The 72,089-nt window shown below is 35.4% G+C and overlaps 1 long non-coding RNA gene across 1 annotated transcript; it reads right to left on the bottom strand.

Annotated features, from left to right (window-relative positions):
- Nucleotides 1–55,353: 55,353 nt before the first annotated feature.
- LOC134470830 (uncharacterized) lies at nt 55,354–69,597 on the bottom strand. The gene is made up of 4 exons (XR_010039981.1): nt 63,592–69,597; nt 60,986–61,068; nt 60,836–60,867; nt 55,354–56,118 (listed from the first exon to the last, which is right to left on the bottom strand). It is a non-coding gene; the product is annotated as an uncharacterized LOC134470830 (long non-coding RNA).
- Between the last annotated feature and the right edge of the window lie 2,492 nt (nt 69,598–72,089).

Genomic DNA, 72,089 nt, shown 5'->3' with positions numbered 1-72,089 from the left:
CTGCTCAGCTCCCAGCCGTACTAGATTAGCCTTGGGAGGCTTTGTGGACCTACTATTTTATCCCCAGTGACCTTCTTCAATTACAGGAGTCGAGAGCAGGTGAAGTGAGTTCCAGGACACTGGTCTTTGCCCAGGGAGAGCTTTAGCCCATCATACACAGTAGTTAGGTGCCTGCACAGCTACCTGGAATACTGAAGGTGACATGGGAGTGCCTGAGGGCCTGACTGGACCATGCTCCACAATCTTCATTCAGTCCCAGGAGCCTTGGGCATAGGACATGATTTCCAACACATCCAGGGGAGGCCTTGGAACAATACTTGAAACACAGAAATATAGGAAAAGGACAAAATGAAAGACCAAAATGCAATCTCAAGCCGCCAACTCATCCCAAGAAAGCCTAGGAGCCATTTACATAGAAGAAAATATATGCCATATACCTGAAATACCTGTAATAATAGCAAGTGAAATAAAGAAGCAACTCTAGGAAGCTTTAAAAAATTCAAACTAGAAATAATCTCCCAGGTAAAAAAAAGAAATGATAAAAGTAATGAAAGAGATGCTGAACACATCTAATGAAGACACAGTTAACAACATTAGAGGAACAAAACAAAAAGAACTCCTGGATGAACAATTTAAGAAACAAATAGAATATATAAAGCAGAGTCAAAGAGATATACAGGAAATCAAAAATTCAATCAAAAGTTGTCAGAACCACCTCAACAAAAGTGAAGATAGAATTTCAGACCTCGAGGACAGATTGCAGCTAGTGAACAGGAAAGCAAAGACCTTTTAAAAATAACAAGGAATCAGGAAATTAACAGCTGCAAGATGATGCAAAGAAAAACAACATAAGATTGATAGGGATAAATGAAAAAGAAGGGAATAACACAAATGATATCAAGAGGCTATTCACAGAAGTAATAGCTGAAAATTTCCCAAACATGAGAATGGAAACTGACATTAGGATTAGTGAAGCATAAAGAATTCCAAATAGCCATAAACAAAATAAAACTACACCCAGGCATATAATAATAACCATCCCAGAAATCCAACATAGGAATAGAATACTAAAAGCTGTGAGAGAGAAAGGACAGATCATCTATAAAGGAAAGTCTATCAGAATTACATCAGACTTCTCAACACAAACAATGAGGTCAAGAAGAGCATGGAGTGAAGTATTTCAGACCCTAAAGGAAAATGACTTTCAACCTAGACTGATGTACCTTGAAAAACTGTTCTTCAAAATGGATGGAGAAATAAAATACTTCCATGACAAAGAACAGCTGAAGAACTTCATGAACACCAAGCCAACCCTGCAAAGAAGACTGAAAGACAGTCTAGATACACATAGGAAAAAACCACTAAGCAAGGTAGACAACTAAACAGAATGGAAAGATAAAGATGCAACAGCAGAAAGAGAACACATAAACAATAGGGCAATATATAACAGTTATAACCATTAATGTAAATAGTCTCAATTCCACAATTAAAAGAAACAGACTGGCACAATGGTTCAAGAAACAACATCCAACCATATGCTGTCTATAAGAAGCCCATCTAACACAAAAGGAAACTCACAGACTAAAAGTCAAAGGAAGGAAAACAGTACTTCATGCAACAGAAAGTGAAAAAAAAGTAGGGGTAGCTATTCTGTTTGCAGATAATGTGAACCTCAAACCAAGAATGATCCTAAGAGATAAAGAAGGTCACTAAATACTGGTTAGGGGAAAACTTAAAAAGGAAGAGATAACTATCTTAAATATATATGCACCAAATTCCAGCGCACCCAGTTATACAAAACAAGTACTAACAGAAATGAAATATCAAATTAGCAATAACACAATTATAACAGGAAACCTTAACACATCGTTGACACCAAGGAACAGATCAACCAGACAAAAAGTCAACAAAGAAATAACAGAACTGAATCACACCAGTGAAAAATGGACTTGATAGACATATATAGAGTGTTCCATTCAACAACATCAGAATATACATTCTTCTCAGCAGCACATGGGACAGAACATATTTAAATAAATGGAAAAGAATTAAAATTATCCCATGCATGTTATCAGATCATAGTGCCATGAAACTAAAAATTAATGATAAAAGAAACTGCAAAAACACTACAAACACATGGAAATTGAATAATACACTCTTGAGCAATCAGTGGGTCACAGGGGAAATTAAAGAAGAAATTAAACAATACCTACATGCAAACAAAAATACAAATACAACTTATTGGAATCTGTGGGAAGCAATGAAAGCAGTCCTCAGAGGAAAATGTATTGCACTGAGTTCCCACACCAGGAAGACAGGATGAATACAAATAAACAACCTGATGCTACATCTCAAACATCTAGAAAAAGAAGAGCAAGTCAAGCCCAAAGCCAAAAGAAGAGAGGAAATTATAAAAATCAGAGCAGAAATTAATGCAATAGAGACTAAGAAAACAATCCAAAATGAATCAAAGAGTTGGTTCTTTGAAAGAACAAATAAAATTGATAAGCACTATCTAAACTTATTTTAAAAAAGGAAAGAAACAGTTCAAATTCATAAAATAAGGAATGGAAAAGGCAAAATCACTACAGACTTTATGGAAATACAGAAGACCATCAACACCTATTTAAAAAACCTCTACTCTCATAGGTTTGATAACAGAAGAAATGGAAAGATTCCTAGAAACATATGAAGTACAAAAGCTGAGTCAAGAAGATGTAAAACTGCTGAATAACCCAATTTCTATTAATGAAAATGAAAATGTAATTAAGTCTCTACCTACAAAGGAGAGCTGAGGCCTAGACAGATTCACTGCAGAATTCTACAAGAAATATAAAGAAGATTTAATTCCTATACTCCTCAAACTCTTTAATGAAATCAAAAGGGAAGCAATTCTTCCTAAGTCATCACTGGAAGCAAATATTACTCTAGTACCAAAACCTGAGGAAGACCCAACTAAAAAAGAAAACTACAGGCCAATCTCCCTAATGAACACAGATGCAAAAATCCTCAATAAAATATTGGCAAGTAAGATGCAGCAAATCATGAGGAAGATTATACACTATGACAAGTGGAATTCATCCCACGCATGCAGGGATGGTTCAACATACGTAAGTCAATAAATGTAATCCACCATATCAATAAAGCCAAAAGTAAGAATCACATGATCATCTCTATAGATGCAGAAAAAGTTTTTCATAAGGTCCAACACTCATTCATGCTAAGAACCATACATAAAATTGGAATAGATGGTCTTTACCTCAATATGATAAAGGCCATCTGTGACAAACCAGCAGCCAGCATCATATTAAATGGCCAAAAACTGAGGGTCTTTACCTTATAATGAGGTACAAGTCAAGGATGTCCCTTATCACTGTTCCTATTTAATATGGTACTGGAAATACTAGCCAGAGCAATAAGACAAGAGAGAGAAATAAAAGGGGTAAAGATAGGAAAAGAGGAAGTTAAATTATCATTATTTATGGATGATATGATATTCTATGTAGAACACTTCCAAATCTCCATTAAAAGACTCTTAGATATAATAAATAAATTCAGCAATGTAGCTGGATACAAAATCAATACTCAAAAACCAATAGCATTTCTATACACTAACAACAAAATCACTGACAGAGAAATAAGAGAAGCCACATCCTTTGCACAAGCAACCAAAAAATGAAATAATTAGGAATTAATCTCACAAAAGAAGTAAAAGATCTATACAGGGAAAATTAAAATTGAAAAATGAAATTGAAGATGATCTCAGAAAATGGAAAGATATCACTTGCTCATGGATAGGAAGAATAAATATTGTATAAATAGTCATTCTTTCAAAACTGTTATACAGATTCAATGCAATCCCAATGAAAATATCATAAGCATACCTCATAGATCTAGAGAGATAATCCTAAAATTCATCTGGAACCAGGAGATACCTAGAATAGCAAAGGCAATTCTAAGCAGCAAAGGCAAGGCAAGAGGCATCAAAATCCCTGACTTAAAGTTATACTGCGAAGCAACTGTAATAAAATCAACATGATACTGGAATAAAAACAAATCTGAAAATCAATAGAATAGATTAGAAGATACAACCACAACTACCAACACACTCAACCACCTTATCTTTGATAAAGGGGCCGAACATGTTCACTGGAAGAAAAACAGTCTCTTTAATAAATGGTGCTGGAAAAACTGGCTCTCCACGTGCCAAAAACTAAAACTAGACCCATGCCTATCACCATATACTAAACTATAATCTAAATGATCAAAGATCTGAATATTAAACCAGAAGCACTGAATCTGTTGGAAGACAAATTAGGTAAAAATCTTAAAGACGTAGGGGTAGGTAGAGAATTCATGAACAGGAATCAAACCACATGGGAAATACTTCCCAGAATCAATAAGTGGGACCACCTCTTATTAAAAAGTTTCTGCATGTCAAAAGAAATCTCCAGCATAGTGAAAATAAAACCCACAAACTGGGGAAAATCTTAGTTAACTGTCCCTCAGACAAGGGAGTTCTGCCTAAAACATATAAAGAATTAAAAAAATCAGACCCCCGAACTTCAAAGACCCAATCCAAAAATGGGCATGAGATGAATACAGTTTTCAGATGAAGAAATACAAATGGTAAATAAATACATGAAAAAATGTTCATCATCATTGTTCATTAGAGAAATGCAAATTAAAGCCACACTGAGATTCCATCTCACTCCTGAAAAAATGGCCAGTATTAAGAAAACTACCAACAACAAATGCTGGAGAGGCTGTGGGGAAAAATGAACTCTCCTCCACTGTTGGTGGGAGTGCAGATTGGTGCAACCATTGTAGAGGTCAGTCTGGAGATTTCTCAGAATACTGGAATTGGAAGTGCCATTTGTTCCAGCTATTCCACTTCTAGGCCTATTCCCAGAAGAACTGAAAATATCATACCACAGTGATATACATGCACCCATGTTTATAGCAGCACAATTTGTAATAGCCAGATCTTGGAAACAACCTAAGTGTCCATTAACTGAGGAATGGATAAAGTGTGGTATTTTTATACAATTGAGTACTATTCAGTTATAAAGAATGATCACATTGGTATATTTATAAATAAATGAACGCAACTTGAGATCATATTCATAAGCGAAATAAATCAAATTCACATGTATAAATACCACATAGTCTCCCTAGTGTAAGAAATAGTAAGAGTACATAAGAATTTAAAGTAATCATGATTTCCCATTACATTGCGCTGAAGCCTTATAATGTCTGTATTCATTATTTGGAATGGTTTTATCCTAGTTTGTTTGATTTTATTATCTGTGATAGTATAAACAGCTATTTTACAGAAGACAAAACACTAGAATAGCCAGTGCTGCTTTAGTTTCGTCTTACTCTGAAGTCCTACTATGCTTTTGTTTTTCTGTTTCCTTTGGTTCTATCCTGGTATATCTTATTGGATATTATTATGTGTGATAGTATAAAAAATTTTCTATGGAAAATGAGATAATATTGTGGTTATTGTTCATTCTCTGCTATTTGGTTCTGAAAGCCCTGTAATGCTTTCATTCTCTTGAATGATGTTATACTCTTTTGTTATGTTTGATACTATCGTATATGAAGCTATGCTCAACTATTCCAAAGAAAGAGACATTATGGTAGTTAGTGTTAATTAAGGGTTGTCTTGTGGTAAAATGCTGTGTTACTTGCATTGTTCTGATCTGATCTGCTTTGTTATATCCTCTTTTGCCTTAATCTCTTTAATAAAAGAAATATAAATTATAAATAAAATAAAAAAGACAATAGAAGATAGTTAATTAGAACAGGCGGAGCTGGGGCAGAGGGAAAGGGAATGAAAAAAGAGTTAAGATTTATTACATGCAAGTACCAACTCCCCACAATCAATGTAACTGTTAAATATTTCAAGCATGCACTACTAAAAAATAAAATTAGCAAATACTCTAAAAGCATTGAAAAAAGATAAAATATTCTTATGGTCTCAAACAGAAAGAAAAAAATAGAAAAATCAGTATAAAGCATTCAAGAGAAAATTATCCATAAAATCATACCAGAATCAATGTAGGAGATAAAGGGGGAAAGAGAAACCTTTCAAAAAGATTTGTCACAAACACATTTAAGCAATAAAAATAGAAAAAATTACCATGTCAGCTGAAGAGTTGACATTGTTAAATTAATGAGAATCTAAAAATTACCACAGCAACTTAACCTTTTTTTTTTTTTTAAGAAAAGCTTTCTTATTTCCCAAGTTTAAACCATTTACCCCCAAAGTAGTAGTTTGGTTATGTTTGGGAATCCTAACATATACATCATGAACAAGAAAACATTGTAGACTTACTCAAAATGGTAGACTTACTCAGACTACTATCAAAATACATTTGTTAAAAAGTGTATCACTGAATAAATCTTCAGGTTCTTTATTTTAAGGACTGTGCAAGTATATGTTGAAATGCCGTTGATTGTCATATTTATCTTTCAGTCAACAAACTACAATAGAGCTTTTGGAGTAGTAGTCTTCAAACTATGTAAGAATAGTCAGAGAACTTGGAAGAAATATTGCATTGCTTAGTTCAATTTGGCCAGTCTTTGTTGAACTTTCTATTTGATTTCATTTTGTTATTTAACATTTTCACCAATAAACCTATAAAAAGATGATTCCAAAAAATTCTGTAGTCTGATAATATGAATGTTCTAGTATCATGAAATATATTGATGAGTTTTCTCAAAATGATGACTGCCTAACTGAATAATTATTTAACTGTTTGATCATTTATATTCATGTTAAAGATTTTATACTATGCTCATACAGTAAACTCACAGTTTCTCTTAGTATTGGTTCCAATTCATGTATTATTCAATATGCTAGGAATTCATTTTCCACCAGAAGTTTCATAATTTTTCAGATGTTCTGCTTCCTGATGAATTTTGAGAACCACTGCTTTAAAAGCACATTTATATCTGGACCAAGCATTTTTACTTAATTACTCAGTATTTCCTTATTATCTATTGGTATTTTGGCTAAAATTAAGTGCAGTATCTGTTCTTATCAGCTCAGTGTTTTTTGATTGCATCTTTGCTGAGTGAAGAAAATAGAAGGCTGCGTTTGAGGTCAGGTGCATTTCTAATGTATTGGCTTGTTAAAACTTTCCAGAATTCACATCCTAAGTGTTATTTACACTATTGCGAAAAAATGAGAAAATCTTGACCCAAATTTTCCTTAAGGCAACAAATTGAGTATTAACAAATAATGATTCTTAGAGGTTTCTTTGGCATTTCTAGAATGAACTTCACGTTTATGTGACTTAAACCTGGAAATTGTATTTATCATTCATGAAAAAATAATAACTGATGCAAATAAAATATTGTTGAGATATATTGGCAAAAATCTTTTAAAAATACACAATATCTGATATCGAATTTGAAAAATACATGCCAAAAAATATTAAAATGTATCATTGAATTACAACTCCTGTATAGGATTCACTAACAGCAACATAAATTATACAGTCTATGGTGTGTGTGGGGCTTTAGGATAATTTATGCTTCTTATTCTATTGAGTAAATAGTAAAAAGTGTGTTAGCCAATAATAAATAAATCATAATAACCCCAGCATAATTAGAATCCAAATATTTCAAACATGACATGACAATAACTTATGTGATCATTCAATGATTGTCAAAAGTAATTAAATGCATTCTACAAGATATTAAGCATTCTTTCTTTGGAGTTTTTAATGCATTTAAATAATCCCCACAGGTTATTCAAAATATGGTATAATATGCCTGGGTGTTAGAAAACTTTGATATTTCATTTCTAACACTTTTTCTATCACCTATTTATGAATAATTTTAAGTTTCAATTTAAACACGACATGTTATTTCACATATTTCTAACTACTTGTAATATAAAATTTCCATTCTTTAGACTAATTTTACACATAATAGAAGCAGAAGATTTAAAGGATTTCATCAGCATGATGATATGTATTTGCAAAGTTCTATTTTGGATACACTTACTGGCTTATAGGAGATCATGAGAACTATATGGGTCTTGCTTAGAACTATTTTAGGGAATTGCTCTAACCACCATAAAAATGTACAATTAGGATATCCAGATGAAAAATGTTTCTGAGATATCATTTATCTTCACTTTTTATCAAAAGATTTTCCTTGGGACAAGTTTTTCACAACGTTTCTCAGAAAAAAAGGAGCTCCTGTTTGAACAATTTGGAATTCACTGTATATTCTATCTTTTCAGTCAAAACTCAAAAATCAAAAATCACAGTAACACACTAGAGTTCCTAACAAGTACTGCGGTAAATCATATTACTTAGCTCTGTTCAAACCAGAATGTGCTAGTTGTTGGCATCGTTACTTGTCTCAAGATACCTACCCATTTTCTCTTTTCTACTTTACTAAATACTACTCATTTGCCATTTTATCAAATGCTCAATTGGAAGGTCTCAAAGTCTCAAGGTTTTGGAAGCTACCTGACAGTCTTGAAGCTGTCGGCCTGGGCTAGAATGTCGTCCAGGAACCAAGGATCAGATATTCAGAAAAAGGGTAAAAATCTGGAAAATCCATGAGGGTTGTTCCAAATGCAATTATAAGTTCAGTTAGCTTAGTACACCACAGTGAGTTTATTGTCATTTTGTGCTTCTACTGCATGTCCAGAAACATGCTAATGTGACAAGCTCAGTGAAACATTCTGTGCTTGGTAAAATTACCCAGGTACTGGATCCCCAGTAAGGGCTTACATATGAAGCTCATTTTTGTTGCAAAAATGACCAGCAAATAAGATGAAAACTATATACAGTATATTTTCAACTAATCAAAGATTTCAAAGATTATGTGCAATTTCAAATATGTAAGCAATTACATGCTTTAAGTTGTTCATGTAGACCAATAGTTTCATCTGAGGCCTCTGTATGCTATTCGGTTCTTGTAAAGAAGTTATTCCATAATTACAAAACAATCCTTGGTAATCACTGTATAGCAAGGTGAGTATGTTCATATCGGTGAACTGCACAGTTCAAGTTGCTGCAATTTTAAAATTCATTTTACTTATTTTTATCACTATTTACAAAGAACTAGGATCGTGTTCTGATATCTCATTAGTAGCAATATATTTTTCAATATCTGTGAGAATTATTTTCCTTATAGCAGAACCATATTTTTAAAAATATCTAAAAACCCATCTCTGTAGCTGGAGTATGTACTCACCAAAAAAAGAAGGTAGAAATGGAGGCTGAAGAGAATGAAACAGGTGTCAGAAAGGAAAAGAGAACGTGCTCATGTTTTTCTCTATTTCTATTATGCAAACCCCATCAGAACTTTGAAAGTGGACTTCTTTTTACATTGCAGAGTAATTTAGTTTTCTATAAATGTTAAATGCAGCTCTTGAGTTTATAAACCTTCCCTTACAGCATTAGGAATCTTGCTATGCAGACTTAAGGTTAGTTAGATTACATTTGGTTTTATCAGAGTATGTATTGATATAAGAGAATTAAATATGTGACAAATATACTTAGCAAATGATACATAAACTTTGAAACTGGCTGCACAGTTAAGAATATCTAACACTATTGCACATGTGGCCTTACACTGCCTCCTAACTGTAAGTTTCTGAAGGCAGGGAGCATATTCATCAGATTCGCTTCCATTTTTTTCATGCCTAAACTAAGTATCTAGTGTAGTAAACATTCAGTAAAGATTTTTTAAATGTTTTGCTAAATTCCAGAGACAGTACCATGCAGAAAATTACTGTTTTAACAGTTCTTGAAAAGGTGACACCAAATAAAACATTTTTAAATCAATAAACAATTTGAACTGTGATCTATTAACCCTGATGCTCTCTAATCAACCATGTTCCATTATTCTCCAAATTCTTTCTCAAATTTTTCTAACTTTTACATGTGGAATTTTATTTATAAGTGAATGGTCTACATGTCAAGAAAGCAATATTGTCAACACTGAAGCACTTCATATTCAAGTCTTCACATGAATATTTTTGTTTGTGGAACTTTTCTTGAATTTTTCTCATGGAATCTGAGCCAGAATATTATATTTATTAATTTTCTTATATTCTTTCAGTCATTAAAAGGTTATTCTATGTATTTAAAGGCCTCCAATAGAAGAAAAATACTTAGAATACAAACCCTAAGTCATTTAAAGTAATGTTCTTCAAAATTTGAACTATTTGTACGTAAATAATAAAATGAAGTATGATTAAATCATGTAATTCTGACGTAGGATTCAGAAATGAAAATATATCAATATTTGAAAGAATATCAGAAGAGATGTATTCTTTAAAATATATATGTATATGATTTGCATTTGAGTCATTTTTTATTTAGAAACAGTAAAATATAAACAGGAAAAATAAAACTTTCAACACAATTAGTTAAAAGGGACAAAAGTTTGGAATCACTTTTGAAACCTATTTTAGAAGTTCAGTTACTTTGATTTTTCTATTACAGAACCATGAAAACTTGTTTCAACTGAATTGTGTATATAACTCTTCGAGTGTAGACAGTTGCTATTATTTGTTCACTTCATCAAAATGCTATTTTAAATTCTTGCTACATCTGTATTACCGAGTCTTGAAGAAAGCAAGGTGAAAAAAGCTCAGAAGAGGCCAAAGGCTCTTTGCTACTTCTAACAAAGGAAATGCCATTCTTGCCACTAACTCTTGGAATGATTTCCAACTTCTTGGAAAATAATTCAACCTGTGTCAAATAGGTGTCTCATCTGGAAAACTCCATAAATGAATGTAGAAATTAGAAATCAGAGAGGAAAGTTAGGTGTTACACTGAAACAGTATATCCCAGGCATGCTGGATTGAGACTCCAAATTAGCCAACACACTTTCATACATCTGCTCATTTGTCTTTAAACTTGAGCTGTGTAATTGCAGAAAAAACATATTAATCCCTACTCTGATCTTGTGTTTCAAATGAAAGAACCTGAAACATCACATCACAGGAACTTTTGTAAAGAGGTTAAATATTGTAAGAGGATGGATTTCCTTTGAGGATTGGCATTTCCAAGTCCAAAGGACAAATTAAAATAGGGAAGAAAAGTAGGAAGAGTAACATATAAAATATTTTGATCCAGTGACAAGGATTCCAATTCTGCACTGAACTTGAGCTTAAAGACAACTGACCATTAATATATATCTCATTTTAAATAGCAGCTAGGTTCTTTACAGTTTTGTCCAAATTTTTCCTTGGTAGCTAAATCACATATTACTCTACTTGAAAATCTGTTCACATTTAGAAACCTCTCACAAATTCTTATGTAATACTGAGCATGTTTTGCTTATTTTTTTAAAATTGAAGTTTTGTATAATTTTTTATTGGAAGGCTTTTTATTAACATGTCAGCAAAATTTTAACTTCTGCAACATTAGAATTTTGGCTATTAAATTATTTGAGATTAACATTTATCATGTATGTTCGTCCATTTGTGAAATGTTGCTCCAAATGATTGTTAGAATCACCTACTGTCCTCAAGCAGAAAAACTGGAGTAGATTGAGGTGAAATGGGCCTGTGTTGTTCATTAATTCTTATAAGGTATAACTCTGCTATAATTAGGATCGTAAATGTCCCTCAAAGGCCCATTTAAGGCTTGGTCCTAGCAATGGGAGGTACCATTGGGAGGTACTGGAACCTTTGAGAAGTGGGCTTACTGGAGATTTACAGTCCCTGAGGACATGCCTTGAGAGAATGGCAGGACCCTACCTCCTCTTTTTTCACTCTTCCACGTCCTGACCATGGGAGAAACAAGCCACCAACCAGAAGTTTAAAATCAGTGTATGTCATAGCATGGAACAATTAAAACTGTGAACTAAAATGTACCTTTATTCTTCATGAGTTGATTACCCCAGTATTTGCTATAGTGATGAAAAGCTGACTAATACATACTCAAGGAAGATTTTTCAAGGTAAACAAAGTACAATGTTGTCATTCCATATTTTAAACGCTTTTCTATATTCACTTTAATATGACAGAGACAACTTATAAAATTTTGTAAAGAAAAGGAGATATGGTAACTTGCATAATTTCTTGCTGACTAGACAAGGAAGAAAGTGAAACTCAGTTTGTCTACAATTGTCTGATACTACGAATGCAGGTTGATGCAATGACTTTGCTGCTTCCCTTGCTCCTCATTATTATTGTTGTTGGCATTGTAGTCATTATTATTTTGCTCTTTGAGAGAGGAAGGGGATAAAAGCACCTAATCCATAAAAGATCTGGTATTTGCTAAGAACTGTGTTTAAAAATTTGGCTTCTCAATTACAAAGAAACAGGCAATGTGTAAGAAAAAATAAGTCAGACAAAAAGAATCCCCAAATCAGGAGTCATGGACTGTTAACAAGTCTTGAAATGAAAAAGTCCCAGTGGGACCGGCCCAAGAGAGAATATCGCTCTCACTCTCGTCTATAGGTGAGATAGTTAACAGTTGAGAGATGTAAGGAAATGGGCAAACATTCATATGAAGCAAAATTTTTCAGTTGACTTAATTAATAGCACATTAATTACTGATATAGGTGGTTAAAATACATGTAAATATGAAACTTTAATTCCAAATTGGAAAAACATAAAAGAAAATAAATTGATTATATTTCTTTTAGGATTCAACTAGATTTATGAAGAAATGATACCATCAAGCTCTTCATCTTTATATCCTTTAATAGCATTCCATTTGGCATGGCTTCTTTTAATGAGTGTGGTATAACTTTGTTAAAAGCATTACATTAATTTTATCCTAAAATAGTTTTGACTCAAAAGCTAGTCATTTTGTATAAATAAATCTAATAACAAAACTTTATTGTTTGCTAATGTGAATTATCCAGTTGGAAATGCAAATGCTTATAAAAACTTTTGGAGAGTAAAAGTAAAATTTTACTCATGGTTGTGTCTTTCTTGCTCCCACCACAGTGTCAATTTATGTTTACAAATAGTTACAGAGCTGCCCTAAATGATAAGAAATTTGAGTCTTGATTACAAATGTGAATCTGAAGCTTGAGTTCAGTTCTATCTTAATAAGGCAAACTTGTGTCCTCCAAGGTAGGCTAAGAACTGGCCTCAATCACTTTTACTCATTTTTTTTTCCTCTTGTGTGGTCAGTAATAGAAAACATTACTAAACATTTTGGTGATTCACTGAAAATGTGCATGTCACACTTTACCCTATCTTTATGTGGCTAAAGTATTAATAATCTCCTACACAAAAAGTCATGTTTGAAGCATAATACATTAGCAATATGAAAGAGTCAGCTATGAAGCAGAATCCCAAGAATAAATAGATGAAATTCTAGACATTTCTAAAGAGGATCCAGCTACTTAATGGCCACTGAGGTTTTCAGTGAATAAGTGTGAATACGTCAGTGCAGTCCAACCTGAACTGAAAAGCAGTTCTTCTTTCCAACTTTAAATACCTCCTGTGCATATGGTATATATGGCTATTTTATTAGTCCGAGTGTTGCATTGGTTCGGGTCCTGAAAAAACATTCCTTTATTCTTGGGTATGCTCTTCAACAAAAGGAAGTCGGGAGGGTTATGCTAGAGAGTGGACGCATGCGTGGAGGTGATAACGTGGAGATGCTTTGGTTTCCACCTCCTAACCGGAGAGGTCAGGCTGAAGACGCTGAGTAAGTACATTTGTTTTCTTGCCAAAGTTATGCTGACAGACTGTGGGGGGACTTCAACAAAATTCTGTTCACCAATTGAAAAGCTGCCGACCTTTGGTTACTAAACTGAACCATTAGCTCACAGGTTGGACCCATCCTTTTAGGGGTTCGAGTGTTGCCTGCGGACAGGGCTGCAGCTATCTCTGTGGGTGCACGGGACCCTTGGAGAGCAGTTAGTCCAGACTGGCCTGGCGTGCACTCCGTGAGGGGAACATAAAAATAAAAGCAATCAAATGTGCGTTTCAAACAGTATCTTCTTATTATTTCTTGGAATTTAGAAGCATAATGATAAATTTGTAAAAGTCTGCCTTAGTATGTGGTTTCTTCTCCCCATGCTATATAACAAAAGCAACATTTTAATGGAAAAACAGGAGGTAGAAAATAACAAGGAAGTTAGTGACAAAACTGGAAAGAGAAATCAGGAGAGCAATGTATATTTTTAAAAGTTGCCTTCTCTGAATTGCATTATTCAACAGCATTTATGTTAGCAGCACAGTGAGGGACACAGAGAAAATGGATTAGTCACCTTGAGGTCAGAAAAAGGCAACACCCACCTTGAATGAACAATATACTAGACTTATCTTTAGGTTAAAGAAAAACAATTATTTGTGCTTCTATTGTTGGAGGTGAAAGAGCTTTAAATACAACTCCTAGTATCTTAAACTATGTCAAAAGAACTATCCATCCTCTGGATGTCTACTATTATAAAACTTGGGTACCTCTACAGAAGGTACCCAACTGCAGATGATCTTCAGTTGAATTGCAGTGCTTAAGACCAGAAGGAAAATGAGAGAGGAGAACAAAAAGCCTTAGCTCTATAAATAACAGCGTGGAATAAGAGGGACCAGCCTGAATGTTTGCTCTTGGGCTGATACTTCGCAGAGAATTAATAGAGAATAAAGAGTTTATTTTTAAGGTTTTTTAGGATACGAAGAAAGCCCAGATAATGCAGGAGAAGTAGATTCATATTTCCTTGTCAGTCAGGCAGTGCTTGGAAATAACTCCACTTGCGAAAGTTTAAGGGTCACCGAAATTATCTTCTTTAAAATCCTAACATTCATCTACTTTGATACAATTAAAGTAGGTCCCTAATTTGTTATTGTAAAAGGTTCTGAAAAACAACCATCAGGTAGGCAGGACACTGAGGTAAGCTCTCTCATTCTATAAAGAAATAAACTGAGTTTTGATATGGCATAAGGGATGTGCTCAATTGTTATAGCCTAGTATATGGCAGAGCTGCTTTTCTGAACTTTCTTCTGGGATTTTCTCATTCTCCTGAACTATGTTGTAAGATACAACGTATTAAACCTGCATAGAAGAAAGCTTAACAAAGAAAGTAGAAGTTTAGAAAGTGAAATTTTGGGAAATGTCAATAGAAATTGAAGATACGGGTACTAGAGTGAATTGTGAGCTAGTGGGCAAAATTTTGTTAACTATTTTTGCATTGCCTCAAGGTCAGCTGAGTTCAACACGGCTTCTCCCAAAACGTCCAGGAGCTGTTGACTGCTTTTTCTTTTTAAATTTCTTGGATCTTGAAGGTGGGTGAAGCTACGGCCTAGGTCTCTTGTCCTAATTAACTAACTAGATTTTAAGTACGACACAAAAATAAACTAATCTTTCAGTTAATTCTTTCTGCAAAGAAGTGTCATGTAAGACAATTATTAAATCTGTTCCTCAGAAAAGGAGCAACAGTTTACATCAGGAGGAAGCTTTAAAGGAAATGCAAGTAAGTGCTGCTCCAAAATAGTCTTTTCTCTAAATGTTAAGCTAAAAAAAAAAAAGACCGTCACTTCACATTTATCCCAAACCCAGTGTGTTGCAAAATTACTTAGCTTGGTAGGCAGCCCATGTTTCTTGTTTAAAAGGGAGTTATTAGCCAGGATCTCCTCCTGCATGGTACAAAATCTGATTTTAATTTATAAAAAAAAACCATATTTTCATGCTAATAACGATGTTTATTTAAGACATCTGTTTGAATGTCGGCAAATGTTAATTTACCAAAGGGGAGGGAAATAATCCAATAAAAAGTTGTTACATTCTTTTATGAATTAATATTATGGCTGTTTAATAGGTCCTCCACCAGAGTTCAAGTTAAAATGAGGTCTTTTGTCTTTATGGCGCCTGCATCGACGCAGCTGCTCACAGTTAATATCGCCAATGAACTGTGCCTAATTGAAAATAAAAATGCAAATAAAAGACCTTGTAGTGCATCTGTGTAGGCTGAGGGCACTTCAAGGAGCTTGTGACAAGAGAGACCTTGAAGTACCCATGGATAACGAACGCATGACACATATGACCCAGAGGCATATGACAATTTATTTGTGCATTGCGACAGGCTTTGCAATATAGGCAGTTAGGCCACCGAAGGTAGCATGAGTCTTTCATTAGCATCCTGTCCACAAGCTCTCTTGTCTTGGAAGCCAGATAAAACCACTGTTGAGTGTGTCCAACAGAACTTTCTGCCACGATGGAAGTGTTCTGTGCTGTGCTATCCAGTATAGTAGCCAATAGCTGCATATGGCCACTGAGCACTTGAAATGTACATGTGTGACTGAGGAGGTGAATTTTAAGTTACACGCAACTTAAATAACAACATGTGGTTAATGAATACCATATTGAACATGCAGAGAAACAAGCAAAACCCATTCCTAGTCTCTTTGTCCTCCTTTCATGATGATAAGGGATGTAATTCTGGCTCTGAACATAGACTTTCAAATCCCAAATCCACCACTCACTGGCTGTATAACACTGGAAATCACATTGCTTCCTCATATTTCACCTTCTTCACCTACAGTATCAGAATGGTGATGATAATAAGAAGACCTACAATAAACTAAAATGCATAATGTGTTTCAATAAGTATGAGAGATGTTTTCCAGTATTCAGGAGGAACCATAGACAACTATAAGGATTCCATGTTTGGCAATGATTTAAAGCATGGCATGTGTGTTGAAGGTCCCCTCCCCCAAATGTATTGTAGATGTCACAAGGTTATGTTACGACTTCATGAGGAAGGGTTGAGGCAAGGAGTGTTTGCTGAAGACTATCATTTGCTAGACATTGTTCTAAGTCCTTTCTTTCATAAAAGAAAAATTAAAAATATGGACCACATTGAGAGATGCTAACAAAGCAGTGAAATTCAAATGATGCAGCTTGGAAAAAAAATCCACGTCAGTTAACTCCAGAGTTATAAGATCCCAAAGGACCACTCTACAAGCCTGTCAAGACTGCAACATGCCGGGATGGAAGTAAAGCAGTGTGTTTCTTATTCTAGACTACATGCCAACATTCAAACAACGCTGTATTGTCTACTAGTGGCTCTGTATTATCCACGAAAGCCTGGAACCAGAGTATCTAGGTTTAAATATCGATCTATCACCTATTAACTTTCTGTATTCCAGGGTCTTCTTTTATCAAGTAGGAGTAGGGATAGTAGCAGTTTCACAGGTTTGTGGTGGTGATTAAATGAACAAGAGCAAACTGGGATGATGCAAACAAAACAGCTATTACTGCTCTTGCTTAGAAGCAAGCTGGAATGGGGGAGGGTTGAACAGTATTAATCTGTAGTCTGGGTGTTACTGTTACTTTCTCACCATCATTGAAATCCAAAATAACAGATACATGTAGATGACTAGTGCATTAATTGGCTGTAGAGGCACATAGTTACAACCCTTCTCCTTGAAAGACAAGGAAAATAAATCCTGAGATTAAACACTATTCTGGATTGTGTGTGTGGCAGGGTGGGTCCTTTGGGTCTATTGTGAATAATACAGAAGTTTTCAATCTGGGAGGCACTTGTCAAGTCTGACTGCAAGTGGTTAGTTAACAAGTAATCCAGTCTACTCTTTACTCTTCTCAGGATAGTTTCTGAAGGATTATAGCTTTACATTTCAGGTCATCCTGTGAACAGAAAGGAAAAGAAAGTATTAAGTTTCAGTTCCTATGTATGACCTGAGAGTTTGGGTCCCAAGAATCCTTCCTGAACCATACCTTATAACTGCCTTCATTCTGGCGACTGTGAATCGCTGCAGGGATCTCAGGCCCTTTAGTTTTTTCTCTTTGAGGTACTTACCATATACCCTCTGTCAACCCCGGTGGTGGCATGGAGTGTCGGGAGTGTGACAGCTCATCAGGCCCAGGCCAATGTGAAAACCAGCTTGGGATAGCCCTTTAATACTGCGTAACTTCTGCAATGCAATTGTTGGTAGATCTCGGTAGAAACCTAAGGTAGAGAGGTGTTCTTAGGTGCTTGGTTCTTACTAGCTTCACATCTGAGTGGCAAGAGCTTTCTCCTTGACAGCCACAGAGCTGATGACAATTGTCTGTAAACATTCCACACTGACACTCCACCAAAGAAAGAGGAAGGCTGAGAAATTGATCTCTTGAGCTTTCACCAGTGTTAAGATTTCACCTAGGTTAAGATTGCAGATGAAATTTCTTCAAGGTTGAGTTTCAAGTACCAAACCAAGATGAAAAACTGAGATTTTCTGGTCAAAAAAAACAGAAATGTTTTTGAATTTCTCAGAAATAAGATTCATTCTGTACCTGATTTAACACTAGTTCTTAAAATCAATTCACTTGTACACCAGTTCATATTTTTTAGCATTTAGAAAGCTGAAGACAGAAACATGGGGAAGGAGACAATGTCTAGTAACTGGGTGCACTAGTTTTAATATTTTTTCAAAAAATTATTGTGTATCTCTGTAGAAAGTTTAAACCCTGTGTCATCCACTATAGTCTCAGAATTTAACACAGAAACAATAAATAATAAGTGAATAGAACTAAAATATATAGTTTTGGTGACATCTGAGACTATGATAACGAATTAATATACAAATTATTTTTAAAGTGGAAGAAAATAATTTTGATTCTTTGAAAAAAATTTAATTACCAATATTATTAAAATTATCATTTTCTTGTTGTAACCATGTACACAAGAATGTACAAAATACAGGTCAAAATGGGATTACTATCTTTAGACTAGAAAAGGGAAGTGGAGGGACAGGGCAATGGAGGTGTCAAAGTAAGAGGGGAGATGGATATCAGGTGAGGGGACGGTGATAGAGAGGTGAGTGGGATCAAAATGTGCTCTGCTCCTACACGTCACATTGAAATAAAATATATTGTAAAATTAATATCCACTAAAAATGTTTAAAAATTTTAAAGTAGAATTTTTGTTTATTGATGAGTTACTTAGACTGGCAATATTTCTAACAGGCGTGATTAGTGATTTTTAGAGTTGTACAATATTTTATTTCACACTGAACAGCACAAATTCTCATCTTTATATCTTAATACACACATACACATGTGGTTAATTTCTAGTGATAAATGCTTAATTTATGTTTTATTATTTTTATAAATTCTCTTTATCAGCTTTAGTAGTTAAATGGAATACATAAACCATTCTTTAAATAAATACTTTCATCTGGGGCTGGGGATTTAGCTCAGCGGCATAAGCGCCTGCCTTGCAAGTGTGTGGTCATGAGTTCGATCCCTGGTACCGGTAAAAAAGACAAAGACAAAAAAAAAAAAAAAAAAAAAAAAAAAAAAAAAAAAAAAAAAAACCAAAAAACAAAAAACAAACAAAAAAAACCCAAAAAACTTTCATCTGGAGATAGAATCTTTTTTTACTGAAGCTGAGCAACTTTAATGGAATTTTGAGATTTTAGACAGTTATTCTAAAGGTAGAATAAAATTTATGAAGCTCAGCAAAAGATCAAATGGACTTATATTGGATCCTGCTGGGTGAATTGCTGTGTTAAGGCCAGAAACTTAGGTTATCGTTTCATGTTTTTAATTTGGGTTTACATGTTTGCTCCTCGATGAAAATATCCCATCAGTACACAGAATCCTCACATTCACATGTTTATGAAAGCTCTTGCTGTAACTTTTGCACGCTGGCTGCCATGGAAACCTGGTGGACAAGCACACTCTCTACTCAGGGTGTCACCCTCCCCCATTTTTATACTCACAAGTGTGAGAGCAATTCAAACCATAAAAACCGGATGGGCACACTGGAAGGCAGAAATGTCAAGGTACTACTGTAGCTTTAAAGATAAATAAAATAGAAATTAAAGATATGCTGTTGGTCGTGTTTCCCAATACCAAATAAGGAAAATGTAGGAGAGAATTTGGAAGTAAGAGAAAGCTGTTTGAAGAAGTATGTTAGCAATAGTTCAATCATTTGAGTGACTAATTCAATGGTGCCATTGTCTACAACTATTCTAGAAAAGTCCATAAGAAAACTTGAAATACCTTCACATAAATAAAGTTTAGATGCTATGGGGAGCTATAGTTGGCCAAAGACTAACATCCTGCCATATCCTAAGCACCTTAAAACAGTGTTCAAATGTCAGATCCAGGTTAAATTTAGTGACAGTAAATTTTGAATTAAAATTTTAAATAATTAAGATTCTGGAAGGTGATTCATACATCTATTGATATTTGAAGTCCTGGGAATGAATGATACATACAGGTAAGGGGGGAAAAAAGGAAGGAAGGAAAGGAGAGACAAAGAAAATGAAATCAGAGACAATAATACATACTCACTACGTTAACATTTTACAAAGAAATTGGAATTTAAAGCTGAAGAAATTTAATCACTGAAAATTTTCTTATGTGGCCTATCAATGGCAATATAATGATCTCTTAGTAAGTCCAGTATAATTTGTTTTATTTCTAGACTGAGGAATCACTATTTTTGTGGCTATACACTAAAAGAAGTAGTTTTTTTTAACTTTTGGAAACCAAATGTTCCAGGCAAATAAATTTCTTTGCAAAGTCAAGTTGTTGTCAGCCTGGGGAGACGCTCACCCAGAGCAGCCCTGTGACCTCTAAGCCTAACTGGAGCCAAAGGCTTCCCTTCCTTATCTTGAGTTTTCGCTAAGGTTGCCCTCACCACCCACCCAAGGATAAAACTTAATTTTCAGTCATCCATTATTTTCTATTTGTCCATTAGTTCTCCTTTTCCTCTCTCTCTTTCTGTTTCCACCTCCATTTTTCCAGGAATGTGAGTTTGAATTTGCCCAGGATTGTAGTGGATGACATTTCTACAGTACACCTGGAGTTACTTGGGGGCAGATTTCTTATTAGGAAAGATAAACAGAGAGCAGAACAGGAGATAAAAGCAAAAGGAAACAATGAATTATAAAATGTGTTTTTCCACGTGAAGATCTCACAAGTCTTAAAAAATGATTAAGGGAAAATCCAATGCAGTGCTTCTCTTGTAAAATTAACTTTTATTGAGGATGTTTAGAATATCAGATTCCCTTTATTTCTCTTACTTTATTGGTATATGAAATTGAGATCATAGAGGTTGCAATACTTGACCTTTTGGTCTCACTAACAATACTATTCATTCAAATTCCATGATGTGAATTTTATTTTATTTGTTTATTTTTGGTACTGGGAATTGAACTTAGGACCTTGTGCTTCCCAGGCAGGTGCTTCTGCTGTTGAGCTGTATTCCTGGCCCCACTGAAATGAATTTTAGAAACATCTTTAATTTCATCATCTTTCTTGGTTTCCATGCCCATCTCAATCACCAAAATATTTTTCTGATTTTTCATTTCCATTTTTTTTACCAATCTAGATTTTCAAAATCCTGGATGGTGACTTCAGCTTTGCACTATATACTACCGATGGCTCATTTTCCTAGTAATAATGTATGCATACAGTCACTTTACTGGAATGATATTTCTCTTTTACTTAAAGCCTTTTTGGAATCTCACTGTATGTAGAATAGAATTAACATATTTTGAGCAAACACCTTTTAAGCTGATTTTGAAAACCAAAGGGGAAAAAAAGGAAAGAAATATACAAAAACTGTAAGATGTTTGTTTCCACACTCCCTGATCCAAACCCTAAAATCTGAAGTGCTAAACTTCCAAATAGTTAATATGATCTATTCCTTGAAAATGTATTTGCCAAAATAAAATAAGCGAGAACATAATTGATACCATTTAAGAGACTTCAGACACTCTTTGCATTTTAAATAATATTCCTCAAGCTTTTGCATTTGTCCCTGTGCTAACTGCTTACCTGTACCTTATTTAATTTATATGACAACCTTCTAAGATACACACTAGTACTGGCCACATTCTATGAATGGCGAGTCCTGCAGAACTAGTTATCTATGTGAACTTAGAGACTAAAGTCTCACATTGTAATCTCTTAATCGTGCTGTCTATTAGGATGTTCTAATGAACATTTCATGTAATTCTCTCATTTACTAATTTTAGTTGAAAATGCTGAGTATAATTAGAGAGATATAAATTAATATGTTCAAGGGAACTTAAAAGCAGAACGTTCAGTTGTGTCTGGATTAACATGTCAGAAATAGTCAGCTTTTGCATCTGTTATTGCCTAAAAGTAAAGGAATGATTTCTTTTTCCAGAAGAAAGCGCAACTGATTCTTCAGTTGAATGTTCTGCCTGTGTCTACCCCAATTGCTAATGGAATTGTAGAATCATTTCTTGGAGAGAAACGCCAAAAAGAATGTATAATTCCAATTTTTTCATCATGCCAGCTGAAAACATCTAGAATTGAAATCATGCTCTAATTGCAAGAATATATTCTAAAAGTTTATCTAATTTGGTATAATGTAACTATATTCGTGTTAGAATTTAAAATCACTTCCAAATTTCAGAACATACCAACAACATAATATGCCCAATTATTGTCACTGTTTACTGTATTCACAGCCTTGTCTGCAATAACCCTGGGGGCACCAGAGCCTCCAGAAAACCTGTTGCGAACGCCATTGTTCTGACATGAGCAACTAACATGGAGCCTGGGCCATAACCAGGGGAACATTCTGACAAGGAAACCACCAAGGGATTTGCTTCAGTTAAAAGGCACTTGAGTTTATATTGAGTTCGAAAAGGAGAAGCAGGCAGTTATGAAAAAAAAAAAAAAAAGAAAGAAAGAAAGGAGACAAACCATTCCCTTAAAAAAGCAAGCTAAAGTAGCGAACATACCAATACACAATTTTAAAACACTAAGACAATGAGTATCAAAAAGACAAGTTAAAACTTCTAACACAAATTTTAAAAATTGAAACAATAAAAAATGATATAGAAAACAACTTACAAAAACTGTCTTATTTTGAGGCAGAAAACCTAAGCAAGTCATAAAAAAATATGTAAAAATACGAGCCCCAGGTTTATGGGGAAATACTACAAATCTTCACTGGTCAGGTCATCTTACTGCTTTCACTGTTCCAGAGCATTGAAAGCAAGGAAAATTTCAAATATATTTTATTGAGCTGAGTAGAGCAACAATTCAAAGTCTAAAATAATTATATTAAAAACTAATGATCAATTTCACTTAACAATGTCAATGCCTGAGTCATAAAAAATAAATACATACAATCCAATAGCACATTGTGAAGTAATATGTCACCGCAAAGTAGTAATTATTCCTAGAATGTAAGTTCATTCAGTATTAGAAAACCCTTTCATATGTATTTATCAGTCTAAATAATCATATGACTAATTACATAGGTAAAAATGACATGAATAATATATTCACTAAAATATAACAATATACTAAGTAAAGCGGAAATTAGTTAGCTCTATCTTAATATGAATGTTAAAAGTCAGCATCATACTTAATAAGGAACAAATTGCTTGGGCAGAGGAAAGATATCCATATTGTTCTAACGTAGGATGAATTAATATAAAAATGTCAATTCTTTTCTAGAAAAAGGGCACAACAAAACAATAAAGACACTTGGATTTTTTTGTTTTCAGCTAATTTAGTTGTAATTGATTTGGAAGAACAAATAAATGAGGACATAAGGAAGTTCCTGAAAAGGAGAATAACGGAAGATGGTGGATAGCTCGGCCTCCCTTTCTGTCTTCCTCCCTTCTTTTCTCTCTCCCGCCCTCCCTCTCTCTCTCCCTTTTTTGCTTCCCCTTTCTTTCTTTTCTTTGCAACTGGAACCATTTCATTTCCCTTCCTCGTGCCTCTCTCCCTCTTCCCCCATCCCCAGATCTCTTTCTTATCTCCAACTAAATCAGACTCCGAAGATTAAATATTGCATAGTTCCTGTTATATGAGAACCTCAATGTGTAAATAATTTAGTGAGCAAAGTAAAATTTCCTTTACCACCAAATAAAATTAAACAAAGCAGAACAAAAACTCCATAAAAAATTGTGTTTCATTTGTACATAAGCAAATAGGACAATAGAATCTTACCTCCAGCACGGCTGTCAGGTATTATGCAGCTGACTCCTCACTTTCAGTGGGGAAATAAAATTTTAGAGAGACTATAAAGCATCATGATGAAGCTGGGGTCAGCACACATGTTTATCTGCTATCATTAAAGGTGCTTGCTTATACAGGAGAGTTAAGTTAGTGGCACTGAATGCAGAGCAGATGATCATGTGCAATGTGATCACATAGTGGAGTTGTAGGTCTAAAGAACCATACGTTGAGACTGTCCAGCAAAAAATTGACTGAGTATTTTTTTTTTATGCACAGTGTCTCAAATTTAGGGCTACAGCTCACTGTTTTATTGTAGTACTCTTATTCAGTATTCATCCAATATTCAGTTTTGTATCCTAGCACAATTTATAATAGCTAGATTAGTAAGCAACATATATATCCATCAACAGATGAATGGACGAAGAAATGTGGCCTGTATACATAGTGGAGAAGTACACTGACACAAAGAAAGACGATTGCAAGGTATTATATGACGTATTCATGTAAAACAAACATGCAACTTTAGAACACAATTTTAAATAAATAAATCAGACATACAAGCTTAAATATTGCATGGGTTCTCTTACATGAGAAAAAGTCATATGAAAGAGAGAGAGAGAGAGAGAGAGAGAGAGAGAGAGAGAGTAAATAGGAAGTAGGGAGAAATTCAAACAACTCTGCAATCATCTATTGTGTTGTTTCAAAAAGTATTTTAAGATACATGTTAATTGTTTTCATTTATGCTGCTAGTCATTTCATTTACTGAAAAGAAAGTTAGGTTTTTAAAAAAAAAAATAGAGGTCATTAAATGACCACATAATTTCCCGTGATGCTTGTACAAAATAATTAATTGTGGTTCAGGAAGAAAACAGCCATTAATATTTATCCTAAACTATTTTTATCATTGAAAAAGCTTTTGTATGTATTTTATGATGTATATGAGACATTAGTTGAGATGCATAAGAATGTCATATTTTGTGAAAACACACGTGTGAAATCTGCCTGCTGGTTGAATCTTTTCCTGCGGAAGTACAGTTTGGAGACCTTTTTATCCCTTGCATCGGGCCCACGCTCAGTGCAAACCGGCTCCTGCCAGAGCCCCAGCCCGCCAGCCTGCCAGCTTTGAGTGCTCAGCAGTGGCTATTTCTTTGGCCTCCTGTCTAGAACCTCGGGCTTAGCAGATTTGGTGACCACCAGGCTGTGGATTTAAAATCTGACTGGAGACAGGGAGATTTAGTTCTCCAGGGACTGCTTTTGTATTATTATCCCAATTACTTAAGAGGTTTGAGAATTTTCATGTGATGTTCCAGTAACAAGGTAATAATCAATCAATACTTACATAACTATTTTTATTGGAAGCACAGTCATAGTTATAAACAACTTGATTGAACTTATTGGAAAATAGTTTCTACCCAGGCCTCCACTGTATTTTATCAACTGATGACAGAATGTTTTAAATCAGATTTTTATTGAGGGGAATAAGGTGGTATATCAACTTGCCTTTTTCATAATAATTTCCTGTCCACACAAGGCTGCAGGTATAGTTTCCACACAGAAGACTGCAAAGTTCACCATTTTTGTAAGCACATGTAAACTCACAATTACTGTATAACTCATCCGGGGACATCCTGCAGCAAATTTTTTAGTGTTAAACTGAAGAAAAATGTCACACAAGTAAACAGTTTTCTTAGCAAAAGTGTAAGAAAACATTGAAGTTAAAACAAAAAACTACCCAGATGTATCCATAAAGTGGCGCAGTATAAAACTATCACTTGTTTGCTTTTCCTTTACCCAGTTATTTACTCTGTTACTAACTTGTGTTATGTCCTGGGCATGCTGTGAATTAGTGAACAAGGAGCACTAATTCCAGAGTAGAGAAGGGAGTGTTTTATGTAACAGTCGCGATTTTAAAGAAGAAAGGGGAGCTATTTAATATGTTTCTGTTGAAATCTAAAAAGGATATCGTGGTGGAGCAGGGGGTGACACCAACTAAAATTTACTTCCAAGAGAACCTAAGACACAGTGAGTGAAACTGACCAGACCTGGGCCAAAATGAGGCTAAAGAGTCAAGGAGAAGATGACTGAATGATGGAATGGAACCAGTGAGAGAGAAGAGTCCCTCTAAATTGTGAAATTATGATGCTCACTTTTAGTTGGTTTTGCCAGGTAGAATATAGGCCCAATATTGGCAGTTACTACGGTTTTTTTAGGGAAACTAAAAATCCATACTTTATATGAAATTATCCAATCTTTGAAAGTTGGCAACTAATTAAAATTGTTTTATAGCACTGCGGAAGCCAAACCATGCCAGCCAATACAAACACATTTGCGGCTAGAATTGGCCAAATGCCCGCCATTTATGATCTCCAGTTTATAGTACTTTTACGTAATGACATTTTCCACGTGAATTATCTCATTTAATGCTCACAAATATCCCTATGATGTGGGAAGCAGTATTACTATTTTACTCCTGGGAATATTGAAGTACAGACTTAAATTGCCAATAAGGTTAAGAATCAAGACTCAAATTTAGCACATCTGACTTCTAATCAATTATTCTTTCAATTCTATCTAGCAGAAGAGAAAATAGAGATATTTTTTGTTCCAGGTAGTAGGAAAAAATGTTAGACAGATTTAAATTGCCCAAAGGCATTGGTTAATGCAAAACAGAGCAGGAACTTGAATTAAGTCTGCATGACAATTTTTTTCATGCTTTTATTTGACTGAATTTAAGCTGTATTTAATTTTAGAATTGAATGAAAAGAAGGGTTTGAATTTTGTTAGGGAGGTTACAGACATAGTCATACAATTAATGGTTGAATAGTGTATAATAGGTTACCTTAAATACTTTTAAGATAACTTTTCCTTTCAGGAAAATTAAGCATACTCAATGACATTGATTCCTCATTATTAAAATAGATCTCCAGTTCTCTCCTTTTTACCCCCTAACATAAGTGGGTCCTCACACAGCCAGAAACAAGACCATCTTTTACCAGAACTTTAAAATGCACCGACAAAACTGACAATTTGTGAAAATACAGAACATCTGTCATAAGATGTAAAATAAGGCAAAAAATGTGATTGAAAAATGAAGACTTAGAAATGTTCCTCTTTTTCATTACAGTATATACTTATGATAAATAATAATTACATTTGTTTGGGGAATTGGTAAATATATACTGTATCTTGATCATTTTCCCTCTCCTCAGGTCTAAGACTAGACAATATTCATGCAGAGGTGCATGCGTAATACTTTGGCCTGTGTAGAATTAATGTAATTTCACAAGTATTTCCAACAGTTTATTAAGATATGTAGTGGAAGAAAGCATTTCACTCCACACTCTACTTTTTCAAATGTCCTTCTTAAAACATCACTGTAACCGTGTTTTTCTTTTCCTATAGTGTGGGTCTCATTCCTATCAAAGAAACTTCTTAACATACCAGCACATCCAGCCCTCTCCAGTCCCATGTTTTGTTCCCATTCTTTATGGTTTCTAAGATCTCCTGTAATATACACAGAATACTTTTATTAATTATGTTTATTGTCTTTCTTGTCATTTAGAAATCAAGTTGCATGAAGTCTTGGATATTAGATCTTTTACACATTTATTCTATATGCTTAAAATAGGCATTGGCATCAATAAATATTCATTGAGTTGAGTAAATAAAGGAATACACTGAGAAATATACCATGCCTAATACAGTATTTATATATGCACCTCCCTTCTCCCCGTAAGTCTTTTTAATTCAAAGGTTAATGTAGGTGAATATCGTAATTTTGTTTTATTTGACAAATAAACTTTTCCAGTTTTCCAAATAAGTCCATGTAGATCTACCTCATTATTTTAAAATAAGTACATCAGGATTTAGTACAACTCACACTAGATTTTATCACTCCACTATTGATAGTCAAATACATTATTTAAAATATTTATTACTACAATTTAATGCTGTAATGAATATACTAGAAGTTTTTATCCAAGAAAACATTATACCTGTAAATTCTAGAAGATTCTCTTGATAAAGTAATATGTACTTATTAAATTGGGATGAAAACTATCAAAGTTCTCTACAAAGAGATTTTCCAGTGACTAACAAAGATTATAAATGAGTTGATATTTCAGTGTTCAGTTAATGTGGTCTATTATTAAAAATCTAATGGGTGATGATGGTATAGAAATGAAAAATACGGATTTGTTACATTATAATTGTGCTTAACATCTTGTGATAATATCTACTTAGTGTTGTGATAATCTTGAGGCACAATAATGATTCTTTTCATATTGATATACAATAATACTTGTTTATTTAAAAAATGAGAACTTTGTTGATCTTTCTTCCTCTACTTTGTTTCTTTTTTATGTTTGTATTTTATGCCTTGAAGAAATGTTTAAGTCCATATTCAAAAAAGATTGTCATTTTTTAAGTATTCTGAGTTTTGGGGGCTGGGGATTTAGCTCAGCGGCATAAGCACCTGACTTGCAAGCAGGTGGTCGTGAGTTCGATCCCAGGTACCAATTAAAAAAAAAAAGAATTATGAGTTTTGGTAAACTTAATATATGACCTGAAAATTTTGTTAAATCATTGTTTAACTGCAGTACTCTAATCCTTTGTCATTATATTTAAGTACTTAATAAAACGACATAATTCTGTAGAAAAAAGTAATAAAAATATATATCCAGTTTTATTTTTACCTATATTGGTGGTCATTTGTCTTGACATAGCTTATTAAATTAGCATTTTTTCCTTATGTTTTGATTTTATGCTTCTTCACTTCCCATTTTCTTTAGATTTGTTTTTATTGTTCTTTATTTTATCACTTCTTATATACAAATATGCATCTGTAAACATGTTTTCATCTAATTACTGAATTAACTTTACCCTATAAGCCCTAAATCTCATTAATATTATTTTCAAATTTCTGAAATATTGGTTTTGTTTGCTTTTTTTACATCTCTGAGTTACACAGACTTTAAAATAACATTGTACAGTAGAAAATTAATTTTTGCTAACACTGTTTTGTCACATTATGTTTCGTGAACATTACAAATTATACATTTTGAAATGTATTGACAATTTAATTTTTGTTTAGTTTTGAGTTGAAATAATATATTTTTGACTCACCGTGTTTGTCAACTGTCAATTGCAAATAGCTCAGTAATCACATGAAAACTTTGATAAGATTATTTTTCTGAATATGTGTATGAAAGAAGTAATATGCATATTTGTGATCTAGGAAAATTAAAATCTTGCTTATAACCTACTTCTGTGTATATCTCCTTGCATAGTTTTTGAATTTTGCATTATAAACTTTAACAGTGTTATTGTTTTATACATACATTTCTATTACATCTTCACTGAGAACTTTATACAGTATAAGTCCTTGGGTCATTAGATGATTTTGGCATAATTTTATAATTGTATGATATTGATGTCATAACCACATCTCTATTTTTTAAAATTTAAAAAAAATTATTTTAAAGAGAATAAAACCAAACCAAACCAAACAGAATAAAGCTAACCAGAACAGAACAATGAAAGTAATAAAGGACTGCAAAACAAGATAATAGGAAATCAACAATTGCCACCATAATATCTCTTGTTATCTTCAAAATAGATGTGCATTCTATCAGACATAATAAAATCAAACAAAACAGAATAAAACCAATCAAAACAAAAGAATCAAAGTGTTACAGGATTTCAAAACTAGATAATAGGAAATCAACAATGGCTACCATAATATACCCTGTTATCTTCAGAATAGCTGCCCATACCTCTGGACACAGTAAAATCAAACAGAACAAGACTCACATCTCGTTGCTTAATTGTGCTTTATGTGTTTGTAACATTTATTTATTATTATTTTTATACTTTTTTATTTTACTCTTGAAATCTGTTATTTTACTCCTGAAGTCTGCTATTTTACTCTTGGACTGTTTTACAAATATAACGCCAATACCCCGTGTATAGAAAGGTTTCCTCATGATGCCGTGTGGGAGTCCTTTTAATAATGTCATGAATTTATTTATTTATTTTTATTACAATGGCAGATATGTTTAATATTGTGCTATCATTTTATTTTATAATTGCTGATTTTAGCACTTTGTTTGGTTCTTTTTAAGGTATTTATTTGTTTGTATTCTTTGTTCTATGTTTTCATTTCCTTTACCTGTGGGTATGTTTTCTCATAATTTGAAACATCGCAGTGTGTCGTTAACTTCAGCATCGTTTATGATCTTTCTTGCATTATAGTGGTTTTATAATTTTGTCAAACCAGTGCTCATCTGCACATGGTTCTCCTCCTGGGCTCTTTGCTGTACCATGGATCTACTTGTTTGGCCTTTCACCAAAACCACGCGGTCTGGATATTCTAGCTTTGTCATTAGTCTTAAGATCAGGTAGCTCATTTCCAAACATTGTGTCCTTTTCTATCTCGTCACTGTGTTGTGTGGGCTAAAACTTCCAGTACCATCTTGAATGAGAGTATGTTTGGCCCATTAGTGTCTAGTTATATCTTATAAATATAATTTTATATAATGTAAGACATCCTTTTTAAACAGTGTATATATTATATGAAACTGAAAAATTTTATTCAATATGTATACCATTCTGCTTTCTCCTAATTTTTCCCCTTTCTCTCTACTAGATTTTAATTGCCTGTATTTTTATTACTTAATTCTTCACTTTGGAAGTTTGAAATCTAGAGTTCATTGTTATTCACTTAAAGGAACTTATTGAGTTGTCATTTAAGTAATGGGCTTTAGTACAGGTTTTTCTCCCTTTACCTAATAATATACTTGTTCTTCATCACCTTCTTTCTTGTTCCAGTTTATGGCTTATTAACATTATGTTAAAATCTTTACACTGTTACAACGTATCATACTTATTTTCTGTCAGATAGCCACGATTTCAACAATTACTGTAAGGTTGGCCCTAATTAAAATGGGCTTTATTTTTTACAGTTGTTTCATTATAGATTTTCCATTTATTATTTTATTGAAGTTTGTTTTTCAGTTGTTTCTTTAAAATGTTTTAGACATACTGTATTTCCAACCACTTTCCACTTTCAAATGTTGTTTCTTTGACACCATGTTATATTTGAATAATAACTTAACTATGCATAAAATACTTCAGTCATATTTTTCCAAGAATTGACTAGACAGTGACTGATTATTATATCAATGAATGTTGCTGTAGGGTAGAAAACTAGACTGATTTTCCTTTCTTAAGTGACATCATAATTTTCTTTACATGCTCAACAGAGTTTCCTCCTGCCTCAGATCAATGATAGCTATTTTTTCCCAAATACAATGTATTCATTCAACCTATAACATCAGATTTTCTATTTCAGTGAAAAAATCTTGACTATTGTATTTGAACATTTTCTTCTGACATTTATTTATACAACCTTATCTGTATATTCTTTTCATTCCAATATCTCCCTGTCCTTATTTTCTGTGTATTCACTCTCCATGTTCCTGGCTGTGGCATTATCAGATTCTATATTTCCAATATCTGCTTCTAAAGTGATCTTCATTTATATGATGTAAGGTTTGAATTTCATTTTCATTTTTTTGAGTCAACAGCTTACACTTTCATTTACTTTTGTTGTCCTTTAATTTATTCCATAAACTCTTGTATGTCTGTATTATACTCTATTTTATAGAGAATGCTTTTTCATTACATCTCTTGAATTAATAGATGAAATTTAGTTAATATCTTCATATAATTCACAGCAAACCATTTCACAGCCTTTTGTTTTTATTACTTTTCTCTTTTTTCTTTCTGACAATGTGCATCAAAAGAACAAGCAAGACTTTGAGCAGTTTTGTGCTTTTTTTCTAAAATGAGGGTAGTATTTTGTTCACTAACTTCACTTTTAATGCACGAGCTATTTCAGAAAAGAGAATGTGAATCCAGCACTAGAAACCTTATTTCAGTTATTAGGAAGCAGGAGCTTCCCTCTCAGGGCAAAATAAAGCTTAATACGACTCAGGCAGTAGGATATCTGTACACACATGTGGACATGTGTATATGCATGTATAAATGTCTGCATACATATGTATACATGCGTATGTGTATGCATGTATACTTGAATATATGAGTATGCGTGTATGTTTTGACTCTCCTTGGTTGAAAGACTGTGTGTCACCAGTTTATCATTGCTTCTGCCCTAACACAGAGTTGAAACATATAGCAGTGCATTTCTTTTTCCTCTTCCCCCACATTTTTTAATATTATATTTATGTTCAGGGAGATTCAAAGATGCTTAACCCAATCCATGCTTTTCAACAAGGGATCATTAGTTTCACCTGTCTGAGCCAAGGAGCCCAGAAAACTACATTTTCATAATTCATTTCCCTGAATTTAATATTTTTCTGTTATGATAATAATCAATATGATTTAAGAAAAAAAAGCTTTGTGGCTTTCATCAATCTCCCCCCAAGAACTGAATCCACAACTATGTGTGCTAGGCAAACGTTCTACCACTGGCTACAGCCTGAATGCCTTATTGTCTTCCCCAACCTCTTTTTACAGTAGGTTTATGACAGTTATGAAGGATATAAAATTCCTCAGTTCTTTAACGTGACACTTGAAAAACAGAATTTTTGGAAGTTTTACAAAATTTTGCCAAGGTTACTTAAGCATTTTTTCTTAATTGAGAATGTGCATAAATTGTTTTTATTTTCTAGTGTTGTTTACCTTGTTTCATAAATAGTGTGCCATAGGTACACTTACATGTTACCAAATCCATGTTTAAAACATAAAATGTTATAAATAATGCCAGTGCAATTATACTCCTTGGTACCAAGCCTGTGTTCATATTTTAGGCTAGTGTTAGGACAGACAAGGTGATTCTGCAGTCACTTACTTTGCTAACACCTGTCTCACATTGGTCAGGTAAACACTGAAACCCTCCAGTTGCTGGGCCACACTGTCCAAAACCACAAGAGCACTGGTGAACACCATCTCGCTCATAAGTGACCTTCAGGACAAGCTGTGGGAAAGAGCAAGACAAAGCTGAACTCAACAGAACTACATTTTTCTTATTAAACCTTTGCCAGACATGATTTTTAAAAACATGTAAATACTTGGCCTATTAACAGTTTTCAATGGCCTGCCTTGAGTTTGAATTTCAATCTAAAATATGACTTTGAAATAAAACAAAGGTAGGAATCGTAAGTTGTTCTTAAGTTTGAATATCTTTAGTTGACCTTAGGAATATATATACCTCCTATCAAAAATATACATATAATGCCTGTCTTTTATAAATTAGGAACACTGTTCTCAGTATGAATCTAGTTAATTTGCTACATACTTATGAGTTAGAAGTGTGTGTATTCACACATGCATATAATTATAATGCATATACAATATATTTGTAATAATATTGAGCATATTTTCTCTTTACTTTTCATTCTGGAATCTTAGTTTGTGCTCCTAAACTGCACTATAAGATCTATAATGGTCGGGCCACATCCGGGGATTTGGGCCTGCATGTGCCCTCAATGCTGGAGACAGGGTGGCCTGGGATGAGCATCCCCACACCACCCCAAGCCCTAGGAGGGCATGTAATATCCTTGCTCCCTCAAGCCAGGGAGCTTCACAGCTTCCTGCCTCACTGAACCAGCTCAGCAGGGCTTGGGCCTGCCTGCCCTACCACCAGTGATCCTCTCTTACTCTGGGGAACTGGGTGGCCAGAGTTTTAGGAGCTGAGAGCATAGAGGAGGATTTCCAACAGGCCTGGGGGAAGCCTTGGAATAACACTTGAAACATGGAAATACAGGAAATGATAAAATAAAAGAACAAAATACAATCTCCAGCCTCCAGCCCATCCCAAGAAACCTTAAGAGCTATATAAATAGAAAATATATATACTATACACCTTAAAAACCTGAAATAATAGCAACTAAAATAAAGAAACAACTCCAGGAAGCTTTAAAGGAATTCAAACTAGAAATAACCTCCCAGGTAAAAAAAAAATGATAAAAGAAATGAAAGAGATGCTGAACATATCTAAAGAAGACACAGTTAAACAATTGGAGGGAATAAAAAGATAGAATCCCTAGATGAGCAATATAAGAAACAAACAGAATACATGAAGCAGATTCAAAGAGATATACAGGAAATCAAAAACTCCATTGAAAGTTGTAAAAATGCCTCAATGAAAGGATAGAATTTCAGATCTTGAAGACAAGATTGCAGGTAGTGAACAGGAAATGAAAGACCTTTTAAAAATAACAAGGAATCTGGAAATAACAATTCAACAGCTGCAAGATGATGCAAAGAAAAACAACATAATATTGATAGGGATTAATGAAAAAGAAGGGGATGACATAAAGGACGTCGAGAGGATATTTAGAGAAGTAATAGCTGAACGTTTCCTGAGCATGAAATCAGAAACCGACATCAGGTTCAGTGAAGCCTATAGAACTCCAAATAGTCATAACCAAAATGAAACTACACCCAGGCATATAATAATAACCATCCCAGAAATCCAACACAAGAATAGATTATTAAAAGCAGTCAGAGAGAAAAGACAGATCACTTATAAAGGAAAACCTATCAGAATCAAAGCAGATTTCTCAGCACAAACAATAAAGTCAAGAAGCACATGGAGTGAAGTATTCCAGATCCTAAAGGAACACAATTTCCAACCTAGACTGATGTACCCTGAAAAACTATCCTTCAAAATTGATGGTGAAATAAGATACTTCCATGACAAAGAACAGCTGAAGAACTTCATGATCACCAAGCCAACCCTGCAAAAAATATTGAAAGCCAGTTTAGATACACTTAGGAAAAAACCACTAAGCAAAGCAGATAATTAAACAGAATAGAAAGATAAAGATGCAATAGCAGAAAGATAACATGTCAACAATAAACCAACATATGACAGTTATAACCATTAATGTAAATGGTCTCAATGCACCAATTAAAAGAAACAGACTGGCGGAATGGATCAAGAAACAAAATCCAATCATATGCTGTCTATAAGAAACCCATCTAACCCAGAAAGATACTCACAGACTTAAAGTCAAAGGATGGAAAACAATATTTAATGCAACAGGAACCCCCAAAAAAGCAGGAGTAGCCATTCTGTTTGCCAACACTGTGAACTTTAAACCAACAATGGTTCCCCCTCGTTAGGGGAAAACATCAAGAAGAAGAGATAACTATCTTAAATATATATGCACCAAATTCCAGAGCACCCAGTTATATAAAACAAGTATTAACAGAAATGAAAAATCAAATTATCAGTAATACAATTGTAACAGGAGACCTTAACACACCATTGACACCAAGGGACAGATCAACTAGACAGAAAATCAGTGAAGAAATAAGAGAACTGAATCATACCTGTGAACAAATGGACTTGATAGACATATACAGAGTGTCCATACAACAACATCAGAATACACATTCTTCTCATCAGTACATGGGTCATTCTCTAAAATAAACCATATATTACCTCACAGAACATATTTAAATAAATGCAAAGAGTTGAAATAATCCCTTGCATGTTATCAGATAATAGCGCTTTGAAATTAGAAATTAATGATAAAAGATACTGCAAAAATCCCACAAACACATGGAAACTGAATAACAAACTCTTGAGTAAGGGGAAATTAAACAATACCTACAAGCAAATGAAAATACGAATACAACTTCCCAGAATTTGTGGGATGCAATGAAAGCTGTCCTCAGAGGAAAATATATTGCAATGAGTTCCCACATCAGGAAAACAGAACGAATACAAATAAATAACCTGATGTTACATCTCAAACAGATAGCAAAAGAAGAGCAAGTCAAGCCCAAAACTAAAAGAAAAGAGGAAATTATAAAATCAGAGCAGAAATCAATGCAATAGAGACTAAGAAAACAATCCAAAAATCAATGAATCAAAGAGTTGGATCTTTGAAAGAATAAATAAAATTGATAAGCCCCTAGCCAACCTTATTTTAAAAAAGGGAAGAAAAGCTCAAATTCGTGCAATAAGAAATGAAAAAGGTGAAATCACTACAGACTCTATAGAAATACAGAAGATTATCAACATCTATTTAGAAAACCTCTAGTCTCAAAGGTTTGATAACAGAAGAAACAGACAGATTCCTAGAAACATATGAAATACCAAAGCTAGGTCAAGAGGATGTAAAACTGCTGAATAACCCAATTTCTATTAATGAAATTGAAAATGTAATTAAGTCCTTACCTACAAAGAAGAGCCTAGGCCCAGATGGATTCACTGCAGAATTCTACAAGAAATACAAAGAAGACCTAATGCTGACACTCCTCAAACTATTCAATGAAATTGAAAGGGAAGCAATCCTTCCTAAGTCATTCCTGGAAGCAAATATTACTTTAGTACCAAAGAAAGACTCAACTAAGAAAGAGAACTATAGACCAATATCCCCAATGAACACAGATGCAAAAATCCTCAATAAAATATTGGCAAATAGGATGCAGCAAATCATCAAGATGATTATACACCATGACCACGTGAGATTCATCCCAGGCATGCAGGGATGGTTCAACATATGTAAATCAATAAATGTAATCCACCATATCAGTAAAGCCAAAAGTAAGAATCACATGATCATTTCTATAGACGCAGATGATAAGAACTTCACAGAAAATTAGAATAGATGGTCTTTGCCTCAATATAATAAAGGCCATTAATGACAAACCAACAGCCAGTGTCATACTAAATGGCCAAAAATTGAAGGCCTTTACTTTAAAATCAGGCACAAGACAAGGATGTACTTTATCACCACTCCTATTTAGTATAATACTGAAAATATTAGCCAGAGCAATTAGACAAGAGAGAGAAATAAAAGGGGTAAAGATAGGAAAAGAAATTAAATTATCATTGTTTGCACATGATATGATACTCAACATAGAAGACCCCCTAAACTCCATTGAAAGACTCTTAGATATAATAAATAAATTCAGTAATGTAGCTGGATACAAAATCAATACTCAAAAATCAATAGCATTCCTATACACTAACAACAGAATCACAGAGAGAGAAATAAAAAAAGCCACACCATTCACACTAACAACCAAAAAAATGAAATATTTAGGAATTACTCCTATGAAAGAAGTGTAAGACCTATACAAGGAAAATTATAATACACTGAAAAAGAATTTGAAGATGATCTCAGAAAATGGAAAAACATCCCTTGCTCATGGATAGGAAGGATAAATATTGTGAAAATGGCCATTATCCCAAAACCCTTAAACAAATTCAATGCAATCCCAATAAAAACACCATCGTCATACCTCATAGATCTAGAGAAATCACTCCTAAAATTCATCTGGAGCGAGAAGAGACCTAGAATAGCAAAGACAGTTCTAAGCAACAAAGTCAAGGCAGGAGACATCGCAATTCCTGACTTGAAGTTGTACTACAAAGCAACCATTGTAAAATTAACATTTCACTGGAATCAAAACAGAGCTGAAGATCAATGGAATAGATTAGAAGATACAACCACAACTACAAACACACTCAATCACCTTATCTTTGATAAAGGAGCCAAACAGGTTCACAGGAAGAACAACAGTCTCTTTAATAAATGGTATTGGAAAAACTGGCTCTCCATTTGCCAAAAACTAAAACTAGACCCATGCCTATCACCATGTACTAATTTAAAATCTAAATGGATCAAAGATCTGAATATTAAAACAGAAACACTAAGTCTATTGGAAGACAAATTGGGTAGAAACCTTGAAGACATAGGGGTAGGTAGAGAATTCATGAACAGGACTCAAACTGCACTGGAAATACTTCCCAGAGTCAATAAGTGGGACCACCTGTTATTAAAAGTTTCTGCATGTCAAAAGAAATCTCCAGCATAGTGAAAAGAAAACCCACAAACTGGGAAAAAATCTTAGTGAACTCTCCCTCAGACAAAGGACTTCTGTCTAAAACATATGAAGAATTAAAAAAATCAGACCCCCAAAATTCAAAGACCCAATCCAAAAATGGGCATCTGAGATGGATACACACTTCTCAGATGAAGGAATACAAATGGAAAATAAATACATGAAAAAATGTTCATCATCATTAGTCATTAGAGAAATGCAAATTAAAACCACACTGAGATACCATCTCACTCCTGAAAGAATGGCCAGGATCAAGAAAACCATCACCAACAAGTGCTGGAGAGGCTGTGGGGGAAAAGGAACTCTCCTGCACTGTTGGTGGAGGTCAATATGGAGATTTCTCAGAGAGTTGGGATTGGAAGTTCCATTTGAACCAGCTATTCCACTTCTAGGCATAATCCCAGAAGAACTGAAAGCATCATACCACAGTGATATATGTGTACCTATGTTTATAGTAGCACAATTTATAATCGAAGTGTCCATCAACTGAGGAACAGATAAAAAAGTTGTGGTATTTTTATACAGTGGAGTACTACTCATCTATAAAGAAGGATCTCATTGAGATATTTGTAAATAAATACATGCAGCTTGAGACCATACTCATAAGTGAAATAAATCAAACTCACATGTATGAATACTGAATAGTTTCCCTATTTTTAGAAATGATTCAAATACATAAAAGTATGTGGTAATCATGATTGCTTATTATGTGGCTTTGAAGCCTTATAAAGTTTTCACTCATTAATTGGAATGGCTTTATTCTGGGCTGTTTGATATTATTGCCTGTGATGAAATGAACAGCTACTTTGAGGAAACAAGACATCATAATAGCTAGTGCTGATTTAATACCATCTTGTTTTGAAGTCCCACCAAACTGTTGCTCTTCTGTCTCCACTGGTTTTGTCATGTTGTATCGTACTGGATTTTATTATATGTGATAGTATAAACAAACATTTTTATAAGCAAAGAGATAATATAGAAACCGTTGTTCATTTCCATTAGCTGGTTTTAAATACCCTGTAACTCTTTCATCCACTTGAATGGTTTCACACTCTCTTGATATGTTTGATGCTATAGTATATGAAGTTATATTCAAATATTTCAAGGAGAGAGACATTATGGTAACTACTATTAAGTCGGGTTATCTTGTGGTGAAGCACTAGGTTGCTGAAATTGTCATGCTTTGACCTGTATTGTTATGTTGTTATGTCCTCTTTTATCTCAATCTCCCCCTTATTTATAAAAAATTTTATTTATTTATTTTTATTTTTTTAATTAAGGGAAAAATCGAAAAATTAGCTGGATATATAATAGTAACTTTTTGATTTCTTATTAACTTGATTTGAAGCCCTGTATTACTCCCACTATCTTGTTTTGACTGATTTTACTCTGTTCCATTCTGTTTGATAGTATCAAGACTGACTGTATACGCAACTACTTTGAAGGCAATAAGATTCACTATTATGCCCATTCTGGTTTGACTATTATCCTCTTTTGAAGTCCTGCAGTGTTTCCAAAATTTAGGTTTTATTGGTCTTGTTCTGTACTGTTTTGTTCAATTTTATTCTACCTAATGATATACGCAATTCTTTTTAAGGAAGCAAGAGGCATTATGGTAAGCATTGTTGATAACCTTGTATTCTGTTTTTCCATCATGTGCTATGTCTATCCTTTGTTTTGACTGACTGCTTTGTTTGATCATATTTGGTTTTATTCTCTTCCAAAAAAAGTAATAAGAACTATGGGGGTAATATAACTCAAAATGTGTACATTTTGTTGTAAAAAAGAGAGGAAAAAAAGTGCTCTAAAGGATACAACTGCAAGTATGTTTACGTGTGTTAAGATAGATGACCATATTACAGAGGTTTTGTTGGATCATTGAATACAACTGTTGGCAGTCTCACTGTTTGAATCAGCTTTGTACGCTTTAATCCTGTAACTTGAACAACTGTTTTTAAGATGACAATATGTAATCTATTAACTAGTCATTCCTCACCGTTTTTTTGAAAATTCTGTATTACTTGTACCCTTATACTGTTTTGTTTTTTTTTCCTTTAAATAAAAAAAAATACCAAATTGTTTCCCTAATGTAAGAATGGTAAGAATACATAAAAGTATGTGGTAAACATAATTCCCCGTGATATTGCTTTGAAGCTTTACAGTGTTTTCATTCATTAATTGGAATGGTTTCATTCTGGGTTGTTTGATTTTATTTTCTGTGATGATATGAACGGCTGTTTTGAAGAAAACAAGACATTATAATAGCTAGTGATGATTTAATATCATCTTGTTTTGAAGTCCAACCAAACTTTTGTTCTTCTGTCTCCATCAATTTTATCATGTTGTATCTTATTGGATTTTATTACATGTGATAGTATAAACAAAAATTTTTATAGACATGGAGATAGTATAGAAACCATTGTTTGTTTTCTGTTAGTTGGTTCTGAATACCCTCTACTACTTTCATTCTCTTGAATGGTTTTACATTGCCTTTTTATGTTTGATACTATAGTATGTGAAGGTATGCTCAAATATTTTAAGGAAAGAGACACTATAGTAGCTGCTGTTATGTTGGGTTGCCTTGGGGTGAAAACTATGTTGCTTAAAGTGTTCTGTTCTGAAAAAAAAAGATCTATAATGGTCATATCTTCAAATATTTGTGTTTTTGTCATTAGTAATCTATTTATTTTGTTTATTTGACATATTTGTCACTCTAAAAATTCATTAAGATACTTAGCAAAATTCAGATAACACATAGTGTTATGCCAGAGTCCAGTGAATGGGGAATATGGTAACAGAATAAATATAAACTAATATCACAGATCCCTGACCTCATAAGAGGCAAGCTGCAAATTTGCTTTTAACCAACCTAGCAGTCAAAATACAGTGAAAGTGTTGTGTTACATGGTCATAGTTTTTCTAAGACAAACCATTTGCAGTGTTCAAGGAAACCACAGTTTTGAAAATAATTTGGCATGAGGACATCTGTCCTACTGACTCTCTGAAGAACAAACACAAAGGAGGTAGCCAGCACCTTCCTAAGGAAATGTTTTTGTTGGCTATAACTCAAGGACAGTCTCATAGCACGGTCTCACAGGGAGTGTCTACTAAGTGTCAACTGTCCACTACCTGGACAACTAAGACTTTCTTTCTTGTTTTTTAACCTCAGTACAACAGGGTATTGAGGAAGGATAATTAAACAGAAAATTACCCTTATACTAAGCAGACAGAACAACTGCCTACCTAGGAAATACAAGCATTCAGGTATCTTCAACATAGAAGCAATTCGTACCCTGCCTAAGTGTAAACTCAGCTACTGTTCTTCCAAATGGAAGGCTCTTAAAAGATTCCACAACCGGTTCACTTACAGTGAGGCGCGTATGAATGTATGAGGGCACCGATTGCTTCTCTATCTTTTACTTAAAATCCTCTACCAATGGTGTGCTTTCATGTTTTTAATTGTAAGGCACAGGACTAGAGAATAGAGCAGAAAAACATAACTGCAGCTCAGGGCTTACAAAGTAAACATTCTTATCATAAACTTCCACTCCAAAAATGGATATTACCAAGATTATTGTCCCCAGGTATTCTACTCGCTGCCTCCTCTAACCTCCTGAAAGGACCCACGAAAGGACCCCTGAGTTCAAGCTCTCAGATTTGCTTCTGACTGTATAACCCCCAGCAGAAGAACTGGAGGAGTCAGAGTATGAATACATCAAAGTATCAGCAAAATCCACCAAAATAATCTTAAACTGGAATATCTAAAAAGAAGAAAGAAAGAAAGAAAAAAGATTGGCTAGGAATAGCTCCATAGTATCGAAGACTGCTTTTTAAAGGATTCTTCAAACTTCTGTTCCTTAAATTTTATGCCAATAGTTTTTGTGATACATACTTTAGAACTTGAGTTTGATTGAACTATTTACATTTTGTTGAGTTGAAAAACTGTTTATTTTTGAGTTAGAAAATTTCTGAGGATCAGTGAAATTGTGAAACTTTAGGCAATACATTTGATGATGAACATAGAAATCCCCAACCTGCTCTGATTTTGGTAAACATTTTCCAACCCTAACTGCAACCCAGCATTGCTGGTTTAGGAGAGGTTTTGAACAGAGGTATTTGTTTGCTGCTTTGACTGACTTTAGTTCTCAACTGAAATGTGAGGCCAGTACTCTTCCACCTAAAATTTAGTTTAGCTTGTGTTTGTACTTACTGCAACAAATAGTTACACTCAGTCTTCCAACTCCAGTCCTTAACAACTTCTGCTCACTGTGCTGAACCCTGGAATTAGCCACACATCCACTCCGTACTAAGCATGAGTAAAGTGCCTTGGCCACAGTCTGTGCCAGTGGAGCCAGAGCGCAGTCACAGGTGCGAATCATCATGCCACTGCTGCCACTGGTCAGACTCTTAATGTCTTTTGGCAATGTGGACCATAAGTGCCTTCCGGGAATCCCGTTCAAGAAGAGCAGAAATCCATGTGGTGGAATCACTTGAGGGCACATGGTCAACTCAGTATTCCAGTGATTTCCACCATATTCAAGTTACTGATTTAAGATTATGAGGACATGAAAGTGTATACATATAGACAGATATGCTCCTACATATGGTATCACAGTTAACAAATCTATTTTCAAAGAATGTTTAGAACAAGAGAAAATTTGCCAAAAGGGGCTGCTTCATTCCAATGTAGATAGCTTCATTATTGTGATTAAATACATTCCAATGTAGATAGCTTCAATATTGTGATTGAATATTATACTTTATATTGTACAGATTTAGGTTTATTTAACTTATGTAAGAATTCAAAAAATAAGCTTCTCACTTAGGATGCTAAGGATGCTTCTCACTTTCTGGTAATTTTTCAATTTTCATATCTATGTATATGTGGCCTACAATGGTGGTATCTGTGTTAGAGAAAAGAAATGGTCAAAGAATGTTTCACATGGAGATTCAAATTTTTATCATCTCTTCATATGACCTGCTCCAAAACTCACAGTTCTCACATGGAGTGTTTTTTTGCTGATGGGCTCAAATAATGGCTTGTCTTTCTTCTGGCTAAAAATAAAATTCTTCATGATAGAGATGGAAAGAAAAACACTAAAAATTATTCTCACCAAGAGTTATTTCTTTGTGATAGCTGTAGCCCTTCTTTATTACCCTCTGTGAAAAATGAGGAATTCAGTTTATATTTATTGACCTCTTTTTGGTGCACAGCATCTTTCCAAGTAGTGTCTGTCCTCCCATATAAAAAATGCAATAGCATATACCTTAATGCAAATTAATGATTTATAAAAATATATCTTCCATTCACTAAGATACAAAATTCTTCTTGCATGTCCAGCTAGGTCAGACTTGCAGAATGAGAAATTGAGAGTTTTTTATCAAGTTAAAAAATAATGTAGGATTCTGAAAATAATGTTCAGTGACTTCATATTAGAGGAAAACAAGCAAAAGAAGCTAAAGGAACCAATGAGGTCTGGTTTATACTGCTGCCATGTTGTTTCCAAGTGGGGCGGCTAACAGTGGTGCTGTTATGAAACAGAAGATAACATGGATTTCTGTGTAAGGGAGGAAAAGAAAAACGCTTTATAAGTGAAACTTATGTTCTTGTGAAGAAAATGTTATACAGTGAATACATTTATGAGTATCAAATAAACAGCTTCTCAGCCGAAAAGAACAAAGAGCTTGTGCATAAGTATTTGATAAATTCACATAACTGACATATGTGAAACTATAGATTTTAAAATGATGTGTGCATGAATCAAAGGTACTTGGGAAGCATAATTTCCCTCAGGCATCTCCCATTTTGTGAACTATTTTAATGACGGTTTTGCATTTGAAAGAATTGCCCGTAACTCTTCCATTTGCAGATACAGGCAATTTTTAGCCTTCAATTTAATTATCTCTTTGAAATTAGGATGCTAAATTTGATGACATTAACCTACTAATTAGTATGCCATCCATAAAACGACAGTGTGTGTGCTAAACTCTTATTCCCCCAACTCATTAAATCTGTATCAAAGCTTTGGTGTGTGTTCGTAAAAGTACCCTCTACTTGTTCCAAAAGTAAATTATTTTACAGAAAATTCTGCTTTCTCATTCAGTTCTATGTCTGTGAAAGTTTGACTTCTAATTCATGCATGCAGCCCTCGTTCAAATGTTCGCTTACTTTAACAAGGAATCATACACCAGGACGCAGTGATTTCATTTGGCTCGTCTTGTAAAATCGGCTTCCCTCCCTCATTTCCTAACATTCCATTTGGATCATTACTTGGCTTTTGCTCCATCTTTGACTTTTATTTCTCCCTGGAAACGCTGTCTCCCTGGCAAGGGGTATTCAATTATTTTCCATTACAAAGTGACTATTTTCCCCCTCGCACAATCTCCTCCTCTTTTTTGCTCTCTTGTTCCAAGAAGAAGCTTGGATAGGAATTTATCCTTCTGATTTGTTTAAATATTAAAAGTTAAATGGCAAACCTTCCTGTTATTGTACAATGTGATGAGGTGAATGCCATTTGGTAGTTTCATTAGAAATGAAGAGAAAAATAAGGCTCTTACTATATGGTGAGACATGTAGTTCCCAAGAAAATGAACAGCGTGATTGTTTCCAATCTGTTTGCCTTATATTTGACGAGGTCACTCACACACACAGAGCCATTGTCACAACTGCTTTTTCGTAAAAAAAAAAAAAAAAAAAAAAAAAAAAGTGCTAAGACTTAGCTTCTCTGAATTTGTATTGCTAAGAGCATTAACATTAAAGCCTGACCTCTATAAACATCTTGATTCTCTTCCTCTAGGCCATTGCTCAAAGTGTTCTATAGCAATTGTGGGATGTTTTTAGGAACAGTTTCCACTGAACCAACTGGTTTATTGGTTATAGGGACTCCAGGACCTGAACTTCTCTCAAAAAGAGTGACTATAAATACTACGTGTTGGATGTTGGAGAAATAAAAGGTTTCCAGGTTGTGGTACTCTAGCACCCGTCATTAGTCATACAGTACATAGCACGGTCAGTTTACATCTCCTGGGCAGCTCTTGTCTTTTTTTTTTTTTTTTTCCCTACATCTTTGCCACATGCTGGAACTGACCTGCCCGTCCCCTAAATTATGGAGAAGTAGTGAGCTGCTTACTGCAAGTTTGTCTGCTTTCTCTGACCCTACAGAGAGAAATGTTTTATTCTCTGCTCTGAACTTGAGAACATGAAAGCCCAGTTGTTCTTGGCGGCTGAAAGTTTTGCTTTTGCGCCAGCTCTACCTTTTATAGATATTTTCTTGACTCCTTTTTTCTCGTAGTAATTACAGTGCATGTTGCCAAGGAACCCTTGCAGCCACATTCAACCACGTGTTGCATGGAACTAAGCCAGGTTGCCTCGTCAGGGAGCCTCTCGGCCAGGCCCAGCCAGTCTCACGTTTACAGGGTGGAGCCACCCTGCTCTAAACTGAGGTAGCTTGCCTGCGAAACGAGTTATGAGTAAACTGACAAGACTTCATTAGGAATTAATATCCGTGAGATCAAACAAGCATTTCTGAAATAAATGGAGGAAATAGCTTGCTTTCTCCTATTACAAATATACTTGAAGTTTGCCAGAACCAAAAATAGAAATGTATTAATTTTATAGTTTAGTTTTCCATTTTAAGTTTGAATAACTGTAATAGTTATGAGCCTCAAAAATATTCTAGCCCTATTTTTGTACATGTTTAATTATGCTTTAGCCTGACGTGTTTAAAATTAAAAATAATATTAAAAATACATATTCTGTGGCTTGTAGAAAATTAATTAACTTAAACAGAAGTCTGTACCTAAATGATAGTTGGGGACCATAAATCCCAAATCATCCATATGAATGTAGAGCTAGGAAAGGAAAGGGAAGAATCTTCTGTAAGAAGAAGTAGGAAAAGCTAGAGTCCACATGGCCAGCTTGGGGGGAAAGTGAAACTGAAGCCAAATCTTTTTATTCTTGAACCTACAAAAAGTACATTATAAATAATTACAAGCTTAAAAATTAAGTAGCTCACTGAGCATTTTAACATGCTCTTTGGGATTCTTTTCCTTATCCATTCTCATATAACAATGTTCCATGTTAAAATGTCCTAATAAATCAATATAAGGTGCTTGGTCTAGGGGCTGTTCTTTTTATTACATAACGAAGAGCCAGTTGGCATTGTGTCATGTAAGCAAATCATCATTTTCATTCCAGAATAACAATTCATTTAATTTGATTGTCCTTAAGCAGATCTTAGGACTCACTTACTGTGTGAATCACTTTAAATATACTGACGTTTGCTGTATGTTGCCTTATAATAATAAATTTATAATTTCTTTTCCTTTTTTTCTTACTTTATGTTTGTGAAGAACTTGGAGATATTTTGAATAGCAAACATAAATAGAAGAATAATTTGTACAAGTAAATATATGATTTCAAGTACTTATCTAAAAAAGCCCCTCACAGTATTTTTTATGATTCAGTAGTTGAACTAACTTTTGCCCCTTAGCATTCTCTTCAGTGACCGATCCTACTGGAGTCTCCTTAGTAAGTCAGAAATAAGCACAGACACTTAGGAGATGACAGTGGTTTCCATGGCAGCCAGGCAGGCAGGTGCATCTCTCTGTGACTGAGCAGCAGCCCTCATTCTCGGCTGCATGCTGACAGACCTGGTTGCAGTCCTTCCTGTGTGTGCCTGGTAGACAAACCGAGGGGAAGAGGAAATGTAAACCCAACGAATTAAATTTGTCTGCGTAAATATAGTTCTAAAAGCGAATGCAGGAAAAAATTTATTAAATAAGAACATTGCCTACAGAAGCGTGCTGCCCTTTGGGATTCAGGTTTCATTAAATTTACTTGGCATTACTTTGCTGTTTGATTTTGTTTTGTTCAGTCAATTTGTGACTGACTGTCAAGGGCCAGCTGCAATTTTCTTGTCACTAAGAAAAATCATAGGGTGATGTCAGGTAAAATCAACTAAAATAATAGCATAATTCAGGGGGGACCACATATTCAGATAAAGGTATTTTTTTACTGGTGCAGTCTGCTTAAGCTCTCAAGGTAGTTTCTCAATACACATTAGCATACACTGTATTTTTGTCACTTGTTGGTCAATCTAACTGGTTCTCTTATTTCTTTGTATAGAATGAGCAGGGAATGCTTTCCTCCCAACTTCTAAATTTTAAAAAAAGGCTTTCTGGGTAGTTTTCAGCTCATAAAATGGAAGCAAATAGACATGTTGAGTTTTGTAGTTGTATTTACATGACAATTCAAATAAATTAAATGGAATAAGCACATCTATTGATCCATATATCCTGAAGACCAAAATTGGGTAATAATTTCTGTATCAACCGTTTCATACATTAACTAAGTGCTCTGACATCAGGAATATATAAAAGAATCGACCTGTTTTGAAAGGCCTCATGTTGGAGAAGTTATTGATAGTTTTGTTCACTGTATCTCCTATTGTCTTAATATCAACTATCCTTAAAAATATTTCCTCTTCCAGCTTTTTGAAAATAAAAATGACAGCAATGCCAGAAATATTAACTGTGACTTACTGGTTACTTGCTTAGTATTAATAACAAAGACTGAATTATGCAGGGTTTTTAATTAAAAATTCATAAGAGGTTTTTCTTCCAATCCTTTTTTGTTTTTAATTGCTACCAGGGATCGAGGCATGACTGAGCACTTGCAAGGGAGGAGGCGTTTATGCTGCTGAGCTAAATCCGCAGCCCCTTTCTTCCAATTCTTGACTGGCACATACGCAGGTATGAAAGCGATAAGTGAAATATGACTCAGTATCTGACCAGCCATTTATGTGCTCTGTGGTCTAGATATTGTTTTATCTAAGAGTCACTGATTGTCAGATATCTGCCAGTGAAGGATTCTTCCTAGCAGGGTCACATACACCAGAAAGCACAGGGGGCTTTATTGTCTGAAAAGATTATTAACTGATTATTAAGTGATCAGACAAGGGGAATCAATCAAGGCAACTCAGAAGCAGCTGGGTATAAATGTGTGTGATATTCTTCCTTTTCCTCTCCAACTCATTGCCAGTAAACACAAGAGGGCATCATCTCCCTTCTACTGTGACCTCAGAAAAGGTACTAGTTGCTGGAAGGTTTCTAACACGAAAAGTTGACAAACAAAAATTTTTAAAATTATATTTCTCCAGGGGTGTCTGAATACCTTAGAAGTGAAGAGTTGAAGTTTCTAGAAATTCCTCCCATCCTTGGGAAGATGTGCTTTTGCTCCAGCGGTTCTATGAATGCAGAGCTTGATCTTCCCAGAAAACAAAACAACCAAACAGAGTACTGTGCTCTGAGGAGGTTAACTGCAGTAAGAAGTCCAAGAGGCGATGTGAATCCAACAGAGTCTCTGTAGTGAGCTACAGTATTTCATCAATTGTCTTGCTTCCCATCTTGAAGCATGGAGCCCCAGGCATGAGGAAAGTGACATTTGGGCCTGAGAGCTTTGAGAGTGCCATTACAGAAGTTGAGACGATTTAAATAAATGGGCAAATGAACTACATAGACACTCCTCAAAATAAGGAGTACAAATGGCAGATTAAAACATGTTCAGCACCTCACCCCAAAGGAAAACAGAAATACAAATTACTCTGAGTCTCCACCTCATCTCAGTCAGAATGGCTGCCATCAAGAAAGCAACGAATCCTGGTGAGGATGTGGAGAAAAACACGCCTCCCACATTATTGGTGGGAATATAACATATAACTATGCGAAACTGAATAACCATAGAAATCAATACAGGAGACTCCTCAAAACCTGAAAACAGAAATACTATTTCATCCACCTGCACCACTTCTGAGTATATTATAACAAGAATGATTCAATCATACTCACATTTATAGGAGTGCAATTCACAATAGCTAAGCTGTGGAAATGGCTGGCATATCCAGAAACAGTTGGACAGATAAAGGAAATTTGGTATATATATACAGTGGAATATTATTTACCCTTAAAGAAGAATAAAATAATGCCATTTGCAGCAAAAAGGATCAAACTGGAGACCATCATGTAAAGCAAATCAAGCCAGATTCAAAAAGTTAAATATAACATTTTCACTCATATTAATTTTTTATTAACATGTATTTGCAATACATAATGATTACACATGTCTTGGGGAAGTGGTATACATTTAAACTGGATCTTAATAAGTTTACTTCCTGTCCCCCTCTTTCTCCCCTCATTGCCAAATCCCACTCACATCTCCATAAACTCCATAAACTCCTTGTTTCACATTATCTGTTTTTATTTTGCTTTTTATATTACTTGTATTTCAAGGCCCTCATGTATTAGAACCCATAAAATATGTAACCTTTTGAACCTGATTTATTTCACTTAGCATTATGGTCCCAAGGTCATCCATTTTCATACAAATCACTAATATTAATCCTTCTTTATGACTAATAAACACTGTATAAATATACCACATTTTCTGTATCCATTCATCTGTTTATGAACATATAAAACACTTTTAGACTTCCGTTATTATAAGTTCTGCAGCTATACAAATTTTTCTTTTATATAAAAGAAAGGAAGGAAGAAACAAAAGGAAAGAAAGTAATAATGAAAGAAAAAAGGAGAGAAAGACAGACAGACAGACAGACAGAAAGAAGACATAACAGGAACATGGAAAGTGGATTTTGGAAGTGAGGTACATTATTGGGTTGTTTAACTGTGTCATTCCATTTCCCTGATGTAGAAGTTTAGTGCTATAAGTTTCCCTCTGAAGACTGCCTTCCTTGTGTCTCACAGGTTCTGATAATTTGTATTTGCATTTTTGTTCAATTGTGGATATTGTTTAATTTCTTCTGTGACCCATTGGTTTTTTAGAAGAATGTTATTTAATTTCCATGTGTTTATGAGGTTCTTATGGAGATTTTAAACATTAACTTCCGATTTTATTATACTATGATCAGATAATATGCATAGAATTATGTCAGTTCCTTTGCATTTACTTAAGCATGTCCTGTGGGCTCATATGTGATCCATTTTAGAGAATGACTTATGTGCCGCTGAGAAGAATGTGTATTCTGATGTTGCTGGGTGGAACACTCAGTATGCATCTACTGAGTACATTTGTTCACAAGTTTGATTCAATCCTGTTATTTCTTTGATGACTTTTTGTTTAGTTGATCTGTCTTTTTGTGACAATGGGGTGTTAAGTTCCCCCATTATAACTGTATTATTGTTTATTTAATTTTTCATGTCTATTAAGATTTGTCTTACATAGCTGTACATGTATATTTATGGTTATAATCTCTCCCTCTTCACATTTTCCCCTAACAAGTATGTAGTGACTTCTTTATCTCGTTTGCTCATTCTTGGTTTGAAGTTCACCTTGTTTATAAACAGAATAGCTACTCCTTTTTTCTGGGTTCCTGTTGCATGGAGTATTGTTTTCCATCCTTTGACTTTTAGCTTATGAATTTCTTTTTCAGTTAAATCTATTTACTGTATGCAGCATTTTGTTTCTTATTCCACTCTGTGAGTCTGTTTCCTTTTATTGGTGAGTTGAGATTCTTTACAGTGATGGATATAACTGATAAGTACTGACTTATCACTGTTATGTTATCTTTCTGTTGTTGGTTTCTAGGTTTTCTGTTTAATTTTTGCTCTACTATAGATCTACAGAAGTTTGAAAACAATTTCATAATGTGAATGACTTAAGAGTCTTCCAAGAAAATTAGGAATCAAAAAGAAAGGGGAAACAGATTGGGATTTCACAGAAATGTAAAGACAGAGGTAGGAAAAAATTTGTGCATTGAAAAAATAAAATATGCCCAACTGCCTAAACTCATGGTCGATCATAGGAGGTATTTCTAGACCATGAGCTGCATTATCTTCTCAGTTCTTATGGTCCTTAGTCAAAAAACTTTAGTCTTCCAGGATATAAAGAATAGTGTTTGAGGGGCTGGGAGTTTAGCTCAGCTGCATAAGCACCTGCCTTGCAAGCAGGCAGTCGTGAGTTCGATCCCCGGTACTGATAAAAATGAAAAAGACAAAAAAAAAAAAAAAAAAAAGAATAGTGTTCCTGTCTCAAGCCTCCTTTTAACAGATGTTTCTGCACACATTGTAAGATAACCAGATGTTAAATCACTTGACTAAATGACATGGACAATGAGTGGCAGAATCAGCACAACACAAAAAGAACAAAACAACAAACAGTAGCAGCAAAAACCAAGATGTTCTCAAAATGAGTGCTGACATTTCTCAGCATGTCAGGACTTCTTAGATGGTGTGACATGTTAACATTTAATCTTGACACAGACCACAAATGTACATAAGCAACAAACTTGTGGTTGAACATTCGAGGTGGAAAAATTAGCCTAAAAACTTTGCCTTAAATTTTTCTTGTTCATTTTTTATTCTTTCAGGTCACTGTGGGAGCTTCTCAATACTACTTAAATTAATATAGCTAATGCCTCTGCCTATTAAGATCATTGTGGGCGACTTCCGGGAGAACATGGTGGATAGATAGCAGCAGCTTCGGAGGCTCTCTGAGAAACCGCACTTGAAATCCAGGAATGGTGCCAGGCAGGAAGTCCTAGGCAAGGGGGGATATTCTTTGCCGACCCAGGAACAAACTAAATTAAGAGAAACCAACTGGAAATACAATCCCGGTGGTACAGCAGGAACACATAAGGTCTCAGCGCAGAAGCTGGACCCTGCACCACTGGAAGCTGCGATTTGCGTTTCCTGCAGCCACTGCTGCATCCCAGTCCGCACGGCGGGGAGAGAGATGCAAAAGCTCTGAGAGTGGGAAGCACTGAATGGAGGTTGGGAGCGGGACTGGCTGGGTGCCCTGCATTGACCTGCGGTGAGTGAGCGGATCAGCGACCCTTCCATAGAGAAGGAGGCTTCAGCAGAGGACATACTCGGACCAGGCAGACTTCCCGGAACGAGAAGCTGCAGTGACTTTAGTCACATATCCCCCTCTCAAGTGGGATTGGTGGGGAGTGCTTGGCCTGCGTGATGCCGCTGGCTGAGACCCAGTAGGCTAGCCCAAACCAGGTCCCAGCGGCCTGGAGATGCGCCTAATGGTGAAGCCTCCGGTAGGTTGACCTGGAGGGGTGGGCCCAGCATACGCTGCCCGGTCCATATCTCCCTGGTGCACTGTGGTGGGCAGGAACACCTAGCTGATGCAATTCAAACAGACTGTGGCCAACAGGGAAGGAAGCTGAGCCTCCTATATATGCTTGTATATAAGGAACAAAGAATATGGGAAGAGGGAGCAACAAGAAAGGGTCCTTGGCCCCCAAACCTGAGAAACATGCAAGAGCTGACATGACACCAATAGACATAAAGTGCTGTCTCCAGAGCCTCATAGACAAGTTTAGGAATGAAGTTATTAATGACCTAAAGCAAGACAGAAGCAGAATAGTTAGAGAAATGCTAAGCACCACCCAAGAAAAAACAGATGGTGGAATGGAAGAACAGAAAAAAAGGGGAGAATTGTTTGATGGAGAAAATAAAGAAAACATAGAATACGTGAAGCAGGTTCAAAGAGATTACCAGGAAACTAAAAACTCTATCGAAAACTGGCATAACAGCTTGAAAGAAACTAAGGATAGATTATCTGAACTGGAGGGCAGATTTGTAATATGGGAGCATGAAATGAAAAACTTCTTAAAAATAACAAAAAAACAAACAGCAACAATACAAAGGATAGAAGATGATAAGAGGATCTCTAACTTAAGAATTAAGAACATAAAAGAAGAAGTAGGGACACAAACAAATGGACTACAAAAGCTATTCACAGAAATAATCCAAGAGAATTTCCCTAATTTAGCAAAAGGTAAAGATACTCAGATGTATGAGGCATACAGGACCCCAGCCACCTACAACCCAAACAGAGCTACACCCAGGCATATAATAATCAAAATTCCAGAAATCCAATACAAGAACAGAATATTAAAAGCCATCAGAGACAAGAAACAGATCACTTACAAGGGAACACCCATCAGAATTACAGCAGACAAACCATCAAATCATGAAGAGCGTGGGGGGAAATAATTCAAGCTTTGAAAGATAATAACCTCCAGCCAAGATTGATATATCCTGCACAACTGTCCCTAGAAATTGATGGAAAAACAAGGTGCTTCCAGGATGAAAAGGAACTAGGGGAATTTGCAACCACCAATTTAACTCTACAGAGAATACTGCAGGATAGTCTAAAAAAGGAAAATACCAAGATTCCAGAAATAGTGGCAGAGAGGCCACAATGAATGGAGCAGAAAATGAAATGAAGAAGACAAACTGACAACAAATGACAGAAAAAGAGCTCAACAGAAATGAGGCAGAGAAGATCGGATGGTAGGAACAGCTATTTTGGAGAAAACAAGACATCATAATAGCTAGTGCTGATTTAGTATCATCTTGTTTTGAAGTCCCATCAAATTTGTATTCTTCTGTCTCCATTGGTCTTAAAAGGTTGTATCTTATTGGATTTTATTATATGTGGTAATATAAGCAAAAACATTTATAGACAAGGAGATTATACCGAAACCATTGTTCATTTTCTGTTAGCTGGTTCTGAACCTTGTAATACTGACATTCTCTTGAATGGTTTTATAGTGTTTTGATATGCTTGGTGCTGTAGTATACGGAGTTATACTCAAAGATTTCAAGGAAAGAGACACTATGGTAACTATTTTTATGTCAGGATATCTTGTGGTGAAACACTATTTTGCTCAAATGGTTATGATTTGGCCTGCGCTGTTCTGTTGTTATGCCCTCTTTTATCTCCATCCCCCCTTTTTAAATTATGTACTTTTTTCTCTTTATCTTTTTAATTAAGGGAAAATAAATAAAAAATAGCAGGATACATTGTAGTAACCTACTTTGATTTTCTATTAGCTTGATTTGAAATCCTGTATTGCCCTCGCAATCTTGTTTTGACTGATTTTCCTCTATTCTGCTTTGCTTGATAGTACCAAGTTCGAAAGTATAGGCAACAACTGTGAAGACAATAAGATTCATTATGATGCCCATTCCAGTTGACTATTATTTTCTTTTAAAGTCTTGTAATGTCTCCAATGCTTTGGTTTTATTCTTTACTGTTTAGTTCAATTTTATTATAACTGGCAATTCTTCTTAAAATAGCAAGAGGCAGTATGGTAACCATTGTTGATCACCTTATATTTTGTTTTTACATTATCTATTATGTCAATCCTTTTGATTTGACTGACTCTGTTCTGATATGTCACATTTGGTTTTACTCTCTTCAAAAAAAGTAATAAGAACTGTGGGAGTGATAAGACCCAAAATGTGTAATTGTCATTGTACAAAAGAAAAGAAAGTGCGCTAAAGGTTATAACTGCATATATATTTAAGTGTATAAGATAGATAACCATATTACTGAGTGTTTTTTGGATCATTGAACAAAACTGTTTGTGCTCTCACTGTTTGAAAGTCCACTTTATATGCTTCAATTTTGTAACTTGAACAACTATTTCTAAGATGAGAATGTAATCTATTAACTAGTGATTTCTTACTGTTTATTTTTTAAATTTTGGATTACTTGTACCCTTTTTCTGTTTTTTTTTTCTTTTTCTCCTTAAATAAATAAAAATTATTTAAAAAAAAAAGATCATTGTGGGCGATCAAATATCCACAAAAATTTTGTTAGTACTTTACAGATTTCTCCACAAGAAAGCTTCATTTTTTCCCATTCACCAGTGAATGCAATAAAAATATCAGAATGAATGAATAGTAGCTGTTTTCGATTGAGGAATTGGTTCATTGATTCCAGGTAATTGACTGATTTTTTTTATAATTGAAGAGTCAGCTTTGCTAAGATCAAAATGAGACAGTCAGTAAAGACACAAGTTTGTTAGTCCTAACAGCTTCACAAAATCTGTACCTCACCTAAGCTACTCTGTAGGATCCTGCTTTGGTCACCTTCTTCTCCACTGAGGCACAATACCAGGCACTCCCAACTTAAAGACTGGATGGTTTATGAAGGCTCATGTCTCAGTCCCTGGCTGGCTGGTGCCAAGGCAGGGCAGTACGACACAGAGCATGACAGAACAAAGCTGCTCTTGGCAGGGCAGTCGGGAAGCCAAGTGGGGTGAACAGAGGAGCAGTGGTGTAGGAAGAGCTGGCAGGAGATGACACCTGCTCACACCACGGCTACTTGCCTCTTCTGACTCCACCCCACTTTCTAATAGCAAATAATTTATAAGTCCCGTAACCTAATCACCTTCCCAAAGCCTTGCTTGTGAGTGCATGAGGCTTTAGGAGGGGCGCCTATAGATATAAATCTCAACAGGTACAATGTCTAGAAATACAATTATCTTTCAAGGAGACTCCTGAAAGGCAATGCTTATTTTTTCCATAAAATTTAATTAAAATAGATATAACAAATTAGAGAATAGAATTTATCCTTAAATATTTATCTATGGACTTTGAATGGTTTTTCTGGGTAGCAAATATTTTATAAGATGATATTTACAAAACAGATCTATACCTGTACGGTAAGATGTAAGTATTTGACTTTTGTTTGTTTAATCATGACTGTTACTGTTTGGCATGGCATACAGTAATATTTTCAGGATGACTCTGTCTGGCCTGGCAAGAAGATTATTGTACAGTCCCAAGACTCAGTCCCTTCTTGGTGGTACTTACAGACTCCACGGGCATCTACACTAGCACAAGTGTTCCTGACAGGCCAAATAAGCAGAAGCAGAAAGAAAAGTGTTTGGGATTGTTAAAAGAAGCATCCCCCATCACACACAATAATTAAGTTTTTTAAAAGTACAGCTTTCCTAGTTGGCAAAGAGGTGTATTTAAATTTTGTCTAACATTGTACTTTTCACAAATTGGGACTGACCTTTCACGGTTTATGGCAACATCTTTTGCTCAGGTCTTCATCAAAAACCCTGGACCCACTGGAGTCATAGATCAGCTGTCATCCATCCCTCCTCAGAATGTCTTTGTATTAAACTAATGATCCAGCAGAACAGCCAGCCTGACAGGAAGGTTATTTATTTGCAATCTGGTAAAAGAACTGACAACTTCATTGTTTTAATTGTTCATTTTTCATGGCTTGATGCATTAGCTCACCCGGATCTTTGTACCTCATTCAGAGAGTAAATATATGGGAGTCAGGCATCAGAATGACTGGGTCTCTCTCCAAGTTCAAGGAGCTGCAGATTGCTTTGGTCAGAGCTATGATTACCAGGTCTCCAGCATTTAGTCATTTTTTGGGTCTTATCTTTGCTCTGCATCTCTTTCCTCTCTTTCAGGAAGACCTATGATGTCAGCTGCTGATTTGATTGTTTCTTGAAACAATGTTTCTGGTTCTCTAGGCCTGTTAAAGGAGAGAGACTAGGGTGAGCTGAGAGTTTCCCTGGATCCTACAGGGTAGAGGCTACCAAAATACATTACAGAACCACAGAGGTCCAGAAACTTCTGATTTCTATGATACAATCACCGTATTTCTGTGATATGATCATGAAATCATTGATAATATAACTCAAGTCAGTTTCTTGTAATTATTGCTGAGATTTTGGCTTAAACAGATGGTCTGGACTCACCCTGAAGATTATGATTCAGAGACCATTCTGTGGAAACTACATATGTATGGTAATATATCATATGCATATGTATGTATATATAATTTATACAGATTATTACATATCATAAAAACTGTAATATATAATGAAATTACAAATTTTATATGTAATTATAAAATATATGTTTTATATATTTAAAATATACAGCAGCCCATTATAAGCTCCTTTTTTAGAATCATTGATCTAGAGTCTAGTCCAGGGCCTTTAATGTAGAGACAAGATATTTGGTAGATTAAGTCACTGAATTAAGATCAGAGTCGATCATAGAATGTACAGTTGGTAGTCGATCTAAAACTACAAAAATGTAGAGGTTTAAATGTTCAGGTCAATGGCCTTTTATTTCTCGACATTGGCTACCATTCTCCAGGAACCACTAAAACACAATTGGGAGCTTTTACCAATGGCTCATGCATTTGCTGTGGGTCGGGGCACACAGTGGAGATGACTGCTCACCCTCCAGGGCTATTTTATCCTGTCCTTTAGTCCATGGACAACATAATAGGTCATTTACAATCACAGAAGGGGAGTCCTGTTAAAGCAGTGGCACCAGTTATAGTATTAAAGCTTCACTCTTTTTCTCGAATTAAAATGTAGAACACTTACAGGGAGGAGGCAATGTCCTGCTCTTCTCAATATCCTGAAACCTCACGTGGAAACCAGAACACAGACAGTGCTCGGTTGATGCATGCAGCTTAAGAAGGAAGATAATTCCTCAAGTCCAGATTACACATATAACTGTGTGAAAGGCTGATCTTACATAAACAGAACACTGTATTACAGATACGCTTGCATGTTACAGTGTAATCAATCATTATAAAAATAATTTTTCAACATTTACTAATATTTACTTAGGGTCCTGTGCTTGAAACTGATGATAAAAAATTAAAAGTGCTTGAAGTCTGCCTTCAAATACTACTCAACAGACTTATTATAAGATATATGAAAAATTGATGCCGAAAGATGACTAACGATAATAACAGAGGCATATAAAAGACCTAAGTCATCTGGAAAAGGTGACCTCCAGCAGGAGGGAATGTATATGTCCTTAAAAGGACATTTAGTTAAGTTTGGAGATGAAAGCGTGAATAGAATGTGCCAGTCTGAAGAGACAATGTGAGTAAATTAAGTGATTCTTACACTTTTTATGGTCCGAGAAGAGAATTTAGGGACAACTTTGATTCTGGAAAGTCAAACTGCCCCTTAAAAGTTAACAGCTTTTGTATCATGCTGAAAGGGTGAATTTTAGCCCCGTATTAGTATGGATATCGGATTGGGAGTCAGGGTCCTGTGGGGAATCTCGCAGGCATCCGAGCAAGGGATATTCAAAACTCAAGCTAGGTCTCTTGACGGGGAAGGAAACCTGGTGCTTTACAGAAAGACCTTGATGAGGTGGAATGGAACATTCTGGATGACAGACTGTATGAGAGACCAGGGGGAGGACTCCGTGTGTCCCCAAATGTTAATCCCATCATTTGTTTGTATCATTTGTTTTTGTTACATAGCTTCTCTTTTTCAAAATCACCAAAGATCCTAATTAAAGTAAATATAAAAGATGTTAAAATATTGGCTGCAGAATGTGACAGCAAGTGAATAATAGGAACTAGAAGGCTGATATTTTTATGGTTTTGATGGCAGAACTCAGCAGCGTAGCTGAGGAGCTGGAGCCTGCACTGCAGGCAGACAGCTCAGGACCAGGCCAAGGCCCTGAGAGCTGTGGAGCACCTATGCTCTGCAGGCTCAGGGCTCGGAAGCAACATGAGCCTGCCTGGGGGAAGAGGCACCTTCCTAAGGCAGGCAAACAATGAGGGCAAACTTTCTTGCTTAATTCCCTTCGCACTTGCTTTCTGAGTACAGAGTCAACAATGAGTGAGCAATGTGCAGAGTGTTTTCTTGCCGAATTCAAAGTGATAATATTCCTTTTCATAAAAGACAGCACATGCCTGGGGCATTGAGGACAGTTGCTTCCTTTTCGGGAACTTGGTGGTCACTGCTTTCCAAGTGTGTAACACTAATAAATAACAACATCATTCTTCCTCATTAGTGTTCCACACAAGAGCCAAGCAATAGCTAAACCTTAGAAAATGACATTTTCATATGTTGCAGACAAATTATATTAATATTCACAGCAGACACATCCACTCAGAAAATCAAGGATTAATGTATCCCTATCTATTTTAAAATTTTGTCTCTTTTTAGGAGGTCAGCCAATAGAAGATAAAACGAGAAGATAAAAACACATTTAAAATATCTCTGGTTAGGAGTCTATTCTTCAAGGATGTGCAAAAAGGGGGGAGGAAAAGAGTGGAAGAGAAGACAGTGAGAACAAAACAGGAGCCTGACATTCAGATACCAGGTTCCAAAACTGAATCCCGCAGAGACTTGAAGGGAGGGTCACACAGAAAGAGCGTACATTTTCTGATTACATACTACAGCCCAGATAGTGTTCTCAGCCCTTCATCTGTATTATCTCATTTGATCAACAAATCAGCTCTGAGGAAACAACTATCATTGTTTGCATTTTGTAGAAGAAAATCATCATCAGGTCATTCGCTCAGAACAACTTTGTGAAAATGATGGTGCTGTACTGCTCCCTAGAAGAGACTATATTAGTGAGGGAGTGTGGATGAGCCGCACAGGTTTATGGGTCCTTTCGGAAAGGTCTGCAGTTCCCGTCCTAACCATTCCACAGAGTTACTGTAGTGAGAGGAGGTCCGCATCGAGGGCCCGGAGCTATTAACCTGGGAGAGCTATCTCCTCTACGTTGGCCTACGTAGAATGTTGCCATTTCTATAGCTCCATTAATTTTAATTTCAAATAATTAGCATTTGAAAATGATCAGGAAGGCTTTTCTAACAAGGGAATCTCACACTTTATTTATGCGAGTATTTAATAAGCTGACTATGCTGTATTCAAAATCATAGTAACTGCTAAATTACATTAAATCTGATGATTATTTGATCTTCTATGAAAAAAATTAAATTTGAGATGTGTCACTAATAACTTCTTTCCTTCAGATCAACAGAATTTAAATACACAAGAAAAAGGATAACCATGGTTATATTCTGAGTTGGCGATCACATCTACTGTATTTAAGGCAAGAGTGTGCCTTTGGAATTATAATGAAAGTTATCAACATTACCTACTGAAAATGCACAGACCATGTGATGCGTCACAGCGCGATTAGATGTGTAGAGGGCTGCTTACAGACAGGCAAGAAGCCCTTGAATCTAAAATACTGCAAACTGTGTGCTTCTACTCAAATGCATCCTTAAATGGACATACAACGTGACATTGATATAAAACAGGAAGTAAAAGCAACATAACCAATGGTAACTGGTTTTTTGTTTTTTTGCATTTGCTACTGGAAGAGAAACACTTGTACTTTGATTAAAATCCTATAGTCCAAGTGAAACAAAAATAGTTTCACTTAATAAAAATAGTTTATTTGTATCAAGGTCAATGAACATTAACATGTGATATTCTAATATATTAATAAAGCTTCTATATGAGTGACCTGTTCCAATACTTACTTCAAAAACACGTATGTTTAGCCATCCTTAACTTTTTTCCCTTTTCACTGTAGATAAAGAGGTAACACAAGCAGACTCACAAGAACGGAAATTGTTACTTTGCATGATACATTAAAATCAAGTATTGGTGGGAGTGTAAGTAAATTCTTGTCAGTTCAAGTTGTAAAATTATTGCTCTTTATGTTATGGCTTGTGAAAACAAATGTCTTTTTCTTAATGCTTGTCTTTTAAATAGCAATATAAATTTTCACACAAAAACCTCCATTTAGACACATCTGCTCAATTGCCAAGTACTAATTCAAGTATTGTGTGGCAGGCACTAAGGATGTTTGAAACAGACCCTAGTTTACCATATCTCAGAAGTTTCTTTACTTCAGTCACTACTTTATTGAATTTCTTAAGAATAAGGACAAGATGCTTGAAGAAAACCGGCCTCTGACTTTTATGAGTTGCTCATCTTAAATTCAGCTACTTTAACTGCCAACTCTCCAAAACAAACTCCAATTCAATTACTAATAAAATATTACAACTCTCTGTGAAGCTCTTTCCTTTCCTAGTGGCAGTTTACTCGGTCCAAAGTAAAGGATTGAAATGAAGTACTTCATTTTATCACTTGCTCCTTTCATGTTGTCCTGAATAAGTCACATTCTTCCTTAATAATTTGAAAGCATTTTCATTTATGTCCTGGGAATGACTGGGGGAGCTTTTAATATTATTAAGCCTAGATCAAATCAATCCAGGCTAAATCAGACACAGAATGAATGCTTCTTAACCACACCTCCTTCTTACCAATTATTCACAACTACATTGGTGGCCCTGTTAGACTCCTTGACATCTCTGACTAGAGGTTTTAAAAAGACATAGGCCACTTTCATACATTTAGCTGACAACCTTTGAACAAAGTGGCGGAGTCAAAACTTACCAGTCTTAAAATCCAAATGGTGATTCATTTTTCTGCAAACAGAGAGGAGACAGATTACTGTTGTTAACTTGGCCTCCACCTCTAACTCCTAGTCAAAAAATATTTGAAGCCTGGAGCATCTTAACTAGAACAAGACATAAATCAAATTACCTTCAACACCGCAAAGAAATGAATGCTTGGCATCTCAGGAACTGTAAAGTGCAATGGGTTTTCCTTGGAAGATTAAGTTGAGCCTAATGACAAAAGACCTCATTACTTAATTAAGTTTAATAAAATATGGACAAAGTTTGCTATGGTTTCAGATAGCTTGATGAATATGTAGGTTCATTTTGAGAGCTTATTAACTGAACAGTTACAGTCAACAAAGTTCTTCCAAGATTGTGAATGAAACAAAAGGTAGAGAACTATCCAGTGACATGGACAATGTGTCTTAATTTCCTTACTGCAATCAATTCACAATAGCACATTATATTCTCTTAATAGGTTTACTTGCAAAATTCAGAGCAAGAGAAGTGGGAGTCCAAGGCTGCTAAAACGGAGAAAAAGAAAAAGGACTCGTCTCAGAAAAGATAAATAATTTTGGCAAGTGAAGGAAGGGTTAGAGCAGGGCTAGAGCCAGGCCAAGCACAACCAGCAAAGAGGAATTTTATGAGGATGTTAAAACGCATCATGTCATGAGTTACAGTGATGCTATTAAATGTTGCTTGAAATGAATTGAAGCAATGTGGATGGATCCACAATTGAGGAGAAGAAAGACTTGGAAATTGAGATAATAATGGGTCATTATTGTTCTTGGTATATAATACCAACTTTACTGTTCCCACTGAGTTTCAACTAGAAAATGGAAGCAGAAACTAAAATGCACTTAGTATTTTTAAACACAGCTCATAAAATTCAGCTCTCAAAATCAAAAGTAAATGTTGAAAATATTTGCTATTGATAATGGATAACACTGATCTTCATATTACAGATTATATTTATTACTTATTTTTTGCTTTCAGATATGGGAAAGGATAAAAGCTGTTACCAATGCAGAACATGAGACAATTATTGCTCTTGATGTCTCCATAAAAGTACTGGACTTGTAAAATAAAACTTTTGAAATTTGTATTAGAAAAGAAATTCGCTTTTACACACAAATAGCAAGTAAGCCTTTTGGAGAATTCTTCCGAGAGGGCTTTGTAATTCAATGTTTCCAGCAAAATATGATATATCCCAGAAACACCACAGACATTTCTCTTTTTAATATTTTGCCAAAGTGTAAGCTCTTGTGAAATCCACAGGCTTTAAATCTTGGCACAAACAGGCTGTTTAGAAACATTCAAATATTTCTGTGAGCCTCTGGAGAATACAACTTCAGAGAAAGTAACGTTCCCATGCACCTGAGGGTGTTACGGGCACCTGCATCACCCAAGGATACAAGGAGGATACAGACGCATCTAAGGGTGCCAACGCACTGGTGCACCTCTTACTGGAACTTTAGGAACGTGCTATCAAAAGCACCAGCGGAAAAATATTTCAAAAGTACTGACAGAAATATGAAACAAGTCAATTACTCATCTGCTTTTTTATTTATCATAACTAGTCTGATTTTTTCCTTTAGAATTATTGTGGTAATCAGCTGTACTATATTATGGAGATAGACATATTTGGGCATTGGAAACATACAGCCCCTTTCTCTACATTGGAACAAAGTTAATTGTTTTTTTTAAAGTAGAAACTTTCACATGGTGACCACAGAATAAAATATAATAAACTTTTCATTTGAGAGTGTTCATTAACCAGAATTTGATTCATTTAAAACCGTAAAAACCTATGGGCTAAAAACAAACATGCAAACAAAAACAGAAACAAAAATCAGTGGTCTTGAGGATAGAAAGCTGTGTGTGTGTGACATCTCCATGGACACAGAAGACACGAGGGAAAACTGCTCTTTCTACTGCGCTGTCATGAGGCCCGGGAACTGTAAGGACATGGACTGACAGCGCCATTCATCCCGATGACAGGATAACCCTCGAAAATCCACGTGATCAAGGTGAACTAGAAAACAACAAATCAGCTTTTCTCTTTACCTCCCCAACCTTGCTCTGTGTGTGCACTGCTACAGAGTCTGAGAAATGAATTGACATTGTTTCTAGGCTTCTGGCCATAAACATTTCAACCACTAGGAAATATACAAGTTTTAGTCATGTTTAAACCCATTTGACCCTCTGTAAAATTGTTACCTATCCAATGTGAAATACAGAATTTTATGCACAATATGTCTTACGGAAAATGTACAGTCTTTCAGTATTTAGTCCAAAGGTCATTTTACACTACTGATAAGAAATTATTGCACAGCTGGAACCTTATAATCTCAAACCACATTTTTCAACACAGAAAGTTATAGCACAAGGCAGGAATACATTCAAATTTATCTGCACAAATCTCCCCTTTCTGATTTCTATCAACACATTTTTATTGTTTGATTAATTTTTTTAAAGTAGATTTAGGAATTCATTCCATATACATGACTCATTTCTCACAAACAAAAACTATCTGAATACATACCTAATTCATTTATCCTGCCATATGTATGTTCTTTTCCGGAAGTACCATATTTTTTAAAGTTCAGATATAGGTATCCAATAATAATCCCGCCTCATTTCATCTCTGCACTTCATATACATCAGTTAATAATGAAAAGTGAAACTTACAAAGGACAACCTAAAATTCAAAATAAGTGATTACTGAATCAAGTGAATCCCACCGATTACCTTTTGTGGTAGAGGACACGGAGAAGGGTTGCTTTTCCCAGTTAGCACCTGCCAGAGATGAACGAAGCTGCCCAAAACACTGCTACAACACGTTTAAAGCATTTTCTCCTAAAGCTTGATTGTATGGGCGGTCACGAAACAAAATGACAGTTTGTCCGCAGAAAAATAAATAAGCCATTATATTAAAAGAAACAGGGATACTTTACTATACCGAACTGCACCTTATTATTCGTGGTTTTGCTCTTACACCAAGCGAAAGCTGGTCCAAGTTCGTTAGCGTAGAAATCACCCATGAAGTATTCTGCGCTTGAAAACGCATCTGCGCATCGTTCCCTAAAGTATCCCCAGGAGAGACGCTTTCTTTAAAATTTCCTGTGTTACGCGCACTCACTGCACCTGTTAGTTCAACCAACAGAAGTTCAGGGTATTTCCCTTCCTGGGGAAATTGCTGGGGCAAAACCAAACGTGGGTGGTGCGAGGAAGAAGCGGCGACCTGCCAGGCGACTGCCTGCTTGGCCGTGTTCTAAAGTGGACTGGTGCCCTTTGGTGGAGTGCTTGTCAGTCATTCGGGAAATACCTGCCTACCACACACACACAAAGTAGTCATCTCTTCCTCAAAAGAAAATGGACAAAAGAAGTAACCAACTTTTATTATAATTATTTTCAACCTGCTAGTTTAAGTATTTAACTCAGCAATAAAAATGGGAAATATTCTTGACATTTCATTTCTAGGCATCTTGTTTTTTTTTGCTAAAATCAGAGAGGAAAGTGTGGGTGCTATAGTTTAGCATGGAAAAAAAAGAACAGGAAAATTGTGATTATCTCCAAAAAGAAACAGGCTTAGAATGATAAATAAAATTTAGAAACTTGAAGATTCTGTTCTGAAATTTTAAAAATTAATATCACGTCATAATAACAATAAAAAAGAAAATTGTACAAGGATTTTGGTCTCATCTGTATGATAGAAATAATAATGTCTATGCAGATTTTTTAGTGTTTTCAAAATAATCAAACTTTTTTTAAATATATAAAGGTATTGTGGGGGAAGAAGTATTTATTTAGATACAAAACTTTTTATTGTTCATGGAAGCTAGGTCAGTTTGACAAATGTCTTTTCTGATATTTGTGCTGCAAAACAAATTTTTACGAGCTTAAAAATATTAAACTGAATTAGTTAATTCATTAGTGGAAGTCAGTATAGTCCCAGAAGTTTTAAAAACCGCTATCATAATATTATTTTTTGATAGATTGGGATTGTTGCAAGGTTTGACATACAGAGCATCATGGTTGATGTCTCACCTGCAGCCGGTGTTTGTGTAAATTGGTGGCATCTTTTCTGTTGGGGACAGATAATTTGCAATGGTGATTATATTTTTAAATGAGCCTGGCAATTACGTATCTGGGGATTTTAACCTGCAGATAAAAGCGTAAAGAAAGAAACAATTATTCACTACAGCATTGTTCAAAATGCTGAAAATGATCTAAGCATCACTTATGGGGGTTTATTAAATCATTTTAGAGACAGTAAACAAGATACTTTACAACCTGAGGAAAAAGGGGCATGTGTAGACTGGAAACGTATCTGTGGCATATAGCTTAATGTACACACAAATAAAACATAAAGGAAATGTTTAGTTAAGTCACACGTGTATAAAATGTGCGGAGCTTAACGGTGAAATGAGAAAGGTGGAAGGTGGGCCGAAAGGAGAAACCCACAGAAGTTTCCTTTTAGTCTACACACTTTGAAATTTATTTAAAAATTTATTCTTATTACCGTATATTTGTGATATACATACTATAAAACAAAGAGTTTGAGGGATCACAGCGTTTACTTTTGTGGTGTTTTGAGACTTGGTCCACTCACAATAAAGGCGGGAACTGTTGCCCCCTAGTGAGCGATGTGAGAATGCATTTGCACAGCCGCTTATTTCTGCATTTTGCCGGTCTCGGTTTTCTGTGTACTGGATGACTTTTCATGGGGAAAGCCCAAGGACGTCTGTTTGCTAGGAGAGCACGTTTGCTAGGAGAGCACGAGATGCTGCGGTGACCTGAAATGCTGGCTTCTAAAGGTCGCAAAGGCCTGTTGCTTAAGCCGCCCTCCACAGCAGGATCGTGCAGGCGGTCACCTCGGAACTGAGTCACGTTCATGGTTTAATCTAAAACATCGCTAACAAGAGGACATATTTCAGAACTACACATGGCTGTGTCCCCGCCAAGGCCCTGGTCCGGGGAAGGCCTGCAGAGTCCCGGCCTGTCTGCAGCCGGCTGCTGCTGCTGCGGCTGCAGAGGTCGCTGCTCCGCGCGCACTCCGGGCTGCCCTGGAAACGCGCCGTCTTTCAGCGTGAAAGTCCCCAAAGGGCGATCCAAATCGCATTAGAATTTCCTATTTACATTGCAACGGCCATGGCAGAAGTTTGAAAGTCACAGTACAAGTCTGGCACCAAAGGCTGAGCGTGTTCAGGGATTCAGTTTCAGGGTTCGCTTCAGGAGAGCACATGTTCAGCAGGCGCCTTCGGGGGGCCCTGGTGGGGCGGGGCGGCTTGGAACTCTGGAGTTAACCCTTTAACGCCTCGCGCGAGCTGATGGCCGTTTTCGCCCATGCCAAAGAGAACCAACCAGACGAACTTCCTTTGCAACCCTCCTTTTAAATTTTATGCAGAAATATTATTAAATGGAAAGAAAACACTAATATTTCCAGTTAAACTTCATGTGCTAGAAGGGGAAGTGAAGTTAGCCTAGGAAATTGAGGACATTTTCTTGGAGAGGTAAACATTTTTCTACACAAGTACTGAAAATTGCTGTTTCTGTTAGGCTGTGTTCCTCTGAGGGGAAATGTGCTAGGGCACTGTTTTTATTTTCTGATTTAATTCTCTAATAAATGAAACTATAGAGGTGGACTTTACAGAGCTTTACAGACGTCATTTTAAAGCAGTTTGTTTTGCATGTTTTGCATGTTTTTCTTTGCCTTTTTGCTCTCGTTGTTATAAAATGATCGATAAGAAAATGGTTATTCCAGTTGGATGCAGTTACCCACACGCATCCCACATACATACTTCGTCAGTCCTTATTCTTTGGTAATTGCAACTGCGGGGGACCCCGCACCATCCTGTGAGGACAAAGCTGGAAGGGAACTCTGTCCGGACTCAGGATGACCTGCGTCACTGCACAAGGCCTGGGGAGTCGGGTTCACCCTCAGGCCAAGGTGCCCTGTTTCAGGTGTGGACATTTTTTATAGCAAATGATAATATGCCTACCAATTTATTATAATCCAGCACTGAAATAGTTTGTCCTAATATGTTTGTTTGAACTTTGTTTAAAATAAACTGTACCTAAGGCAATATGTAATAAGATAAACTTCCCAGCTAAGGAAAAATACACATAGTATTTCACTTTTGAATGGCTAGAGAAAAACTATCAGTCATCCCTTGATGAAGACTGCCTTTGAACAATTCAGAATTTAAATATTTAAATTGCTGCTTTAATTTCCAAATGGATAGAACTCATTTAGAGACTGAACTATGTGTCTTACCATCATGTGAAGGGGAAAAATATGCAAATGTATGCAAGAATAGAGTATCTGGAGTATCCACTTTCCTGGCTTCATCTCTGCATCTCTTCTTTCTGTCTCTCCAACCCCAGCCCAGGGGCTTTTCTCGTTCTGAAGCTCCTCATCGTCTTGACTCTACCTTGAGCTATATACCTATATGACTTCTGCTGCCTACCCCATACATTGTACTTTGTCTTTATACAGCAGATGTTAGTCTTTTGCATACTACAAAAATTACCTGTTTGTTAAATTTGTCTCTTGCTACCAAATAAGTTTCATGAGGGCAGTGCTTTGTTTTGTTTATTTCTATAAACCTACAGATCCCAAGATTAGCACTTGGCATCTATAAATATGGGAATAGGGTATTAACAAGAAATTCAGGGAGAATACGCCTCTAGAGACAATGTATAGTAGGGACATGCAAAACTTTATCAATAATAAGAAAATTTTTAAAAAATATATCTCTAAATCTGACACTAACCAGCAAAGTAATGCAAATGCAACTCTTACATAACTGTGCCTAATTTGAAAAAAATTGACATTAGTTTAGCAAAATGTGCTATTTCTCAGCAAATCCATTTCTAATACAAACCCTACAGAAATCTGGCCACCTGTGCACAAGGAGATATGCAAAGAATGTTTGTTGAAAAGTTGGTCATAACAAACAATTGAAAATAATCTATATGCCTTCCTTTAGAAAAATGAAAAACAAAGTTGTAGTTCACTCATATAACATTAAATTTTCATACACATGAAAGAAATAGGGGCAGTATTTACCAACTAACTTCCAAAGGAATATTCACCAAAAGAACAAGATGTAAACTGAGAGTTATCCTATGCCACTGTTTGTTAATAGTGATTACAAGCTTACAGAACACTATTACGCGCTGTGAACTATGCTGTGAGCTCCTTTACTGTGTAATGCTCCGCAGTTCATAAAGCATTTCCATGTACTGCAGCATACTCTGTCACTCAGAGTTAAGTACTCCCTCCCTCACCACAGAGTCAGATTCTGACTCTGCTCCAATTTTGGATGAAGTTCAGTGATTCTGCCCTAGGTACAAAGAAAGCAAATTGTAGTTTTGAACTCTGTTTCTACATTGGTTTTGCATAAACAAGCTTGCTTAAATGACTATAGGGAAGCCTACCCCAATCTCCAAAGTCACACACAATGTTTGCATTAAATAATCTAGGTCCTTAGAGTTCAGCCATGACTTTCCTGAAGGACTGTTTTTATAGGCTTTATCTTGTTCCATGTGACATATCTCCGGCAATAGACCATTTTAGTTGCTTTTTGCAGACAAGGCTCTCAATTTTAGTGAGAATGGAACCATTTTGTCTTTTGTAAATGCTAGATTATCAGAAAGATACCAAGATTTTTAGATGTAATCTAACTTTGTGAAATATTAGGTATATAAACAGATAAACAGTTAACTCATAAATTTTCTAGAACACCATCAACTTCATCTGTTATTTGAGACAGGATGAAATAAAGTATTGATTCCTAAATATTCAAGAAACATTTCCTTCCTTTTGAAACATTTCAGTTTTCCATTAAATCTTGGACCACAACATAAATTCTTTCAAATGGAAGATGTCTTTTTTGTAGTAAACATTGACAGGGTAAGACTGGGTAGATTCTAGACAAAGTTGCCTAGAAGAAACTACATTGTTCAGTTCACTTAGTCTTTCTGGCTATGTCTTAGTAACAATGATTCTTACTGTCTTTCTGTAAGTTAGTTGACAGTGACCTGAGACAATGAGTCAGTCACAAGGGTTTGTGATTTTCCTGGAATTTTTAGCAAAACTGATCATGTGTGTACAATTGCCTAAGAACATTTACAGCTTTTGACAGATCCTCCAAGATACCGAGCACTCCAAAGAAGTTTAAAAAGATTTTAAGGACCGGGCATAGCTTTTAGCAGTATTTCCCTTAGATTAGAAAAGCTGTTGATTCCTTGCCTCAAACCCAAAAGACCCAGCAATCTTCATTTTCTAAAAAATAAAATATCCCAGCAAATCCTAATGTAGGAGAATCCTGTTACAAGAGATAACTCTACAAAATAAAATTTATCTTTAAAACAATTTATATTCAGATTTTTGTCTCTAACAAATTTTGTAGTCATCCAACTCCTGTGACTTACACTGCCTTACATACATACAAATTATTCTTTCACTCATTTTTCTTGAATTCAGAGAATGTTTATTGATTTCATTGTAGGGACCTTGTGTTAGGCTTAAAAAAAATACAGTGATTGACAAATACTTTCATTACAAGTAATTCTGAAAGGTCTTGTTTTATCTGAAAGTTTTGCTTTGTGTAGTTTTAGCTATCTACAGTCAATGTTAGCCTGAAAATATTAAATGAAAAAATAGATAAGTAAATAATACATTGAAAACAACTTTTATTACAGCATATCATACTAATCATTTCATTATATTTTTGGTTATTGTTTTGCTGTGTTTGGTTACCTCTTGCTGTGACTAAGTATAACTTAAACTTTATTATCAGTGTGCATGTATAGGAAAAACTCTAAATACACACATACAGATGTTTGTTATCATCTGCTGTTTCAGGAGTCCACCGCCGGTCCTGGACTGTATGTCTATTAACAGGGAGCACCCTACCGTGCTCCCCCAGCTTCACATCTTATCCCTTTCTCATTTGCCTGGAAAATGCTCTCACTCCTGGAATACTCAATTTAAATATTGATTCCCGGCTCGAAATACTTGGTGTTATCATTCTAGAGTTCTCAGAACAGATTTCATAGTTTTTCTTCAGTGGACCCTGAGTCTTTTTTTCTCTACATCTTAATTGTCATGCAATTGTTCGTTTTGTTTTTTGGTTCCTGGGCTCTTCCAGGTCCTGGAACTATTTAGAAGTGCTCACGGTATCTACTTGGCTGCTTATATTTTCAATGTCAGATTCCTGATGTTTGCTAGGTGGATGAAGAAATCATCATATATTAAGACTTACAAGAGTATAAACATTTTAACAAAGTATTCTTGAAAGTCAGAAATACATAAGAAGTAAAGGGCTTCCATAAAGAGAATCTTACGCACAATGACAAGCTACAGGACGAGACAGTACACTAGCCTCTCCTCACTGAGTCTGGCCACATCTGAAGAGCTCATTTCCCTAGAGTGTCTGCTGCCACAGAGAGATGGAAAGTCACCAACCCATGGCTCCCAGGATGAGATTTGGCTGAGTGTGGCCACTGCCGCTACCCCAGAATTAGTTCTATCCCCAAAACATAGAATCAGAGCAGGCATTGTAATTTCACTAGATTTGTAAAGAAACCACAGAGAAAAAAATCCAGAATACATCTAAAGTTGATTTTAATCTTCAAGTCCTTCCAGAAGCCATGGAGTTTGCAATACCAGAAGTTAGCACTTTCTTAAACTTGGAGGCATTTGGATCAGTGAGGTCAGACCGCAGACCTTATGCCTCAAAGAAAATTCACTTGGTAACACCTTACTCTATTAATTCAGGAGCTATGTACTGAGTGCCCATTGCCTATCTAATTAAAGTACTATTTTTCTGTAAATGCATGGTTAAATATATTCCTGAGCTTAGTATCTTACATTATTTATTAGTCCCTAAGTACAGGAACATGTGATTGCGATGGACTCTGCAGTTTTGTTCATTGCATGGTGTGAAATTTCTAAGATTTTACAAATGTTCTGAGAGTGTATTTTGCATTAGTGGAAATACGACTCATTTTTTTCTTAAAGCATGGCACATTGGGAATGTAAATTTTGAATTCAAATATCTTAGGTGAACCCCGTGGATGCAAATCACTTCAGTACGAGAACTGCATTTTCTCATAATTGCACACCAAAGTTGATACAGTTTTCATTAGCCGTCTATCCTAGAAACAGTAATCAGGAGGTCAGTAGACAGAATCAAGCTCAAGGTTTTATTTTTAATTAAACATTCACTTAAAGTTGAATTCACACTTTAAGAAATGGAATATTTCGCGTGAAACTTTAGAGTTTTGGTTTTTCCTATTAGAAATGTCAAGTCCCGGTGACACAGGGCAGCCGTCCGCTGTGGCTACGATCAAGTGAGGAAGCAGTGTAGCCATGAGGTGCTCAGGCAGCACAGTGCCGACTCATTCTATCCCCTACTCCTCCTTTGTCCTAGGATTTAGAGGTCTTTCACAGCTTTAGTTTATAACAACTCCTTTAAGGTGATTCGTGTTTCAATAATCCTGAAAAGGGATTGTCCATACTTCCAGGTAAAGTTGAAGCAGAAAGGAGAGTGGGCACAGTGGCTGACAGTTGAGGAGACCTGGAGTCCTCACAGATGCTCTGCTTCTATTCCAGGGAGGGGCTCAGGGTCCTGGCACCTGAGATGACAGAAAGCTCTGGAATCGTTGCCATCCATCCCCTTCGTGGGCCCTTTTACATAGGATAGAGCAGGTGCTTCATCTACCTCTGGAGAATTGTGCCTATCTATAGCTGTGGTTCTCAAACGTTAATAAGTATCAGAATTACCTGGAGACCTTCCTCAAGCATGGGTTTCAGGCTCTTGCTGCCAGAGACTTTGGTTCAGTACATGATGTGGAGTAGAAGAATTTGCATTTCTAATAAATTCCCTAGGAAAGCTTAGGTCTCTGGTCTGGGGACCTCAATTTGACAGTCATTTGTCTACTGATACTATAGATTTTTTTGAGATCCTTTTGGATGCTATGAATGATAGATTTATGCAGAAAAGTTCAATGAAGACAGCAAGCCCAACCAAGGTCTTGACGATATTTGTTAGCAGAAGCAGAGTCCTGAGCAATTATACAGAATTAGTCACCTATACTGTCAGCTTGACATTGCTGTCCTCTGTCCTACTAATGCAATAATCCACATGTTATCTGTAATGCTGCAATGCAAGATGAATGAAAAACAAAACTGTAAGTAATACTTGGATCTGTTGTTTTTCTCTCCACAAGCTGTT

The sequence above is a fragment of the Cavia porcellus genome, unplaced genomic scaffold (genome assembly GCF_034190915.1).
Source record: "Cavia porcellus strain 051 isolate PalLab524CR breed Dunkin Hartley unplaced genomic scaffold, mCavPor4.1 scaffold_17, whole genome shotgun sequence".
NCBI lineage: Eukaryota > Metazoa > Chordata > Mammalia > Rodentia > Caviidae > Cavia > Cavia porcellus.
This window is presented reverse-complemented; position numbering and strand designations above follow the sequence as displayed.